The 72089-nt window shown below is 38.2% G+C and overlaps 1 protein-coding gene across 2 annotated transcripts; it reads right to left on the bottom strand.

Annotated features, from left to right (window-relative positions):
• Positions 1–25526: 25526 nt before the first annotated feature.
• HPCAL4 (hippocalcin like 4) lies at positions 25527–56949 on the bottom strand. 2 transcript variants are annotated; one of them, XM_053704837.1, is made up of 3 exons: positions 56788–56949; positions 55294–55509; positions 25527–25858 (listed from the first exon to the last, which is right to left on the bottom strand). In XM_053704837.1, exons 1-3 carry the CDS (start codon positions 56947–56949, stop codon positions 25661–25663), a joined length of 576 nt encoding a protein of 191 aa, XP_053560812.1. In that variant the 3' UTR covers positions 25527–25660. The 2 variants fall into 2 exon arrangements, with proteins under 2 accessions (XP_053560812.1, XP_053560813.1); XM_053704838.1 differs by lacking the exon at positions 55294–55509.
• Positions 56950–72089: the final 15140 nt, after the last annotated feature.

Raw genomic sequence — 72089 nt, 5'->3', positions numbered from 1 at the left:
AAGACAAGAGAAATAAGACATCAAATGACAAGAATACTATTGATGTAGCATTCATCACGCAATACTGTGAGAACCGACATCTAATAGAAAGAATAATTGAGAAAAATTGGCCGCTATTGAAGAATGACGACACCATAGGGGAAATACTGGCAGACAAACCAAAATTCATCTATAGGAAATCAGACAACTTAAGGAACATGCTATCACCTAGTGTTCCACGCTCAAGAGCAACAGGAACACAAGATGTCTTTGGCAAAATAATCAAAGGTTTTTTCCCTTGCATAAATTGCAAAGCGTGTAAAAGAGGTCTTAAGATTAAGAAATTTAAATCTAATCACTCTAAGAAGGAACATCTAATTAAAGACCTAATTAAATGTACCAGCAAAGGTGTAATATACGTAATCCAATGCAGCTGTGGACTGCAATATGTAGGCCAAACCTCAAGATTACTAAAAGACAGGATTCGAGAACACATCTTACAAGTCGAACACGGCAACACTGAAACTGCCATGTATAAACATTTCACCACTCACCATAAATGCAGTCTCAAAGATTTCAACTATTATGGAATCCAACGAGTAAAACCAAATTGGAGAGGTGGTGATTATGAAAGGAGACTTCTTGTAGCTGAATCAAGATGGATCTACGAACTTGACTGCCTTTACCCAAAGGGCCTCAATAATAAGGAGGACTTATCCCATCTATTACATTTGAAATAAATGACTTTATATACTCAACACCTGTCACACTTTTTAATAAGCACGGACATTTATATGAAGAGGTTATTCCCCCTATCCTCATAAACTTACCAGAAGTCCAGGTCTTAATAACTTCACCAGTACATAATACTATAGTATATATAGTCCTCCTTTTAGAATAATTATTCCTATATAATCCCCCTATTCTTGTCATTGTTTGGAGCTAATGTTTTCATAATTATATTATATTGATCTCTTCTTTATTATTATATTAATTATATTATATTGATTTCTTTATTATTGTCTAGCAGTCTGGATTTACTAAAATCTTTATCGTGAATACCGTATGAACAGATAATAATTATACATTAACAGACAGGTCATAATTAGGAAGACCCATCCACACTTCTAATTATGTATAAGATTCATACTTACAGAACCCTTATATACAATTGATATCTAGGTCCTATCATTTTCTAATAAGAATATATACAAGATACAGATACTACATCATAGGTTCACGGGAAGAGATTTATCTTTAATACCAGGTGGAAGATTACATATTTTATAAAAAGGGATTAAATACCAATTGTAAAACGTTTTTAATCAGTACCATAATTACTAATATCCAATGATATATACTAATTAATCGATAGTAACAAGAGCCACAATACACCTTCTCCGTTTTGTTCCCAATATAAGAGAAGTGCACTGATTAATACACCAGACACATGTTTACCCCCTCATAGGTTTGTTCCGGTTTTGACGAATTATACCAACTTCCGGTTTTTCGTCAACTTCCGGTTTCGTCAACATCCGGTTTCTATCAACTTCCGGTTTAGCGGCGGAACCGGATATCCGGTTTTTTAGCGCAATAAGGTAACTAGCAATGTTATAGGTATTAAGATATACACTCAGCCTTACAGAAACACCTATATATGATGGCACTACAAGTTGACCACTATAATATGACAGGATGGGCCAAACTAATTATTTTAATATCAGAAAGGGATATACCCAATCTCATTAACAACTATCATTCCCAACTTCCGGTTGAATTCTACTTCCGGTTCATAAGGTCATTTTTTGGCGCAATTGGGGCAATTTTTGGCGCAATTTTTTAATTCAAACAGGTATATAACAAGCTTTCTCACCAACCATATATCAGTCTTGAAAAAGGCCCTATTGGTGGGCCGAAACGCGTTGGCATATATGGTGAGTTTTAATCCTATAATTGCAAGCATATTTTAAGCACTACTACTCTATGTTGTATTTTTTCTTTTTTCACAGGTATTGGATTTTCTATTTTTTCACAGGATTGTTTATTGGATTTTCTATTTTTTCACAGGATTGTTTTTTGGTTTTTTAGTTTCTCATATTTTTATGAAGCTTATTTTCTATGAAGTTTGTTTACATATTTTTTGATCACTCTTTCTGATATATGACATTTTTGCTTTGTTTTTATTGGATCTTTTACTGTTGGAACACTTTTTATTATTATCACAATATTGGATTTACATACGTACTTTTGGATTGACATTTGGATCACTAGGACATTTTAATCTATTTATATAGATTGTTTTTCATTGGATTTTTGACACATATATTTTTCATTTCTTATTTTTTATTGACATTTCCATATACTTTTTTCACCGGATTCCCTTCTCACTGGACTTCCAATCTATTGTATTTTTTCTATTTTTTCTATATGTTTTTATACATGTTTGATACATAATTTCCACTGTATATCGCATTGATTTTTACTAGACATCGCACATAGTCACTTATTGTATTTATTGTATTTCATTTATATTACTTTACTGTTTTTACTTTTCTATTTGTCTTTGCATCAACATTAATGGCATTTTTGGATTATTTCTATTGCAATTGGTTTTATTGCAATCGTTTTTATTAAGTATCATTGTCCTTGCATCAATATTAATGCCATTGTTAGATTATTTTTATTGTTATTGTTTTTATTAAGTATCATGGATCCATATACTTTTATGCTTTTTTAACCTGTGATTTTCTGCTGTTATTATATGTGATATTAAACCTGTTAAACTGTATTATTTAAAGATCCCATTATTATACCATTGTAGGATTCTTATAGTGTACATACTGACACTTTTAGTCTATAACCTATAGTGTACAAACTGACACTATTAGTATATACCCTATATTTAGACCTAGCCTTTCAGTAGGCGCTCCTAACACACCCCATCTCAAAGAAATATAAATGATATATAAAACAATTAAGTATGGGTAAGAGAATGAATTTATTCTTAAAAATACTGTAACACAATAAAATATTACAATAAAATAATGATATGGATCCGGATCCAAGTGGTATAAAATATATAAGATATCTAAAAAATATATATACGCTAAACCCCTGATCTCCCTCCCTAACCTGTATAAGATTCTACAAGAATTCTCAGACATTTCGGGATACAAGATTAATCATGATAAATGTGAAGCTTTACCCCTGGCCATTCCTCCACACAATAAAAAGCTTATAGAAGCTAACTTTGATTTCACATGGGCAAAACAGTACTTAAAGGGACATAATACGCATATGCTAAATCACTTAAAACTGATGCAGTATAACTGTAAAAAGCTGACAGGAAAATATCACCTGAGCATCTCTATGTAAAAAAAGGAAGATATTTTACCTCACAATTTCCTCAGCTCACCAGAGTAAGTTCTGTGTAAAAAATTATACTCAGCTGCTGCCCAGCTGCAGGTAAAAAAAAATAAAAAATGAAGAAATGAACAGCAGCCAATCAGCATCAGCAGTGCTGAGGTCATGAACTCTTTTACTGTGCTCTCATGAGATTTGACTTAACTCTCATGAGATTTCATTGTAAACTTCCTTACACTGAATAGGGAAATAAGATGAGTGTGCACGTAAGCTCACTCCCTTAGCTGTCCCAGGACAGGCATACTAATTTGCTGCTTAGAAGTCCTTTACAATGGGATGTGGCTACTGAGGAATTTTTGAGGTAAAATATCTTTCTTTTTTACATAGAGATGTTCAGGTGATATTTTCTAGTGAGCTTTTTACAGCTATGCTGCATCACTTTCATGTGTTTAAACATTTGGGTATTATGGCCCTTTAACATACTTAGGAGTTAAACTGGCAGACTCTTTCACAAAATTTTACAGTCAGAACTACCTTCCACTATATAAAGTATTTTGACAGGATCTTAAGAACTGGAAAAAGGGTTAATTTTCTTGGTATGGGCACCTTTCAGCCATAAAGATGAATATCTTGTCTCAGATTTTATATATTTTTAGAGCTCTCCCAATTAAGGTACCTATCTCAGACTTACAAAAATTACAATCAGAATTACATTCATTTTTAAGGGGGGATAAAAAAGCGAGAATAGCTTCCCACATACTGACCCAACACAGACAGTTAGGAGGGGTGGGGGTACCCAACCTCACGGGTTACTATCAGGCAGCTAGACTTGCACAGGCCGCCTTGCTTACTAAACCATCTCAATATGTTGTATGGGCAAAAATAGAGGCTTACCTATTGCAATGTGATAAACCGTAAGATATTCTATGGCTGCAGAGACCCGGGAGGGATGACCCCCCCTACATGTCTCCAGTAACCTTGGAAACTATACAAACTTGGAAATTCCTTCTAGGGCATTTGAAACTAATACCTACAAACACCAATATTAGACCCATTCGTTCCCTCCTACCCCCAGAACTACACAGACTGATAGGAAAGTGGGAAAATAAAGGACTATATAGGATTGCGGATTTTACACAAGGGGGAAGACTACTGACCTATTCCCAACTACAAGCCAAAATACAACCTTTAAAACTACAATGATTTCTATATCTCCAAATAACATCAGCTATTCACAAATATGGCATAAACCTAAACACAGCCCCCTACACCATGCTGGAACATATCTGTAAAACCCTTACTAGAGGCAAGCACACAATAGCTACATTATATCTAACGATACAAGACAATAAAAATAATAACAAGTCGAGCCTGGTCTTAAAATGGGAAACAGAGCTGGGAGTGCTTCTCCCAAAAGAGGAGTAGGATCAGATCCTTTTTGAATCCTGCAAGGGTCTAATCAGTGCAGACCTCAGGGAAAACTGGATTAAAACATCATTTTGGTGGTACCTGACACCCATGAGGACCTCCCATTTTGCACCATCTATTACAAATGTATGCTATAGGGGATGTGGGGGGGTAGGTACGTACTTACATATGTGGTGGGAGTGCTCTGGGGTCCGAGATAGCTGGGATCAACTAGCTAATTTTATAAGTAAACTCCTCAATGAGCCCTTTTCCCTCTCGGAACTTCAGGCACTCCTTAACCAAAATAACCCAAAGTACAATACACAGATAAACAGGTTCATTAAAATTTTATGCACAGCCACTAGAGTCTGTATAGCCAGACACTGGAAAGAAGGAGCCCCAGTCTGGAGAGAAATTCTAGACAAAATACAGCACATATACAGCATGACATAAATAATAGCTTGGACTCAAGGCTCCACCGATCAATTCCATAGAACATGGTTTTACTGGATAACGAAAGGGGATATATGAAGGGAAAAGTGGGTAGATAATTAGGAACATAATGGGAATATGGCTGCTGCCCCTACACACTCTCCCAAATAGCTGAGTCTGATACTGGGATGGTTGGAAGAGACCTCACTCGATCAGGGAAATAACACCCTGAGACTTCAATTTATGACCACACAGTTTTTGAATTAATTTATTTGTTTATTGAACTTGTTGTTCAATCTAAATTTGTGTTTTTGTTTTTGTGTAAAGTATAAAAGTAATTGGTTTTACTCTTAGTAAGAGTTTACGGCAATGTGAGTAAGGACAATACCCGTAAGGGTCTTAGAGATAGTAATGCGGGCAAATGGACATTATGGACTATGCTCCACAAAGATATATTGAAAAGATTGCTGGGGTAACATTCTGGACTTGTTTATGTATTGGATCTCAGAAGAAGGGATGTTTAGATTTGCGAAATACGAGTGATTATTATGGCCGGTAATTAACATCTGACTAATCTCATAACACCTGGATGATGTATGTGTGATCCACTGTTTTACGCTTTTGTCATATCTGAGTTGTTGAAACCAATAAAAAATATTTTACCTAAAACTATATATACAATATATGTAAAAAATATGAAATATATATAAAAACAATGGGGGGATGAAATGTATGCCAGCAAAATGGGGGGGGGGGGGAGTGTCCAAGTGCTATTTGTCCATTTTAGTTTCCAAAAAATATAAGGAACAGGGTCAGTGATAAAAATAAATAGATTTTCCAATGGTTGTGCACATACTTAGGAAGGTGTCCTTTAAGTGATGGGAGTGTTATTCCAAATGTGATAAAGTGGGGATATAAAGTACCTTAACACCGCTGGGTGAATAGTGCTGAAGTATCCTGTGTGTCAGCCTGTCAGCCAATATAGCTGCGTGATCACACAGGTATCCGTTCCTGGAATTTGTGATGTGCCTCTAAATAAGAGAGAGCAGTCACTCAATGGCTTTGTGGTAAGCCTGTTTCCAGAGTATTGCTGAATATTTCTTCTTTTTCACTTGGTTCCTTGAGATATAGCTGTTATAGGTGTATATACAGTCAGCTCAGTGAGCTGTTGGAGATTCAAAAAAGTGTAAGCCATGCAGGGTACATTTACCAGTTTCAGCTGCAAAGAGCCTTTTGGCCAGGCATACTACTGTAGAACAGAAGGTAACAGACGGAGAGGAAAGAATGAGAGACACCACAACAATTCTAAACCTGCAAAGGCAAAGCAAAATCATGCATGCCAAATTGGATGACCTTGAAAACAGGTCTAGGAGAAGCAACCTAAGAGTGGTAGGCCTGCCAGAGTCATACCCAAATTCTAATCTGGTGGAAAATGTTCTCCCACGACTGCTAAAATTGCCTCCTGAAAATATTCCATGCATCGCAGATAGGGCACACAGGATTGGCACCACTGAGGAGCAAATGCAACCTGGCACCTTCACACTACAAGTAATGATCAACTACTTAAGTTTCAAAAAAAATTTGAGATGCCAAAACATCTACAATTGTTCCTACAAAAGGAGCAAGCACAGCCCTCCAGAGAGATAAAAAAAGAACCACTACAGGACGCTAATTAGAAACAACCAGTTGAGCCGAATTTGACTACAGTGACATGCGAAAAAGAACAGGAACTATAGATGTTATCTCAGTTGCCTGAATCTGTAAAAGCTAATAACTAGCTATACTTAAAGGGACAGTCAAGTCCAAAAAAACTTTCATGTTTCAATTAGGGCATGTAATTTTAAACAACTTTCCAATTTACTTTTATCACCAATTTTGCTTTGTTCACTTGGTATTCTTAGTTGAAAACTAAACCTAGGAAGGCTCATATGATAATTTCTAAGCCCTTAAAGGCCGCCTCTTATCACATGCTTTTTTTTTTGCTTATCACAACAGGGGAGAGCTAGTTCATGTGAGCCATATAGATAACATTGTGATCACGCTCGTGGGTTGTGGCAGACACTGCACTAATTGGCTAAAATGAAAGTCAATAGATAATAAATAAAATGTCGTGATCAGGGGGCTGTCAGAAGATGCTTAGATACAAGTTAATAACAGAGGTAAAAAGTATATTAATATAACAGTGTTGGTTATGCAAAACTGGGGAATGGGTAATAAAGGGATTATCTATCTTTTTAAACAACACAAATTCTGGTGTTGACTGTCCCTTTAAATATACTAAAGAGATAAAAAATGAGGATCATTCAAAATGTATTCTCTTTTCACATATCCTTTTTGAATAGTGGGGGATGCTGGGGGTTTATAGTACTAGCTAAGTATATATTGTAACTGTTTATCAAGTGTATTGTACATTGTCATTGCGTGTTATATATACAATACTGCAAGTTCAGGCCAAATTGACCTATTCATTAGTTTAATTTTTTTGCACTAGCCTTTCTTCCCCAGGGTGTCCACTCAGATCCCTACTTCTCAAGCTAAACTACACACCTAAACAAGCAATCTTCAGACAATCAAACAAAGAGGTAATACACTGCCAAACATACTGGTGAGTTTGCCCTTTCGTTTACCTATTTTATACCCGATACACACAACTTTAACACATGAAGCTAGTAGCCTGGAACGTGGGAGGAGTAACTTCTCCCATTAAACGAAAGACCATCCTACAGCGGGTAGGGTTGGGTAGGAGAAGTTTTGTTCACACCATTTGAAAACAAAAAAGCAAGGGGAATAGCTATTCTTTTTAACAAAAATTTAGAGTATGCTATAAAAAAACCATTGTAGATAAGGAGGGGAGATAGGTTCTGGTTAAAATAGAGATAAAAGGGCACCCTAGTTATAGGAGGCATATACAGTCCCCAAACAAATAAAAAGGATTTTCTTGAGAAACTTAGACAACAGCTCATGTCCCTAGACACAACCCAAATATATTGGGAGGAGATTTCAATATTGCCCTGCAAACACCAGCAGATAGATTAAAAAATCTAGACTCACAAAATAGGAAACCAATTTCAACACGAAAAGAGAAACTCTCTTGCTTCAAAAACTTAAAACATCTTTAGCACTCAGTGACATATGGAGGGAGAGAAACCCAAAAGCCAGAGATTACACTTGCGCAACCCCATCCAAAGTCTCCCTGTCACAAATAGACTATTACCTAGTCTCTTGATCCTTGGGTCCTAGCATTACAGACACAAATATAGATCTGATTACTATATCGGATCATGCACCCTTCTCTCTGATAATTAACACAATGCCCCTAGAAAGAAGAAAAAGACACTGGAGATTTCCAAATCACCTTTATCATGATCCAAACTTACATAAAAATCTTAAAGGGGAATGGAACATATTAATCAGCCTCTCTTGTGCTGGGAAATGGCAAAAACGGTGCTGAGGGGAGTGATGGTGCCGTATGCGGCAGGTATAAAAAAAAGAAATACCCAAAGAGACAGATTACTAGTAAGTCAAATTCTTAATGCGAGAAACAAATATTTACACAACCCAACCTGCAATAATAAAGAGAAATATATAGATATTATAGCCACTAGGGATGCTTTCATACAACAAAATGGAAATCGTACATTTGCACACACCAAAGCCAGATTTTATCGCTACGGAAATAGAACAGGGACATTTCTGTGAAATTTGTACAGTAAATACATAGTTAAACACTTTATTAACCCCTTAACGACACATGTCGTACAGGGTACGTCATACGTTGTCAGGGGTTTCAAGCGTCTGGAAGCGATCCTGATCGCTTCCAGTTGCTTTCAAGGTATTGCCGTGATGCCTCAATATTGAGGCATCACTGCAATACCTTTTTTTGCACACTGATGCAGAGAGAGCCACTCTGTGGCCCTCTCTGCATCAGCCAGTGATGGTGCCGATCGTTGGTGGGTGGGAGCCATTGCAGGGAGGCGTGCGTGCGGGGGGCGTGCGTACACATGTGCGTGTGTGTGCGCGGGCGCCCGCACCCGCAATCTATTCCAAAACATATTAAGTGGTGGGAGAGAGGGGTGGAAGAGAGGGGTGGGAGCGGGTGGTGGGTGGCAGAAGAGTGGGAATTTTTTTTTAAAAGGGGTCTGGGAGGGGGGAGGGTATGAAGGGGGGGCAGCTACACTACAGAAAAAGTAGGTTTTATTTGAAAAAAAAGCCACATTTCTTTGCAAAGTGGGTACTGGCAGACATCTGCCAGTACCCAAAATGGTGGCAAATAGTTAGTGGGGGGAGGGTTAGAGAGCTCTTTGGGGGGATTCAGGGAGGTTGGGTGCTAGGGGGGAATCCTTCACAGCAGAATATATATTTTTTTTAATTAACAAAAAAAAAGCCTTTTATTTTAGTACTTGCAGACTTTCTGCCAGTACTTAAGATGGTGGAGACAATTGTTGGATGGGGGAGGGAAGAGAGCTGTTTGGGAGGGATCAGGGGGTGGGATGTGTCAGGTGGGAGGCTGATCTCTACACTAAAGCTAAAATGAACCCTTCAAGCTACCTACAAGCTACCTAATTAACCCCATCACTGCTGGGCATAATACAAGTGTGGTGCGCAGCAGTGGCGTAGCGTGGGTTGTCAGCGCCCAAGGCAAGGTAAGAATTGCGCCCCCCCCTAACCCATTAGCACTGACTCTCTTCCACCAGTACAGTAGGTACTTGCTCATATATATATATATATATATATACACATATATATTAGCACATCAAATATACCTTAGCAAATTTAATAACCTATTTAATTGTTTATAACAAATAAACTGCAGAGCTATATTGTGATTTTACAGCTGAAAATCTTGGCTGCCAGAGAGTGTTGCTATTCATTTTACTTACAATACCTTACAACCCTCAATGGCTTCTATTAGATTAACAATGCATTTTATAAATTTGGAAAAGCAAAAACATTTGTAAATTAAAATATTCTATTGTTCACACAATATTTAGTGGAAGATAAATAAGAGATGATCTAATAACAATAACAAAATAAAAATATTCTGTTGTCTCTAAAGATTTCAGACCAAGTTTGTTTTTTTAAATGTATTTGTAATTTTATTTTAAATTTAGGATGCCAGTGAGTGGGCACAATGAGCAATGACTTCTCCAGCTTCAATGTGAAAAGACACAAAAGCTAGGGCCTCCTCTCACATGTCCGTTACAATTAGATCCCAGGATGCAATCGTGTCCTGTCCTGGCTGGACCGTGTTAACATTTCTCTCTTAGCAATGGCATGTTTAATCCTGACAATTTGATTTTGAAGTCAATATAGCCACTAAGCCGCTGCCACCGACATCCCTTTCCTCTCCTCCCCAAATTACTTACCTTTTATTCTTTTAAAGTCACGGGCAGGCACCAGGCAGGCACGGCGCGCTAGAGACAGTCCTCAGGCTCTTCCTCCACTACTTGCTCCCTCGGTCCCTCCTGACCTGCGCGCTGGGAGTGGGAGGAGTCAGGACCCGCCGTGCTACGTAAACTATAACGCTGCGGCTAGACAGCAGGTAACTTTCAGACAGAGTCGGATAAGATTACACTTACAGGTGGGGGCACTGGCACAGAGAGACTCACAGACCGTGACGAGTCAGACGACACTGACAAACAATTGGAGTTCACACTTGCGTTGAGAGTGACTCAAGAAGACAGAACAGCAGGGTTGCCAAAATCGCCGCTGGTGTCTGGGACTGTCACAACAGTCTACTGTCTGGTGGAGGCTTTTGCGCCCCCCATAATTATGCGCCCGGGGCCATCGCCCCTGTGGCTCCCCCACGCTACGCCACTGGTGCGGCATTTAGCAGCCTTCTAATTACCAAAAAGTAATGCCACAGCCATAAATGTCTGCTATTTCTGAACAAAGGGGATCCCAGCGAAGCATTTACAACCATTTGTGCCATAATTGCACAAGTTGTTTGTAAATAATTTCAGTGAGAAACCTAAAGTTTGTGAAAAAGTGAACGATTTTTTTTATTTGATCGCATTTGGCGGTGAAATAGTGGCATGAAATATACCAAAATGGGCCTAGATCAATACTTTGGGTTATCTACTAAAAAATAAATATATACATGTCAAAGGATATTCAGGGATTCCTGACAGATATCAGTGTTCTAATGTAACTATCGCTTATTTTAAAAATAAATAGTTTGATAATAGCAAAGTGCTACTTGTATTTATTGCCCTATAACTTGCAAAAAATGCAAAGAACATGTAAACATTGGGTATTTTTAAACTCAGGAGAAAATTTAGAAACTATTTAGCATGGGTGTTGTAGATGTGTAACAGATTTTAGCGGTCAAAGTTAGAAAAAGTGTGTGTTTTTTTCCATTTTTTCATCATATTTTATAATATTTTTATGGTAAATTATAATATATGATGAAAATAATGGTATCTTAAGAAAGTTCATTTAATGGCGAGAAAAACGAGATATAATATGTGTGGGGACAGTAAATGAAGTAAGAGGAAAATTACAGCTAAACACAAACACTGCAGAAATGTAAAAACAGCCCTTGTTCTTAAAGGGACACTGAACCCACATTTTTTTCTTTCATGATTCAGATAGAGCATGCAATTTTAAGCAACTTTCTAATTTACTCCTATTATCCCATTTTCTTGATTCTCTTGTCTTGGTATCTTTATTTGAAAAGCAAGAATATAAATTTAGATGCTGGCCCATTTTTGGTGAACAACCTGCGTTGTTCTTGCTGATAGGTGGATTCATTTAACCAACCAATAAACAAGTGCTGTCCATTGTCTGAACCAAAAATAGTTTAGATGCCTTCTTTTTCAAATAAATATAGCAAGAGAAAGAAGAAAAATTGATAATAGGAGTACAAATCCGGAAGTCTGTGCTTATTGCTGTGAGCGTACACACATGCAGACATCACACTCACAGCATAAGTAAAAAACTACTGCGGCTATACATTTTTCAGCCATTATCCTTATTGTTCAGAGAACCTTATTGTTCATTATCCTTATTGTTTATTATCCTTAATCTTCACACAGCTTCACACAGCTGTCATTCAATGACATCGGCTCCACTGAATGTATGAACCTCGCTCACAAGGTTTCTGAGTACGAGCTTCATAGATTCAGTAAAGACTACTCTTCGTATGCGCATGAGCAGTAATGAATACGGGAGCGCACATCACGTGACACTGCATTGGCTGGAACGTTTGTTACAACATGGCGGTGATCATCGCTTTAAGTGGGCAGTGGTTTAGGTAAGTATTTGAAAAAGCTGTCAATTTGCAGAGGGTAATAAAAAAAAGTAAGAACACAATAAATATATAAATCAAGAACTATTTAAAAAAAAAAAAAACACCAATATATGAAAACAGAAGGTACTTAGGGTCCCTTTAAGATGTAAATTGAGCAATGTGATGTGCAAAACGCATATTTTACGTTCCTATGTTCTTCAAGTAGAAAATAATGTACTTTGTATTATTAAATATATACTTTTATATATATCTGATACATAAATACATATATAAACAAATAAATACATATGTACATACAGTATATCACAAAAGTGAGTACACCCCTCACATTTTTGTAAATATTTTATTATATCTTTTCATGTGACAACACTGAAGAAATGACACTTTGCTACAATGTAAAGTAGTGAGTGTACAGCCTGTATAACAGTGTAAATTTGCTGTCCCCTCAAAATAATTCAACACACAGCCATTAATGTCTAAACCGTTGGCAACAAAAGTGAGGGGACATGTCCAAATTTGTCCCAAAGTGTCAATATTTTGTGTGGCCACCATTATTTTCCAGCACTGCCTTAACCCTCTTGGGCATGGAGTTCACTAGAGCTTCACAGGTTGCCACTGGTGTCCTCTTCCTCTCCTCCATGACGACATCACAGAGCTGGTGGATGTTAGAGTTTTTATTTGTGGTGCCTCTAAATTGCCAGTAGTGTACAGTCTTTGCTAAAGGCAGTTTTATTATGAGCTAAGTCTGGAGTTCATTTTGTGATCTGTACCTGTCACATTAGTTTTCCACAGGGGCTTCAGTAAACACCAGTAAATACCACTCAAATATTATGGAGACTGCCCTTGGGGTTAGGCTTCTCTTCCTTCCCAGAAATACAGAGTATTGTTTTGTGCTTATAGGTATGGATAGATACATAGCCAGACAGACAGTGGTAGGTAGATAGATAGATAGATAGACAGACAGTGGTAGATAGATAGATAGATATATAGATAGATAGACAGACAGACAGTGGTCGATAGATAGATAGATAGACAGACAGACAGTGGTAGATAGATAGATAGACAGACAGACAGTGGTAGATAGATAGACAGACAGTGGTAGATAGATAGACAGACAGACAGACAGTGGTAGATAGATAGATAGATAGATAGACAGACAGAGACAGTGGTAGATAGATAGACAGACAGTGATAAATAGATAGATAGATTCGAAAGATACAGGGGCGGGACAATTTTTTCAAGACCCCCCAGCAATACTTGTTCTAGGACCCCTCGCCCCTAACCACCCTCCCCACTACCTGGTTTGCAGTGAAGTTGTCCTGCAAGATGCGCTGTGCATACAGTTCGCTCTGCTCCCTGGTATTGGTCCCAGCAGGCGATCTGGCCCTGCAGTGGCCCACCATCCCTGATGAGCTAAAATGGTAGCGGGCCCCTCTTACCTGCAGCCCCTAAGCATTGCAGGGCCAGGGTTTCCACCACTGAATAGATAGAAAGTTTGGAGTTTTGTAGAAGGGGAAGTCTTGGTTCAACCTGTGGTTCCTGATTTTCCCTCCAGAATTCCCTTATAATTTGGGATAGTAAAGTAAAAATTAAACTTTTATAATGCAGACGGAGCATGTGATTTTAAGGCACTTTTAAATTCTCTTCTATTTTCAAATGCACTTTATCCTCTTGTTATCATACATAGATCATACACTACTCAGATCTAACTGCTGATTGATGGCTACACACAAGTGTCTTGTCATTGGCTCACTAGATGTTTTCAGCTAGCTCCCAGCAGTGCATTGATGCTCTGGAGCTGACTTTAGCTATGTGTTTAATCCATTTGCAGGGGTTAAACACACAGTTATATACAAACAATAGTGCAATAATAAAATGCTGTAATATATTAGAACATTTTCTTTTTGCACCTTTAGATACCTTCAAAGGGACATGAAATCCCAAATTTTTCTTTCATGATTCAGACAAATCATACAATTTTAAACAACGTTCCATTTTACTTCTATTATCTAATTTGCTTTGTTCCCTTTGTATCCTTTGTTGACGAAGCAGTAATGCACTACTAGCTGAAAGCCAATGTCAAGAGGTATATATGTGCAGCCATCAATTAGCAGCTTCTACCTACCTATGTATACTTTTTAAACAAAAGATAACGAGAGCGAAACAAATGAGATAATAGAAATACATTGGAAAGTTATTTAAACTTGCAGGCTCTATCTGAATCATGAAAGGAAAAAAATGCTTTTCATGTCCTTTTAAGAGACTGGAATTTCAAATCTGTTTCTTTGTGCTCATTATTTCACAATTTCAGAAAATCTATGGGGCGTATTTATCAAGCTCCATAGCCTGTCCGTCTGCTCTGAGGCCGTGGACAGAAATTGCCAGAAATCAACCTGATCGAATGCGATCGGGTTGATTGACACTCCTGCTAGCCGCCGGATGGCCGCTAATCTGCAGGGGGCGGCATTGAACAAGCAGTTTACCAGAACTGCTGGTGCAATGATAAATTCCGAGAGCGTATGCTGTCGGCTTTTATCGATGTGCAGCGGACATGAGCCGCAATATCCACTCACACGATCATAAATATGCCCCATGGGTTTAACCTCTTAGGCAAATTTCAATCTGTAAAAAATAACCTAAAGGGACAGTAAAGTCAAAATTATGCTTCCATGAATAAGATAGAGCATACAATTTAAAAAAAAAAATCCAATTAACTTCTAACTAGCTTTGTTCCCTTTCTATATATTGTTGAAAAGCATACATAGGTAGGCTCCAGAGCTGCAATGCAATACTGGCAGCTAGCTGCTAATTGGTGACTGGCTGCACATATATGCCTCTTGTCATTGGCTGATCCAATGTGATAATCTAGCTCCTTGTAGTGCTTTGTTGCTCATTCAACAAAGGATACCAAGAGACTGATGCAAATTTAATAACAGAAGTAAATTGTAAAGTTGTTCTATCTGATATATCATGGGGTAGATTTATCATATGTCGAGCGGACATGATTCGCTATAGTGAATCATGTCCGGCTGACATCACTAAATGCCGACAGCTTGTACAATGCCGGCTTGTGCAATGCCGCCCGGCACATTTACGGCCATTCGGCCACTATAAGAGGGTGTCAATCAAACCGATCATATTGAATCAGAATGATTTCAGTCCGCCACCTAAAAGGTGGCAGAGAATTTAAGGAACAGCAGTCGTAAGACTTATGTTTCAGGCGGAACTGAAACTTCGGCGTAGGAAGCAGCATCCGCTGCCTAATAAATCTACCCCATGTATGCTAGTATGTTATCCGTTGCAGCAAGAAGAACTTTGGATGCTGATATGAGATCTAAATTTTATTTTATTCTTTCTGAGTAAAATCTGCTTTGTACGCGTATGATGGAAGTTTTATATTCCAAGGGTTTTGTGGAAGGACTATTATCTTTCTTAAATAAATAATAAATAAGTACATTTTTAGAAGTAGAATTTTAGACTAGTGAACATATTGCTCAAATGTTATTCTATGTAATTGAAAGGGATAAGAATTCTAAAAAAAATATTTTGTTTATCAGACTGAGCTTTACATTTTTAAATAGTTTTCATTTTACTTATTTTATTAAATTTGCTTTGTTCCTTTAATATTCTTTGTTGAAGAGATACTTAGGTAGATGTTTGGAGGAAATAGTGCTGCCACCTAGTGTTCTTGCAAATAGATAATATTCTTGCAAAACTGCTGCCATATAGTGCTTCAGACATGTGGTCACTTGAGGTTTTTTCAACAAAGGATACCAAGAGAATGAAGAAAAGTTTATAATGGAAGAAAATTAAAAAGCTATTTAAAAGGGTATGCTCTATCTGAATGATAAAAGAAAAAATGTCTTTTTAATGTGTTCAAATGCCCTTTGTTGTTACCAGTCCCATTAGAAAGGTATCCGATTCAGCTAATCAGGATGGTATGCAAATATTCTGATATTGAACATGGAAAAGTACTGGAGATTCTTGGTACACATAGGCTCAGGGAATACCTTTAATTAATCGATCTCAAAGACCTGATCACATTTTACAGGGTCATGCATCATTAATATGGAATTCTTAAAGAGCATTACTGAAGTATTTCAACCAACTCACTTTCAGGTTTACAGACTGGGAATAAAAAGCAATAGAAAAATATGAAGACCAACCCTGATTTCCCTTGAGTCCATAGAATGCACACACACCATTGTTCTCAAGCGGATTACTGGGATACTCCTTCCCTCAATATTTTATTTCCACCTGAATTAAATTATATTAGTTTGTAATAACAGTGGGAAAATGTTTATCCATAGAGGAAATGTAAGGCAAATTGCCTGGAATGCACATAAGGGTTAAGGTCAATACGGAGGAGTGGGAGTGTTCTTGTGTGTGTGAAACAATGTTGAAGTTAGAGTGGAGGGGTTTGACTTACCTTTTATAGTGTTAGGGGAGTCCGAGGCATGATGAAGGCTAGCCAGACGATTTCTACAAGTCCAAGGACGTTATATTTCAGGTCCCCATGTGTTGACCTTGGTCCTAATGGTCTGGAGTGGTGAGCTAGCGCCCTGGGCTAGCGAGTGGACAGTGTCCGGGGCCAGGATGTGATCGAAGTAGAGTGATGGCTATTTCCGGCCAGGGGTCCTCAGACGCGCATCTGGGATGTGCCCTGTCCATGTCATTCGATGCTGAGAACTCCCTAAGCCATTACAGTATCGTGCTACGCTCTGCTTACTCTCCTGCATCCCTACCACTGCCCATCTTGTTAGCATGGGTTACTACACATTAGCTAGTACCTGATTGCCGCCCCCCTGCTCCATGTTTATTTGTGCTGGTCGTTTGGGTACTTGTGTTGCCACAATAAACCTGACCTGCAGGTTTTATAACCAAGAAGTTGTTGTGTTTTCATTTCTACGTTAGAAATAAGGTTACAGTTTACATTAAACATTATTATGTAAATAGTTAAGTTATTATTAATGCTTCCCACAGAGGAGTATAGGGCATCTAATCCCTTATGTATCTGGAGAAGACACTCAAAACAGTGTGTCACTCTGTCTCACAGTGTGACTTGACTTGACACTAGAAACCATTTGAGGAGGGCCACTAAATGGTACATGGTCTAGAAAATAAAATTTACAAGGAAATAATTTGTGACCGACCCCCTTTTATTGTAGCCCCAGCTGCTGCAGTTGACCAAGGAAAAAACCTTTAAAGCAACAGATTTATTTATTTATTTCAGAAGACATTATTACCAGTCTCTAATGGCTAAATATACTGCATACACCACAGAGTTGTATTCAGCGTGGGAAGTAGGTATTACTTAGGAGCACACATTACCTATCCAAAGTCCTTAATTTGCTAAATATAACTGCATATGCATCATGTGTTTTGCCTGATAAATTATAACTTTTTCAAGAATCCTTGTTGGATATGGAGTTTTATTTTACTCAATTATACGTGCTTATAATGTGTTTTTAATAAATTCATTTTTATCGTTTGTGGTCTGGTTAATTATGAACCACTAAATCATCCTGAAAATGCTTATACAATAGAGTTTGTAATGGTTCTATCCCTTGTGAGTTATGTTCTTATGAAGACTCACGTCATTTCCTTTGTCTTTTATGTGCTGCACTATTGTTGTTCTCTTATTTTGAGGTTCGAAGAATATGTGAAGAAGATGCCATTGTGCTAGAGTATGAACCAAAAAAATATACTTCAAGTCTTGCACTAAAGAGCTTATATCAGCTCTAATCCACCTAATATTTTATCTAAAGGCTAATATTATCCATAGATCCCTGCAATATTGCATCACCTGTTTCACATTACTTTCTGTGGTGAGCAACAAAGTTCAATAAATGAACCAAATAGCAGGATGAGCAAGAGATTAGTGTGGCTTAAAAATCACTCAGTATGGTAAATGGTGAGTATTAATTCAATGGAAAACAGCCAATGTATAAAGCAAGTAAAAAAGTTCCAGATTAAATCGGAAACTTCTCCTTCATGTGGATACTGATTGCTGTTGCCATCGAATGTCCACGATGGCAATGGGGAGAGTGAATCCCTTGTGCAATTATAGAAAACAGTACTTGCCAAACAATATCTGTAACAATAAGCCGGCTCAGTGCACTCACCGATCTGTCCTTCCGAAGTCCAGGCTCCGTTACAGATGCTGTCACTCGACCGCCCCACACCTCAACTGCTGTTTATCAATCCTTGGTTCTCCAGTCGTCCTTGCGAAGACCAGGCTTCGTCACAGTAGGTCCCGGTGAAGAGACGCTGCACCGATGTGCAGCCGCTAGCTTCTGTAGAGCCGTCAAAACCGGAAATGACCACAATACTCTGTGAACCAATGGGAGAACTGGAAACAGGAGGTGCGTCCGTGGGCCTGTGCGTCTGAGCCAATGCTAGTCTCCAGATATCAATGCTGTGAATCCTCTCACCAAACAGCCGACTCCACGGCTTGCCACTTAGGAAGTGTTGCTGCTCTTAAGGGCATAGAAATCCAACCAGAAAGAAAGAGCAATGAGCAGCAACAATGAAGTAAAATAAAACGTAGCTTTTATTGATGCATAGGCATTAAAAGTTCATGGAGGTGCAAAGATACAAGTGAAATATAACAGTAATACTGTTATATTTCACTTGTATCTTTGCACCTCCATGAACTTTTAATGCCTATGCATCAATAAAAGCTACGTTTTATTTTACTTCATTGTTGATGCTCATTGCTCTTTCTTTCTGGTTGGATTTCTGAGCAACAAAGTTCAACATTATTAAAGTTTTCCTAAATACCTACATGCTATAAACTTTAAAGGGACAGTCTACACCAGAATTTTTATTGTTTTAAAAGATAGATAATCCCTTTATTACCCATTTCCCAGTTTTGCATAACCAACACATTTATAATAATATACTTTTAACCTCTGTGATTATCTTGTATCTAAGCCTCTGCAAACTGCCCCTTTTTTCAGTTCTTTTGACAGACTTGCAGTCTAGCCAATCAGTGCCTGCTCCCAGATTACTTCACGTGCACGAGCACAGTGTTATCTATATGAAATATGTGAACTAACACCCTCTAGTGGTGAAAAACTGTTAAAATGCAATCTGAAAGAGGTGGGCTTCAAGGTCTAAGAAATTAGCATATAAATCTCCTAGGTTAAGCTTTCAACTAAGAATACCAAGAGAACAAAGCAAAATTGGTGCTAAAAGTAAATTGAAAAATTGTTTAAAATTACATGAATCATGAAAGTTTATTTTGGCCTAGACTGTCCCTTTAATTCTGTGTAGACACACACACACATACATATAGGCCCATAGTTATCAAGGTCTGTCGGACCTGATCCGACAGTGCGGATCAGGTCCGACAGACCTCGCTGAATACGCTCGCTGTATTCAGCATTGCACCAGCAGCTCACAAGAGCTGCTGGTGCAATGCTGCTCCCTGCAGACTCGTGGCCAATGGGCTCCCATCGTACTCGATCGGGTTGATTTCCGGCGATGTCAGGTTATGGAGCAGCGGTCTTTGTGAACCTGCAGGCTCGCCAGAAACACGGGGCATCAAGCTCCATTCGGAGCTTGATAAATATGCCCCATAGTGTGTGTGCGTGTGTATTTATATATATATATATATATATATACATACAAAGCACATATCCTTTTAAGGACTACTTAAATTAATTATCACATTTATTTTGTAAGCACAGCTATGCCAGTGAACATACTTTCTGCATACTCAACAAACTTTATTGTATTTAGTCAAGTGTTTATTTTGAATTGGATACTGCATCGACCTAAAGTTCTGGCAAACCTCTTTACACACCCACTCATAATAATCCAATCTCTACACCCCGACCTATGCACACATTACCTCTGTGAACAGTCTACTAACAAATCGTGCCTGTACGTAAGCATGTGTCCACATATATGTACGTGCCTAGAATAGCTCGTGCCATTTTGGTGACTAGGATCCAGTGGACAAATGATAGAAACCAATAAGTGTCAGTGTGTCAAGGCTTAGCTATGCCAGGTCATGTTGCAAATTTATGTTTATAAAATAAAAAAAAAGAAAAGAAAATGAATGTATTATTTTGATTAAACTCTCCTTTATCATGAAACAATCTAAAATATAAATTGCATTCATTGTTTATTAAAGTATGTGAGAATGTTAGGGAACTATAATTAAAGGGACAGTCTATTCAAAATTAAACTTTCATGATTCAGATAGGGAATGCAATTTTAAACAACTTTCTATTTTACTTTTATCATCAAATTTGCTTTGCTCTCTTGATATTCTTTGTGGAAAGCTAAACCTAGGTAGGCTCATATGGTAATTTCTATAACGTTGAACCACCACTTATCTCAGTGCATTTTGACAGTTTTTCACAGTTAGACACTGCTAGTTCACATGTGCCATATTAGATAACATTGTGCTCACTCTCATTGAATTATTTATGAGTCAGCACTGATTGGCTAAAATGCATGTCTGTCAAAAGAACTGAGATAAGGGGCAGTCTTCAGAGGCTTAGAAACAAGGTAATCACAGAGGTAAAAAGTGTATTAATATAACAGTGTTTGTTATGCAAAACTGGGGAATGGGTAATAAAGGGATAATCTATCTTTTTAAACAATAAAAAATCTGGAGAAGACTGTCCCTTTAACCCTTGAAATAAGGTATTTTCAGATTTTGGTTCTCAGGAATTTCAGCAAGGTTTCAAAATATCTCCCTTTGGGGTTCTGTGATGAAATAAAATTGACTCAATATGATTGTTACATTTTGGTTTGTTTGTGGTCCTTGAATACCTGTACTAGAAACATTTGCTTTATATGTTGTTGTTTTTTAATGGTTTCTACATATTTTTATGCCTAGTTTACTTTGATTCTTTAAACCATTTATTTTTCTCAGGATCTTCTGAAAGAATGGAAAGCCAAAGGATCACACATGGAGGAGATCACACAGAAGGGATCTGAGCTGGAAATGCGTATAATGGAGATTACATCACCAGAGAGCCAGCTACGTGGCGGTAAGCAGTTGTGGCTAAAATATTTACAATTTTGTTCTGTTATCTCCTGGATGATTTTTATGGCTGCATTTCCACAGATATAGATTGCAAAACACTTCCATTTTCCCTCCTCTGTCTCTCTGTCTGATCCATGCTGCTTCTCTAAAACTTTAATTTTCCTTTTGTTTTTTCTGCTCTAATATTCTTGCTATCTCTATCATTTATTTGTATTTTTTTAATAATAGTTATTTTTTTAATTCTTCATAACAATTAGTTGTCCACATGAAGCTTCTGTCTCTCCTGTTGAGGTGTGATACAAGCATTGCACCTCTGAGTCTTATGTTTAAAAAAACAAGTAAATTGGTCATGCATCAATTAAACATTGCCAGCTGTAATGCAGTGCTGCCTGTCAGTATCTTTACCAGTGTTTGTTGATAAGGGAGAATAACAGGCCTGGGGAGGACCCACTGCGTGTAAGTAGTACAATGAAGAATAAAAATGACTTCCTGTAGTAAATCAGTTCATTTTATTAAAGGTAATCTTTGTTTATGTTACTTTGCTGCAAATAGAATTATTTCCACTGTTCATGGATTTAACCCATCCCTGTATTGTGTAAAAGATGTTCAAAAGTCAATTTTATACCCTGTCGTTTTGTTATGGGATCTAAGTTAGCAGCACAGAACTAGTGTGGTGGTTGCTTTTCTTTTGAGATTTAATAAATTAAATCAAAAAGAATAATAAAAAAAAAACCTACTACAGGCCAGTCCCATTATCAGCAGGCAATATCCAATGCAGTTATTTTAATTAAATATGATGTGATGTGTATTAGCAGCTACCTGGCGGCTGAAAGAGATCTTTACTCAATATAATGTGCACTAGAATTACATACAACAAAACAAATATCCTGATGGTGAAATATGAATCTACGTCTGTTCTTAATACAAATACCTGCCCATAAATTAGCACAAAGTTTAAGAATATGATGGTAGCACCATTTGGATTTAATTATACTACTGTAAACCCAAATGATGTGGTGCATGTATTTATTGTATGATAACTTAAATGTGCCATGAACAATGATATATTAGTGCACATATGCATGCAGGAACTCACCTTTGTGTTAAAAGGAATGTATTTTTTATATGCATCAGAAATGAATCACTGCATTGCAAAAGATATCAATACAAAATAAATGCATTAAAAAGTGTCGACCTGTTATTTTATTTGCAAATGTCCATTGTTTTGCAATCCATAGACAAACCCCTTGAAAAATCTCTTGAATGTTGTTTTTAGTCTTTGTTTTGGTCCTTTTAGGGAAAGGTATAAATGAACTTATACATATCAAGCAATTACTGTGACAAACGTAGAAGCGTCAGCAATCTGAATTCAATGGGGTGCGCCTTAGTTTCTCTAGAGGTATGGGGAAACCTTAATTGTTCATATTTAAATTACAGACAAAATAAGTAATGTAATTTGTTTTTCATTTTTCATAATTAAACTTTATATGGGGAGTTACATTTTGAGTTTAATGTCCCTGTAATGCTTACTGTCAGTTTGTGTGCAGTGTTCATACACATACTATGGGGTATGGGGCTCACCGGAAATGTAAGTTAAGAAGCAGCGGTCATAAGACCACTGCTCCTTATCTCGTCCGCCACCTCTGAGGCGGCGGACAGCAATGAGCCAGATTGGATACGATCGGGTTGATTGACACCGCCTTCTAGAGGCCGGCCGATTGTCCGCGAATGTGCAGGGGGCATCAGACTCGCCAGAAACAGAAGTTATGAAGCAACGGTCACAAAGACCGCTGCTCCATAACCTGTCCGCCTGCTCTGAGCAGGCGGACAGACATCGCAACAATACAACCTGATCGAGTACGATCGGGTTGATTGACACCCCCTGCTGGCGGCCTATTGGCCGCGAGTCTGCAGGGGGCGGCGTTGCACCAGCAGCTCTTGTGAGCTGCTGGTGCAATGATGAATACGGCGAGCGTATTGCTTGCCGTATTAAGCGAAGTCTGGCGGACCTGATCCGCACTGTCGGATCAGGTCCGCCAGACTTTCATAACTAGAGGCCATTGTATGCTCTCTGCATTTATTGATGTGCAGCGCCCACACATTGATAAATCTACCCCTATGTATGTAGTTATCGTATATAGAGTCTGCATTCAGTATTTTTTTTTAAAACTCATTAAAGGAGCATTTTACAAATAGTATAAGCATGACCCAGTTGTGTAACTAGCGCTGTTTATTTAATCAGCGGCAATTTCCACCCTTGACATGTAGAGGTGCAGGGCTGCTAGTTTTTAAATAATATACTCTCTAACAAAGTAGGGCATTACATTTTTTCGACTATAATGGCCCTTTAATATCTATAAACAGTATTTTTGTATTTGACTCAAATAAACAATTACATTTTCATTTTTTCCATTTTGTTTTATTTATTTTTTTTCAGTTAGAAAAATATACCAAGACCACTTGTACTGATCAGACTGTACATTCACACAAATAGCAGGAGAGGATAAGGGAAGTTACCTAAGGGAACTACACTGTGAGCAGCAGAGGCTGCGTGGCTATAAAGTGCTGTTAATGGGTATTTGCGCATACCTGCAAGCTCTGTATAAGGAGGGATATCTGGTTGGCAATTAGCTTTTATAATGTAACAAACCAATTATAATGCTGCAATTTTCTCTGCAACCTCTTATTTGGCCTAACTGGAGTATGATTGAGCCATCTTAAAGTGATGGTAAACTCTCCTCTTTATAAAGACAGATCCGGAATGTTAGTGATATTTTAGATGGAGTTTCATTTATCATTTGTAATGAAGATGCGCAATAACTTACTTTTTAATAAAGATATAAAGTTCAAATTACCGTGCTCCCCCGCCCACTTCCAAAGTAAATTTTTCTGTGAGCGTTTAAAATTTTCTCCAATCAGCACGCTAGCTACAACAAAAGTGCAATATGGGGAGAGTGCTGATTGGACAACAATTCAAACCGTTAGCTCACAGAAAAATTTACTTTTGAAGAGGGAGACGGAGCGCATGGTATTTGAATTTACCATCACTTTTTAATTTGCTCAGTGAGCTGAAATACAAAGCATTTTCCTTAACTTGTGGATCAAGGCTTTGGTAATTCCACATTCATAGTATAGTTCGGTCCAATCCATTTAACTTTTTACAGCAGTCATGGCAAAATATTGCATATATAACAGGTCATAGTATGTGTTGTATGTTGTATGTATCAGTATAAATATATGTATACATGTATGTGTGTGTATGTATGTATAAATATATATATATATATATATATATATACACACATATACACTACATATGTCTAATCTATACTGTATGTATACACATTACACGGTATTACACACATGGCAAAGCCTGCACGCAAAGTAATATAAATATACACATGCAAAGCAAACTACAAGTACTATACAAATTACTACAGGTATAAAACACAAAATACTTTTGATATCACATATAAAGTCACATATTACAGTAAAATAACCCTATACATCACACAAGACTATGTATTTTGAGCAGGAGTGCCCAACCTTTTTATACGAAAGGCCTTATTTATATAAAACAAATCCAATTAACATACTTTAGAAATTCTATTAATCTAAAACAAATATATATATATATAAATAAATAAATATATATATATATATATACACATATATATATATATATACACATATATATATATATATATATTTCTATGTAAACAAATCTCAAAAGCAATTATTTTGCAGACACCACCGACAGCAGCAGTACTTTTTGTGATGCAAATAGGGAGAGGTAGGTGAATATTATGATATGTGAGGGCAGTTGAATAGCAAGTATAGACATCTTAAGATAAAACATGCACACCACTGTATAGTTAACATACAAAGCAATGTGTTCTGGCATATTCTCTGGCAGAGAACGGGTTACATTCTCCCAATGAGAAAAGCTAAACAGCTAATTCCCCAGAGATGATGGCAGCAGGTGAGTAAATCCAGGACTGAACCAAACCTGTTTGCAACATCGTATTACATATCTCTTCTACCACACATGTTATATGTGTTAGCATTTTTCAGTATGGCCCTTTATTTAGAAACGCAGTGTCACCTTCCTTTTGCATAATAAGACATTCTCTTGTCACACAGGAGGAAGGTCCCAGAATACCGTGGGATAGGGAAGGTAGTGGGGTGCATGCAGGGGCTCACTTGAGCTTTCTGGGGGGTTATTTTTGCATATCACATTGCAGGAGCAGCACTATAGACGGGTCACTCTTTGCTGCTTCTTTAAACTCTTCCAGGGTGATCTGGTCATCTCTGTCCTTGTCCATCTTGGTGAAGATTTTATCCACTCTCTGCTGTGGGGTGAGACCATCCTGATTCATACGCATCATAATTACAGTTCCAACCATTTTGTAGATTGCCTGGGGAGGGAAGAAACAGAAAAGACACCATGAGCCAAAGTCTCCATCCTGTGTTGAGAATAAAACGCTACATGAGGGCCACTAAATGCAACAAGAGAGATGCTAAAAGTGACCAATCTTACTACTTTAATTACTTTTAAAGTAAATAGAGCACAACTAGACACAAATTGGATACCAGGTCCCCCTATTGTTTTACTGTTGCTTATTAAATGGACATTAAAATCAAAATTAAACTTTCATAGTTCATATAGAACATGCAATTTTAAGAGACTTTTCAATTTACCTGTATTATAAAATTGACTTCATGTCCTTGGTATACTTTATTGAAAAGCATTCCTAGATAGGCTCAGAAACAGGAAACAGCAATGCACTACTGGAACCTAAGTATGATTTGTGGCCATGCACCCATGCCACTTCTCATTGGCTTACCATTTTTGTTCAGCTAGCTCCAAGTAGTGCATTGCTGCTCTGGAGCTGACTTAGTTAACCCATGCAAAGGGATTAAACACATAGTTATAGCATTTTATTATTGTGTAATCTTTTGCTTGCATATAATACAGAGCATTTTATTTTTTCACTTATGTCCTTTAATATGTCTTTATAATGATTTCAGTATGTTATAGGTTATCAAAGGCATGCACAGAGGGTGTGCCAGGTGTGCCTGGGCACACCCTAATGTCAGGGTATCTGTGAGTAACTGTAGCCATGACAGACCAACCCCCTTCTTCTTGGTTACATAGGATGCATTGCAAATCTTTGTCCCAATTCATCAAAAGGAATTGCTTTCAAAGTAATCTTAGAAATATCACTTCAAAAGACCTTTTTGATCACTACCTGGAAATGTGTAATAAAATTTCCTATCAGATCACTAGACTCCCTTATAAGAAGAGAGTCTAGCAGTCTGAGCCAAGTGACAAATTTTGTGGAAAGGTGACCATTCACACTTTGATGCAAATTGGTACCTGCTGTGTTAGATAAATATCTATTCTGGCTAACAGAGAGACCTGTTTAACCCTATGAGTGCTGAAAGCATATACAAATGTAAATTGTGATTTTACAAAGAGAAGTTAGAAATTCATCTATATGAACTGTATAATTCTCAAAGATTTAATTGATACCCAGACTGTATAAATATTTATATATGGATATGGGAAATGCATTTCAGATTTGTAATAAATTAAATGAATAATTACATTAGTATATATAAATGCTTAAGTTATTTCAAAATGAATACATTTTTTCTTTGTTTTCCAGAAATCTAGTGAACATTACAGGAACTGATGTGAAGATGCAATTTTTAGATAAGATGCCACTAGGAAATTAAATATATGCCAGTATATCAATTAAGCTGATATACGGAATAAGTCAGATAACCATATATATTTCATTGATTGATACTACTAGTCCCTCATAAAAATACAACTTTTAAGACATCTTCTAGAATATGATAAATAAAATACTGATGTTTCATATTAAAATAATCAGGATGAATGGTATGACATGGTCCAATACACATGGAACATGTGACTTGCTGATACTAGGAAATATGGTATATTGAATAAAAATATATATGAACTGTATTTACTGCTAGCAATATTTGTTTGTCTTTGCTGCCCCTGATGGCCTAAATCCAGTATTACAGCCAAAAGGAATTTGGCTGTTGAAAATGAAATTTCCCAGTAGCCAATCAGGGAGGCGTCTCCCAAATAACCAATCAGGGACAAGCTTCCGAAGGGCCTATCATCCTAATTTTACTGATGATTAGAATAAAAAGGGGTGGGGTTATATCGTGTGATATAACCCCAGCCAAGAGAGAAAAAAAGAGAACTCTGTGCTGAATTTTAACTGACAAACTGTTGCCTTGGGATCCAGTCTATTATAAAGCAATCTGGGCCTAATTTTTTTTATCAATCTTGCAAAAATTACCTCTTTTAATTCATGAAGTGAAATTGGATTTATCGGAGAAAATTGAAACATTAATTTGGTTATTTGGGTAAAGTATAAGAAACTGTTAAGTATATGATCGGAACAGCCAATAGAATGCGAGCTCAATCTGATTGGCTGATTGGATCAGCCAATCGGATTGAACTTCAATCTCATTGGCTGATTCAATCAGCCAATCAGATTTTTCCTACCTTAATTCCGATTGGCTGATAGAATCCTATCAGCCAATCGGAATTGAAGGGACGCCATCTTGGATGACGTCCCTTAAAGGAGCCTTCATTCGTCGGTAGTCCGTCGGGAAAGATGGATGTTCCGCGTCGGCGGGATGAAGATGGTTCCTGAAGAAAGAAGATTGAAGACCCCGCTTGGAAGATGACATCGCCCAGATGGAAGACTTCTTCAGCGCCGCTTGGAAGATGACATCACCCGGATGGAAGACTTCTTCAGCGCCGCCTGGAGGATCACTTCATCAGATGGAAGACTTCTTCAGCGCCCCTTGGAGGATCACTTCTGCCGCTCCGGATCTCCTCTTCGGTTCCATCGGTGGCTCGGCTGAGTGAAGACGACTCAAGGTAGGATGATCTTCAGGGGGGTAGTGTTAGGTTATTTTAAGGGGGGTTTGGGTTAGATTAGGGGTATGTGGGTGGTGGGTTGTAATGTTGGGGGGGGTTTGTATTTTTCTTTTACAGGCAAAAGAGCAGTTTTCTTTGGGGCATGCCCCACAAAAGGCCCTTTTAAGGGCTGGTAAGGTAAAAGAGCTTTGAACTTTTTTAATGTTGAATAGGGTAGGGATTTTTTTTATTTTGGGGGGCTTTGTTATTTTATTAGGGGGCTTAGATTAGGTGTAATTAGCTTAAAATTGTTGTAATATTTTTTAAATGTTTGTAACTTATTTTTTTTATTTTTTGTAACTTAGCTTTTTTTATTTTTTGTACTTTAGTTAGTTTATGTAATTGTATTTAATTGTAGTTATTTGTAGTTAATTTATTTATTTAATGTAATGATAGTGTAGTGTTAGGTTTAATTGTAACTTAGGTTAGGATTTATTTTACAGGTAATTTTGTATTTATTTTAGCTAGGTAGTTATTAAATAGTTAATAACTATTTAATAACTATTCTAACTAGCTAAAATAAATACAAAGTTACCTGTAAAATAAATATAAATCCTAAAATAGCTACAATATAATTATTATTTATATTGTAGCTATCTAAGGGTTTATTTTACAGGTAAGTATTTAGTTTTAAATAGGAATAATTTATTAAAGTATAGTGTAGTGTTAGGTGTAATTGTAACTTAGGTTAGTTTTTATTTTACAGGTAAATTTCTCTTTATTTTAGCTAGGTAGCTATTAAATAGTTAATAACTATTTAATAGCTATTGTACCTAGTTAAAATAAATTGAAAGTTACCTGTAAAATAAAAATAAATCCTAAAATAGCTACAATATAATTATTATTTATATTGTAGCTATATTAGGGTTTATTTTACAGGTAAGTATTTAGTTTTAAATAGGATTAATTTAGTTAATAATAGAAATATTATTTAGATTTATTTAATTAATATTTAAGTTAGGGGGGTGTTAGGGTTAGTGTTAGACTTAGGTTTAGGGGTTAATAAATTTATTACAGTGGCGACGGTGTAGGGGGGGCAGATTAGGGGTTAATAAGTTTAATATAGGTTGTGGCGGGGTCCGGGAGCGGCGGTTTAGGGGTTAAACTATTTATTTAGTTGCGGCGAGGTGCGGGATCAGCAGGATAGGGGTTAATAACTTTATTATAGAGGGCGGCGGTATAGGGGGGGCAGGATAGGGGTTAATAGGTATAATGTAGGTTGCGGCGGTGTCCAGGAGCGGCGGTTTAGGGGTTAATACATTTATAAGAGTTACGGCGGTGTCCGGGAGAGGCGGTTTAGGGGTTAATACATTTATTATAGTTGCAGCGGGGTCAGTGAGCGGCGGTTTAGGGGTTAATATGTATAGAGTAGCTTGCGGTGGGCTCCGGGAGTGGCGGATTAGGGGGTAATAACTTTATTTAGTTGCGGCGGTGTAGGGGGGACAGATTAGGGGTGTTTAGACTCGGGGTACATGTTAGGGTGTTAGGTGTAGACAGCTCCCATAGAAATCAATGGGATGTTTGGCAGCAGCGAACTTGTACGTTCGCTATGGTCAGACTCCCATTGATTCCTATGGGATCCGCCGCCTCCAGGGCGGCGGATTGAAAACCAGGTACGCTGGGCCGGAAAAGTGCCGAGCGTACCTGCTAGTTTTTTGATAACTAGCAAAAGTAGTCAGATTGTGCCGCACACAATTGTGTGCGGAACATCTTGAGTGATGTAAGAATCGATCTGTGTTGGACTGAGTCCGGCGGATCGAAGCTTACGTCACAAAATTCTACTTTTGCCGGTCTCTAGCCTTTGATAACTAAGGCGAATCAGCCTCGCCACAAATACGCTGCAGAATTCCAGCGTATTTGAGGTTGACGGCTTGATAACTACCCCCCATAATTTCAATTGCTTTAACGCTGGATTTACCAAAAACTTTTCTTTTTCTTTTTTTGAACATGTATATAGTTTAAATGTTGATGAGTATCTACATTAAAAAGAAATACTGCAAAAATAAAATGATTTAAATGCTTAAATCAAATGTTTATTTTTTTTAAATTAGTGTAATTATTTGGTCATTGTAGGTAACTGTGGGGCATATGTTCTAAAACCTTTTGAAAAAAATGCATCAAATGTTTGTTTTTTTTACAAATTTCTCAATTCTATGGTCCTTTTTGTTGATAAATAATTTAATGAGCTGTTCTAGGACTGGTATATATAATGTATTGTGTTTAACCCCACACAGAACTTCTGCTCAGGGAAGCAGAGGGGATTAAACCACATCAAGAGGAGGGTATACCAAGGGTATACCGAAAGTCAACCGAGGACAGTATTGATTAGACACCCGGTAACCTCATAAAATAGGATGCGGTGAGATCAAAACTATAGCCGCTCGCACTTATCAAGTAGTCGATCCACCTCATATCTCAGAGCACCATAAACTATACACCTCAAATACTAAGCCCTTTAATTAATCATACATAAAGAGATGCAAGAGTATGATGGAAGCTTTTACCTCTTGAACAGCTCAAATCTTCTCCTCTGACAGAGGGCTACTGAGAAGATAAGCATTATACCTATACAGGCCACGAGGTCAGGTGACATCAATTTAACTCCCTTGAAAACCTCTATTACCAGCAGTACTTTATTCAAGACACCCTGAGTTCATTCTACTACTACTCTTTCAGCTGTGCTAAAGGCACATTAAACCAGACTGCATAACCTACACATTTCAAAACTCAGTTAAGAGTAGAAAACCCTTTTTTTCTTTGCTGCATGATATGACTGCTGAAATAAATAATCCGTCATAAAGTGGAAGAGAGAACTCATATTATCCAACCAGCTATACATATAAAACTGGTTCTGACCTTGCAACACACCACCACTGCTCAACTAATTTCCAACATTATGACTTCCAGGAGGGCACCTAAAAACCGCCAAACTTGCCAAACTTCCTAACACACCAAGCCTGAAGATGAATGCATACTTCAAGACTATGGAAACTGCAGCAACCACCACCTCCCCCATACCTACTATAAAAGCAGAGTAAAAAGAAGAAGAGAAAACCCAGGGTGAAAAAGATAACAGCCCTATTACCAAAGCTGATCTACAACCACTTCCAAACCTTTATGACACAAGTTAATCAAAGAAAGCCTCAAAGAGGTCAAAAGAGACTTCAATGACCTAGGCCAACGTGTGCTCCAGTTAGATGAACACTCAGAAGAGACTGCAAAGAAATCTGATAACATGACTATAGCGCTTCACCAACAAAATATGGCAATAAGACAACTCCAGGAACAGGTTGAGGACCTGGACAACAGGAACCGCAGACAGAACCTGAGAATTCGTCGGGTCCCAGAGGATGTCCCACCAGCTTAAATACATCATATCTTCAAAAACTACTGAAATTCCTACTTAACACTAGGGGAAATAAAACCATTCATTTGGACAGAGCTCACAGGGCACTGTGTGCTAAACCACCGCACACACCGATCCTCCCAGAGACATCATAACAAAAATTTACAGATTTCAAGATAAGGCCTGGTAACCCTGGCCAAAACAAAATAAGCTTGGTACTTCACCTTGCATCTCAGGGATTTAGGTATTCCAGTGGCTTCCCATTTTCACTGAGAGTTATCAAAGATAACAAAGCTGTCACATACAAGTCATCTGATGACATTGATAACTTCTGCTCAAAATTAAATATACCCCAACCTTCCTTACCTCCTCTCTAAGCAGTTGCAAAAACCTAATCCAACCTTGCTTCACTGAAACCTAAATCACAACGTCCCTCCATGGACTATGGTCTCCAAAAAGAGAAGGAGCCCTCCTCCCAAAATCACTGCCCTCACAATGACCTATAATGGATCCTACCTGACTTTCAACAATCTATGTCCCTTACACCTTGCATACCTTAATGGTCCAAATAGCCTAATCGGTCTAATGACTATGACTCTTTTCAAAAGCATGATTCCAACCTTCATCTTTCCTCTTTATACCTACATGAGGATCCTCTAGTTCTGCCTCCTCACCTACATTGACTTTCCTTGACAAAATGAGGTAAAATGTCACTTAAACATTCTTTATATTGGTATCAACTCTATTCCCCTCTTTATCACTCCCTAGATCTTTTCAGATCAATCTCCTTAATGCAAGCAAGAGAAACAACATTTCTTGTAATATTATTTTCCCCCTTCACTCTACGGGCCCCCTTCACTCTAGCGGATCATGTCTTCCCTACATCGATAAATGCCGACAGCATACGATGTTGGCATTTATCATTGCACAAGCATTTCTAGTGAAATGCTTGTGCAATACCCCCCTTCACATTCGCGGCCAATCGGCCACTAGCAGGGGGTGTCAATCAACCCGATTGTATCGTCAGAGGTGGCGGACGAGTTAAGGAGCAGCGCTCTTATGACTGCTTCTAAACTTACATTTCCGGCGAGACGGAAAGTATGGGGGTAGATAGCAGCACCCGCTGCTTGGTAAATCTACCCCCATGTCTGCCAAAGACCTTACCCTTTTTTGGGGAACGAAGGTTTTGTTACTTTTATGTTCCAAAGTTCAAGTTAATTGTTATAAGGTTTTTTTTTGTATAAATAATTTTAATTAAGATTTTGACAAAGTAACATAAAAACAGTTTACATAAGTTAAAGTGCAAGGTACAATTCAAGGTGTAGCAGTCTATGGTGCGTTCAGATTGGGCGTACATAATTTAGCTCAGGATTTGATATCCCTGTCTGTCAATTAGAACATGGGAGAGTCCATGAGTCATAGTAGTTCCTGAGTTATAGAATGTCCATAGGAACCCAGCAGCAATTGCAGGTTTTCAATGTCATTAGGTTTGACAAAATACAGGGCGCCATACTATCGAATAATCTCACGTTCAAAAAACATTGTTAGTGAATGAATATACCATGAAAAGATTAGAGGTGAAAGATGGAAAAAGAGATAGTAGGAAAAGAAGAGGTTAGTCCAAATGAAAGGTAGTTGATTAGTTATTGTTACAGGTGTGTAAGAAGTTTTAGTAGGGTCTTAAGTAGTCAACCATGGGATCATGTATATTAGGTTAATGATGATAAAGAAAGAAGAGGGATCATTGGGAGTGACTAGCAGGTTCCAGATACCGGTTATTATTTGTTTAGAAGGAAGGACTATAGTGGATTTATAAATTTATGTAGGGTGGTTTCCCAATAAAAGTTTACATTTTGGAAGAAATTAAGTGTTTGGGCCTTAAAGAAACCATATTTCTCCAGAGTCAGAGTGTCAGAAAAGTGTTTAACCCACTCCAAAGCAGTGGGGGTTACAGCTGATCCGCAATTTAGCTATCAATAGCTTGGCTGAGTTGAGTGCAAACTGCAGCAGTTAATTGTTATAAGTTTAATGTTTTTTGTTTTGTTTGTTCATTTAGATTGAATAATGATGAATATCAGCACCCCTTTCCTAAAAACCGTACCCCTCCCTTTCTATTGGAGAAGCGTAAACCACGGAGCATCTGGGGAAAATCCTCAGCTGGTAAGAGATGTCTGGTACTGTACTGATGTCCACACACAACACACCCACTGAAAACCGTTCCATCCATATCTGCTCACAGAATGCAAAAGGCCTGAATTCCTCCTTCAAAAGGTCAATCGCATTACGATGGTTTAAAAAATAAAAAAATTCTATAGTCTTTGTTCAGGAAACGCATTTCCACAAGAATGCAGAACCCAAATTCACATCAAAAACATACCCAGCATTGTACTTCCATTCCTCTGAAATCTGATAGATTGTAGAATACTAATATAACAGATTTAGAAGGTAGAATACTAATATTGATAGGGTTACTGTTCTATCACCCTATCACACTACTGAATGTCTATACCCCAAGCTCTAGAAGGGTCCCCTTCTTTATGAAACTCCTCTCCCTCATCTCAGAGTATAAAAATGGAGCTCTGATTATCTGGGGAGACTTTAACCTAGTGATAGACCCCACCAATGATTCCTCCTCCACTAGATAATAAAATTTTCTATAACCTTGTTAGACAGTAATAGATATTTGGCGAATCCACCACCCTACCCAATGCAACTACAACGTTCTACTCGAATCCCTGGTCCCAATATTTCCGTATTGATTATTTCTTTATAGATCAGATGCACATAAGACTAATCAAAGACTCTTGACATAGGGCCCACTATATGGTCAGATTACGCACCCATTTACATTACATTAGAATGGCCAGATTGTCCCACCACCCCATATATGTGGAAACTTGATGAATCATTGCTACACAACCTACCAGTCACCCAAAAGATAATACAGACTATTACTGAGTATTTTACACATAACACAAATCCAGACATCTCACCTGGAACCCTCTGGGAAGCGCACAAAGCGGTGGTCAGGGGCAAATGCATAAAACAAAAAGCAACAATCAACAAGGCACATAACACATATATTTGAACACAATCAATCCACATCAACACTCTAGAGTTACAACATAATTCTAATCCCAAAGACATAAACACGTACAACCGACTCCTTAAAGCAAGGAAGGAATTAAACTCCATACTAACGAAAGAGGTGCAAAGGAAAGCAATATATATAAAAAAATTATTCTTCTACGAAGGAAACAGAGCAAGCACATTACTTGCGAGAGCCCTTAAAGCTAAATCGTCCAAATAAAGATATCACAGATTTTCTTAGTGATTATTATAAAGACCTCTATTATCTTGCAGAGGATACTTTGCATTCCCACACCACACATATGACACAAAATATAAAAGAAGCAAACTTACCTATGCTCAGAAAGAATTAGATAATCCGATCACCATAACAGAAATACCTTTGGTCATCAAGGACCTCTCCATAGGGAAAAGCCCTGGCCCAGATGGTTTCCCCAATAGTTACTACAAGAAGTTCAAGGACCAGTTAGAACCTCACTTACTATCCCTATTCAAAACTATAGACAAAGGATACATGCTACTACCGACGATACAGGAAGCCCACATCTCAGTTATATTAAAACCTGACAAGCCACCAGATAACCTGAATAATTATAGGCCTATCTTGCTCCTGAACTCTGAGCTGAACATTTTGGGAACATTTTTTCCCGTGTCGGGAAGCGAGAGACAATACTATAAGGGCAATCACCCTGGCAACATACGCTATGACTAACAAGTTAAAATCAGTCTCTCGCTACCGACACAGAAAAAGCATTTGACTGTATTAATTGGCGGCATTTGGGTTTGGGGAACTGATGATACAATGGGTATTTAGCCTTTTTTAGGAATAAAGGAGGGGTCTGGAGCCGGCCGGCGACCATCATGGCCTCATAGTGAAGTAGCTCCGAACCAAGGGCACCTTCCATGGCAAATTTTTCAGCATCCCGGGACTCCCACGTGGGCGTGAAAGCCACATCCAGCACCACGATAGCAAGTGGAGCCAGAAACTGAGTGGCAGAACGCTCCGTAGGTAGGCCACACCTCCAACACCGCATCTCAGACAAATCACACTGCCTGCCTGCTTGCAGCCTACATAGTATGAGCTGACAAGCAAGCTAACACTGCAAGCCTCATATTACAGCCCCTAGTTGCTGAACACTTAGCAAGCAGCCTATAGCGCTCCACGTTTAGGCCATAATGCCCATTTAAAGCCTCCAAGACATCCCATGCTCCAAAGCAGGCACCTCTCAAGGACACAATTAGCAGCTTCTAAATATAAGTGAGTATCTATGTACAATATCATCACCTCTCACTAAGGACTGATCATTTTAACATGCTGTGTTCATAGGTTCCTTATCACGCACAACAGACCTCACAGCTCATAAAAAAAATTAGAGGCCCACGTGGCTCTTAACTCCATAAGTCTGTTACATGCAATAAATAGGTCTCCTTATATTTACAATGACCTTCCTAGGGAATACCAGCACTAAAACCTGCTAGATAGCTACATCTTATCCCTAGAGATAGTGTCAGTACTGTATTTCTTGGATGTAATCACACCAAAATTAATACTATCACTTTACTATAACCACTTAAGCCGCATAAAATGGCGTCCAGACGAACTCCTCGCCCAGACAAGACTAGCAAAGGACTCCCTGCATCAAGCTCCAAAATTAACAACTTTTTCAAGGTCCTTGAAACATTCGTAACAGACCCTGAAAACTCCCAAGGATCAGAAAATATACCAGAGGAAACAGATCTGTCAACTCCCCTTACCAAAGCAGACCTCTGTAACCTGCCAACCAAAGCACATTTTGTGTCTTTCCTCACACAGGTGCAGAAGCTCATCAAAGATGGACTTACAGAAGTCAAAAAAGATTTATCTGACATGGGAGAGAGAGTGATGCAAGTAGAAGAAGATATTGAACAATATAACACCGACATGGATTTACAGAATCGCACCCTTCAGGTACATGACACACAGATACAGCAACTCAAAGCCCAGGTGGAAGACCTGGATAACAGGGGGAGACGACAAAACCTCAGGATCTGAGAAGATTACCCCAAATCTAATATCGCAACATCTTCAACAACTATTTCAGTTTCTCCTACATGATGACTCCTCCACAATACCCATGGAAAGAGCACACAGAGCTCTATGCGCTAAACCACCTGATGATAAACCCCCCAGAGACATAATACTCAAATTTCACAGTTTTAAAGATAAAGAAAAGATCATGTCTGCTTCAAGGAAACTTCGCCAAATCACCTTTGACGGTGACACACTACAAATCTATGCTGATCTCAGCACCATCACATTGGCAAAACGCAGGGAAGCCAAGTACCTGACCAACCATCTTCAAGATCTCAAGATCCCTTACCGTTGGGGGTTTCCATTCTGCCTCAAGGTACTCCATGACTCACGAGTAGTCCTCTACAGAACAGCAGAAGATCTAGACCACTTCTGCAAAAGCCTCAACATCCCTGACCCATCAATACCTTCCTCCAAATCCTCCGACATCCCAGAGAATGCCGCAACATCGTCTCCATCAAAACAGCAACTATCTAGTTGGACAACAGTCCAAAAGAAAAACACTAAAATTGCTCTACAAGCAAATCAGGAAGAATATGACCCCACCTGAAACATTCCTCTAACCTGGATTTTGCTTAATTATTGGGACTTACTCTTTGGTGAAGTATACCCAATTCCTTCAGAATTTATTTAATAGGATATCTACTATGCCCAACCACATTCTCCTCCCCCATAGGAGAATACACATTATATTCTAATTTTACACTATATATTCCATTTTAAATTCTACCTATTGTTTTCAATTGTGATTACACGATTATTTAATGGCCCACCACCTCACCCGGTGAGAATACATTTTGTTATCTATCCCTTTCCAGTTGGAAATTGCCTACCTTAGTGACATCATATGGTCACTATGTTACCCCCTTATTGGTTAAAATACTGTTATAAGTATTGTTTACAGTTATGTTTACTGTTTATATGCAATGTTATAGTTTTTTTGTTTTATTGTTCTATTTATTTGTTTTTTCCCTATTTGTCAGCAGATAACACCCTACCTGCTCAAAACAAATCTGACCCTTTCCACACCAACTTCCCCACTTACACCGGTCTTCCCAAACATAGAATTTATGGGAGGATACGAGACATATAAAAAAGAAAATATAGTGCAAGAGCTCCTAGACTCAGTACTTATTGCCAATTTACTCGACCAAGGTAAGCTGAAACCTAGAACCGACCTACATCACATTCTGTTTGGCTCCTTCTCAACTTGGCTTAAATACTCCCAAATGAATCCCTTTCTGGCAAAGCATTGAACGCACCTTTCAAACACTAGACAAGACTTTGAATTAAACCCTACAATAGTTCTACTAAATGAGCATCCACCACTAAGTTGTAAAATAAGAGCAACACTACTGAGAATTGGTATCAATAGTGCAAAATCCCTTATAGCTCTACAATGGAAATCACCGCTATTACCAACACTAGAGATGTGGTTTAATAAAACAAAATAACTCATAACACTTGAATAATTTGGTTATTATAAAAGAAACAAGTCCTCGTCCTTTACTGACATTAAATTTTACTGCGATTCCATACACCGCCCATCCCAACCCTCAAACGCAAATAACCCCCAAAATTTAACTCAGTTGAACGCCTCTAACGCTCCAGACATGGATACCCATATCGTGCCTCACTTCAATCAATTCTGATATCCCCCTACCCCACTGACCAAATATTGCCACATACCTTGTTATCAGTGGCACATTTCCCCCTCCTCTTCCTAGTTTACCTGATCCCTACCCCTTTGTTTCCCCCTATCCTTTCATCTTATATGTTCTCTCCCCTCTCCTCAACTTCAACCTCTGAACTTTAATGCATTTTGAGTAAATAATAGGACACTGGTACAACTGACTATACCGCTTGAAGAGGTGGTGAATCTTTGTGCATCAATAGGGATTAATGTGGCGATTGATCTTTAATTACAGATTGTTCATATTCTGTGTTGCTATGGATCTACTACTACTTCTATGACTGATGAAAATCTGTATAACTATTATACCATGTGCTGTAAACTTTAAGTGTCCCCTCAACTAGCATTACCCCTCTCAAGTTTAAATATTTCCACTCTTACAATTGGTCGTTAGTGTTACATAACTTGTAAGTTGTAATTATAAAACAATAAAAACTATTGTACAAAAAAAAAAGGAATAAAGGTTGGTTCGTATGATTTTAAGATTGCCCTGTATGCGGATGATGAATTATTTACTATCACTTCACCTACAAGCTCCATCCCAGACATCCTGAAAGAACTTGCCTTATTTGGAAAATTTTAAAACTTAGCAGCTAATATACGTAATATCGGAAATATTAAACATCTCACTTAGTAAATTATAATTTGAGAACCTAAGCACACTCTGTATACTACAATTACAAACTGACGCAATAAAGTATTTGGGTATCTTCCTTTTCCTATCCCCAAAATAATTTTGGAAAAAAATTACACCTTCCTACTTAGCAATATACATAAAGACTTACAGGAGTTTTCCATCAAACCAATCTCATGGTGGGGATGTATACAATCTGTAAAGATGACGACCCTCCCAAGAATTATGTATATTTTACAAACCCTTTCAATTTACCTTCCTAAATGGTATATACATCAAATCCAAAGAGCCCTCTGCTTATACATCTGGGGAAAAAGCAAACCCTGTATAAAAAAACACCTTATATAGGCCATCAAACATGGGGTGATTGGGGGCACCTAATATACAAGATTATTACCACACGGTAGCCTTACAGAGAATACTTGACTGGCACCTCTCCGGAGATACTAAGGCATGGGTCATCTTGGACTCTCAAATCTTAAAAACTCCCCATGTGGGTGCTCTGTGCTGGGTCCTGAAGGAATTGAGACCCCCACAATGCTCCCAATTGGACACCCATAAACTACTCTTTCATATATGGGATCAAATCAAAACCTCAGACAATAATATAACTACAATCCTTTCACCTATGTTTCTTATTGCCCTAAACACAGAGCTTGGAGGATTAGATAGAGGATACAGACGAATGATGGAATAGGATCACACTACCCCTTGATATGACTTTCTTGACCAGGGCAAACTTAAAAAAGAGAACATCTACATGATCTGAATAGAGGGAACTTCACTAATTGGTTAAGAAATGCCCAAATATCACATTTTATCTCAACTGGCCCCTACAAAGCTGACCTGCTCAGGCCCTTAACCCCATTTGAATCAATGTGTCACAATAGGATAGTAATCAAACATTCCTTCTCTGCATCTAGAAATCTGTTCATAGAATAGGGTATATCAACTTTACCCGACTACACGGATAGAGGGCACAAATACCTAAATGCACAACTACATAAGAAAGAAAGAATGTGATTTTTTCACACACTTGCAAATCCTCTATCTTAGAACTGAATCATAAAGTACTACTCCAGTGGTAACTTACCCCTACTAGATTACATAGTATCTATCCCAGAACCTCAAAAAATGTTGGAGAGGCTGCCATAAGAATGGCAGCCTAATACATATCTGGTGGCATTGTAGCAAAATCCAACCATTGTGGCACAGAGTAGAGACTAACATCAGTTCTATACTGAATAAAGACATTGAGCTTACACCCAGGTTAACATTATTAAACGATTTACCTAAAATCCCATGTAAACTCAGATTGACACTTCTCCAAACCAGCCTAAATGCAGCAAAATCCCTAATAGCGTGACACTGGAAAACCCCCATAACACCTTCGGAAATTATGTGGAAGGATTGAGTAACACAACTGTTAATGTTGGAGGAATATGGACATCGTAAAACAGAACAAAATTCCTTTGCAGAGATCATATTCCTATGGGAATCCCATGTGCAATCCCACAACCAGGCAGTAACACCATCAAACAGTAACCCACTCTAAGATCTCTAAATAGACAGCTTAACATAATTATCAGAGCTCTTCCAGAAGCAGGTGACTCCCGCATCCCAATTTCGTTATGAATCTCCCCTCTTCCTCATTCCTTATGTTTCATTATTACTCTTTAACCGAGTTAACAAAAAAGATAAAGTCCTGTTTTTTGTTTGTTTGTTTTTTTCTTCTTTTTTCAAAAGTATAACCTGTGATTTATTATTTGACTGATATTACTGATTCAACTTATGTCATGTATTTGATCACCAATAAAAATGAATAAATATATAAAAAAATATATAAAAATGTTACTTTAAAACACAGTCAGCTATATTACGAGTTTTGAGCGCTATATGGATTTTAACGACTGCCACAAAGTGACGTTATTTCACCTGCCTATAGCGCTGCTATTACAAGTTTACAAAAAGCAAGCTTGTGCAGGCGATATGGTTGCGTTGAGATCCATACCGCACCCAAATACAAGTGCTGCTTTGACGTGCTCGTGCACGATTTCCCTATAGACATCAATGGGGAGAGCCGGCAAAAAAAAGCCTAACACCTGCGATTGTGGAAAGAAAAGCTCCGTAACGCAGCCCCATTGATGTCTATGGGGAAATAAAAAGTTATGTTTAAACCACCCTAACATAAAAACCACGTCTAAATACCCCTAATCTGCTGCTCCCGACATCGCCGCCACCTACATAATGTTATTAACCCGTAATCTGCCACCCTTAACATTGCCGCCACCTAAATGAAACTATTAACTCCTAAACTGCCGCTCCCGATATCGCCGCCACCTACATACAGTTATTAACCCCTAATCTGCTGACCTTAATATCGCCGCCACCTACCTTACAGTTATTAACCCCTAATCTGCCGCCCCCTACCTACACTTATTAACCCCTAATCTGCCGTGCCCAATGTTGCCGCCACTATACTAAAGTTATTAACCCCTAAACCTCTGGCCTCCAACATCACTAACACTAAATAAATATATTAACCCCTAAACCTAACCCTAACGTAACCCTAACCCTAAGCATAACCCTAACGTAAGCCTAAGACTAAGTCTAACCCTAACACCCCCTAACTTAAATATAATTAAAATAAAGCTAAATAAACCTTACAATTATTACCTAAATAATTCCTATTTAAAACTAAATACAAACTTACCTGTAAAATAAAACCTAGGCTAGCTACAATATAACTAATAGTTACATTGTAGCTAGCTTAGGATTTATTTTAATTTCACAGGTAAGTTTGTATTTATTTTAACTACGTAGACTAGTTAGTAAATAGTTATTAACTATTTACTAACTACCTAGTTAAAATAAATACAAAGTTACCTGTAAAATAAAACCTAACCTGCCTTACACTAAAAACTAACATTACAATAAAATAAAATAAATTAAATTATTAAAATACAATTTTCTAAATTACAAAAAAATAAACACTAAATTACAAAAAATAAAAAACGAAATTATCAAAAATAAAAACGAATTACTCCTAAACTAATAGCCCTATCAAAATAAAAAAGCCCCCTCAAAATAAAAAAACTCCTTAGCCTACACTAAACTGCCAATGGCCCTTAAAAGGGCCTTTTGCAGGGCATTGCCCCAAATAAATCAACTCTTTTACATTGCAATAAAAAATACAAACAACCCCCAACAGTAAAACCCACCACCCACCCAACCAAACCCCCCAAATAAAAACCTATCTTGGGTGGGTGGTGGGTTTTACATATACAGTGTATGTAAAATTGCCAAAACTTAGGAAGTACAGTCATTGCTATACAATTCAAAGTGATAAAACAGTATACAGTCATGGAGATACAGATTCAACATGAAATAGGCAAAGATAGCTGCAACCCCATTTTTATAATTATATAAACCTCCTCTGAAACCAGTCGACCACTCTTGGACCATGGTAAAATATAAATACTCAATTGAGGAAAGTTGAGTCTATAGCCACTTTCGGGCTTGGTAGAGCATACAACATAAAATAGATATATCAACAACAGATTATGTAATAAGTTTCAACAACGATGGATAAAATGTAGTTTTCCTGTAAACAGATGTATTCCATTCCTCAACAAGTTATCACAGTCTAGAGAAATATAGGTGATCAGCAGGGGCGAAACTACAGGGGGTGCAGAGGTCCCTGAGGGTGGGGGACCAGCTTAATTTTTTTTTTTTTATATAATTTTTTTTTTTAAATAAAAAACGTTAACATACCACTGCCTGCACTGATATCATGTGAATGTGACATGACTACAGGGGTTAGTGTTTCTGTTATACCCATTGGTGTTTATGTGTGTGTGTATGGTGTGTATGTATGTGACTGTGTGTGTATTTATGCATGTAGTATGTGTGTTTGTGTATGTTTGTGGAATCAGCAAATTACAGACCTTGTTACTACAACATGGGGGGGGGGCAGAGGGTAAACAGTGTCACTATACAGTACCACTATATATAGTATGGGGGGTGGACCATGTCACTGACTACTATGGTCACTTTATAAAGTACTGGGCAGGTGGGGTCAGGCCAGCCATCTCACTGGCAGATTACAGACTGTGTCACTAACTTACTATATACAGTACTGGTGGGTTAAACAGTGTCACTATATACAGTAATAGGGGGTCAGACCATCTCACAGACTGTGGGCACAGGGTACCTCCTTTTGCAGACATGTAATCTGATTCACAATTTTTCTGTGTTAAATGTAAAAAAAAAAAAAATAATATGTATTAAATTCACCTTTTTTTTTGAAGGGGGGATGGGGTGGTGTGGGGGCCCCTTCTTAGATTCTTGCACCTGGGCCCTGTGGTTTCTAGTTACGCCTCTGGTGATCAGACATATGCGTGCAATTAATATCGAACTAGTAGCAGTGATATAATAGATCATTTATCAAACTGTCTATTCTGTTTCAATACCTCAAAAGTCTATCTATGACTGTACATTTCTGAGCTCACTGAAAAGAAAAATTGTTGATGAATGAATTGAGTTGTTGCCATGCAACGAAAAAAAAAAAATGTTTCTATAGGATTTATTTTCCTTTGCTTAGGAAGTAAGCTCAATGGTGTAAAGGGTGGTGGTGGGGGGGGGGGGGGATAATAAACAATCTATATATTTGCATATCTCCTATAAGATGGTTGAGATATAAAGTCCTTTGCTCACTAAGGCCTAGATTTAGAGTTCGGCGGTAAAAGGGCTGTTAACGCTCCGCGGGTTTTTTTCTGGCCGCACCATAAATTTAACTCTGGTATCGAGAGTTCAAACAAATGCTGCGTTAGGCTCCAAAAAAGGAGCGTAGAGCATTTTTACCGCAAATGCAACTCTCGATACCAGAGTTGCTTACGGACGCGGCCGGCATCAAAAACGTGCTCGTGCACGATTCTCCCATAGGAAACAATGGGGCTGTTTGAGCTGAAAAAAAACCTAACACCTGCAAAAAAGCAGCGTTCAGCTCCTAACGCAGCCCCATTGTTTCCTATGGGGAAACACCTCCTAAGTCTGCACCTAACACCCTAACATGTACCCCGAGTCTAAACACCCCTAACCTTACACTTATTAACCCCTAATCTGCCGCCCCCGCTATCGCTGACCCCTGCATTACACTTTTAACCCCTAATCTGCCGCTCCGTAAACCGCCGCCACCTACGTTATCCCTATGTACCCCTAATCTGCTGCCCTAACATCGCCGACCCCTATGTTATATTTATTAACCCCTAATCTGCCCCCCACAACGTCGCCGACACCTACCTACACTTATTAACCCCTAATCTGCCGAGCGGACCTGAGCGCTACTATAATAAAGTTATTAACCCCTAATCCGCCTCACTAACCCTATCATAAATAGTATTAACCCCTAATCTGCCCTCCCTAACATCGCCGACACCTACCTTCAATTATTAACCCCTAATCTGCCGACCGGAGCTCACCGCTATTCTAATAAATGTATTAACCCCTAAAGCTAAGTCTAACCCTAACACTAACACCCCCCTAAGTTAAATATAATTTTTATCTAACGAAATAAATTAACTCTTATTAAATAAATAATTCCTATTTAAAGCTAAATACTTACCTGTAAAATAAATCCTAATATAGCTACAATATAAATTATAATTATATTATACCTATTTTAGGATTAATATTTATTTTACAGGCAACTTTGTAATTATTTTAACCAGGTACAATAGCTATTAAATAGTTAAGAACTATTTAATAGTTACCTAGTTAAAATAATTACAAATTTACCTGTAAAATAAATCCTAACCTAAGATATAATTAAACCTAACACTACCCTATCAATAAAATAATTAAATAAACTACCTACAATTACCTACAATTAACCTAACACTACACTATCAATAAATTAATTAAACACAATTGCTACAAATAAATAAAATTAAATAAACTATCTAAAGTACAAAAAATAAAAAAGAACTAAGTTACAGAAAATAATAAAATATTTACAAACATAAGAAAAATATTACAACAATTTTAAACTAATTACACCTACTCTAAGCCCCCTAATAAAATAACAAAGCCCCCCAAAATAAAAAATTCCCTACCCTATTCTAAAATACAAATATTACAAGCTCTTTTACCTTACCAGCCCTGAACAGGGCCCTTTGCGGGGCATGCCCCAAGAATTTCAGCTCTTTTGCCTGTAAAAAAAAACATACAATACCCCCCCCCCAACATTACAACCCACCACCCACATACCCCTAATCTAACCCAAACCCCCCTTAAATAAACCTAACACTACCCCCCTGATGATCTTCCTACCTTGTCTTCACCATGCCAGGTTCACCGATCCGTCCTGGCTCCAAGATCTTCATCCAACCCAAGCGGGGGCTAGACATCCACTGAAGAAGTCCAGAAGAGGGTCCAAAGTCTTCCTCCTATCCGGCAAGAAGAGGACATCCGGACCGGCAAACATCTTCTCCAAGCGGCATCTTCTATCTTCTTCCATCCGATGACGACCGGCTCCATCTTGAAGACCTCCAGCGCGGATCCATCCTCTTCTTCCGACGACTAGACGACGAATGACGGTTCCTTTAAGGGACGTCATCCAAGATGGCGTCCCTCGAATTCCGATTGGCTGATAGGATTCTATCAGCCAATCGGAATTAAGGTAGGAATTTTCTGATTGGCTGATGGAATCAGCCAATCAGAATATAGTTCAATCCGATTGGCTGATCCAATCAGCCAATCAGATTGAGCTCGCATTCTATTGGCTGTTCCGATCAGCCAATAGAATGCGAGCTCAATCTGATTGGCTGATTGGATCAGCCAATCGGATTGAACTATATTCTGATTGGCTGATTCCATCAGCCAATCAGAAAATTCCTACCTTAATTCCGATTGGCTGATAGAATCCTATCAGCCAATCGGAATTCGAGGGACGCCATCTTGGATGACGTCCCTTAAAGGAACCGTCATTCGTCGTCTAGTCGTCGGAAGAAGAGGATGGATCCGCGCTGGAGGTCTTCAAGATGGAGCCGGTCGTCATCGGATGGAAGAAGATAGAAGATGCCGCTTGGAGAAGATGTTTGCCGGTCCGGATGTCCTCTTCTTGCCGGATAGGAGGAAGACTTTGGACCCTCTTCTGGACTTCTTCAGTGGATGTCTAGCCCCCGCTTGGGTTGGATGAAGATCTTGGAGCCAGGACGGATCGGTGAACCTGGCATGGTGAAGACAAGGTAGGAAGATCATCAGGGGGGTAGTGTTAGGTTTATTTAAGGGGGGTTTGGGTTAGATTAGGGGTATGTGGGTGGTGGGTTGTAATGTTGGGGGGGGGGTATTGTATGTTTTTTTTTACAGGCAAAAGAGCTGAAATTCTTGGGGCATGCCCCGCAAAGGGCCCTGTTCAGGGCTGGTAAGGTAAAAGAGCTTGTAATATTTGTATTTTAGAATAGGGTAGGGAATTTTTTATTTTGGGGGGCTTTGTTATTTTATTAGGGGGCTTAGAGTAGGTGTAATTAGTTTAAAATTGTTGTAATATTTTTCTTATGTTTGTAAATATTTTATTATTTTCTGTAACTTAGTTCTTTTTTATTTTTTGTACTTTAGATAGTTTATTTAATTTTATTTATTTGTAGCAATTGTGTTTAATTAATTTATTGATAGTGTAGTGTTAGGTTAATTGTAGGTAATTGTAGGTAGTTTATTTAATTATTTTATTGATAGGGTAGTGTTAGGTTTAATTATATCTTAGGTTAGGATTTATTTTGCAGGTAAATTTGTAATTATTTTAACTAGGTAACTATTAAATAGTTCTTAACTATTTAATAGCTATTGTACCTGGTTAAAATAATTACAAAGTTGCCTGTAAAATAAATATTAATCCTAAAATAGCTATAATATAATTATAATTTATATTGTAGCTATATTAGGATTTATTTTACAGGTAAGTATTTAGCTTTAAATAGGAATTATTTATTTAATAAGAGTTAATTTATTTCGTTAGATAAAAATTATATTTAACTTAGGGGGGTGTTAGTGTTAGGGTTAGACTTAGCTTTAGGGGTTAATACATTTATTAGAATAGCGGTGAGCTCCGGTCGGCAGATTAGGGGTTAATAATTGAAGGTAGGTGTCGGCGATGTTAGGGAGGGCAGATTAGGGGTTAATACTATTTATGATAGGGTTAGTGAGGCGGATTAGGGGTTAATAACTTTATTATAGTAGCGCTCAGGTCCGCTCGGCAGATTAGGGGTTAATAAGTGTAGGTAGGTGTCGGCGACGTTGTGGGGGGCAGATTAGGGGTTAATAAATATAACATAGGGGTCGGCGATGTTAGGGGTAGCAGATTAGGGGTACATAGGGATAACGTAGGTGGCGGCGATTTGCGGTCGGAAGATTAGGGGTTAATTATTTTAAGTAGCTTGCGGCGACGTTGTGGGGGGCAAGTTAGGGGTTAATAGATATAATACAGGGGTCGGCGGTGTTAGGGGCAGCAGATTAGGGGTACATAAGTATAACGTAGGTGGCGGTCGGCAGATTAGGGGTTAAAAATTTTAATCGAGTGGCGGCGATGTGGGGGGACCTCGGTTTAGGGGTACATAGGTAGTTTATGGGTGTTAGTGTACTTTAGGGTACAGTAGTTAAGAGCTTTATAAACCGGCGTTAGCCAGAAAGCTCTTAACTCCTGCTATTTTCAGGCGGCTGGAATCTTGTCGTTAGAGCTCTAACGCTCACTGCAGAAACGACTCTAAATACCAGCGTTAGAAAGATCCCATTGAAAAGATAGGCTACGCAAATGGCGTAGGGGGATCTGCGGTATGGAAAAGTCGCGGCTGAAAAGTGAGCGTTAGACCCTTTAATCACTGACTCCAAATACCAGCGGGCGCCCAAAACCAGCGTTAGGAGCCTCTAACGCTGGTTTTGACGGCTACCGCCGAACTCTAAATCTAGGCCTTAGTAAGCACCATGGTATAAGGAGGGGAGGGATGGGGGATGAGGGGGCGGAGCTAGCATAAACTCAGGAAGCTGGAGCTAAAGGGCAAAAAGAAAAAGATACAATTTTAAGGCTGGGCTGGTGAAGAATATACAGTATATAGCATTGTGCAGGGAATTAAGATCTATGCATCAAGTTTCGACCATATACTGTATTCAGTTAGCTGTATCTCCTCTCTGGAATTATAGCACAACTAAGCCAATATGGTACAGGGATATGCATGGTATCTCCCCTCAGAGGTTGCTGTCACCACTGGACAGAGACGGAAAAGGGGTATCGGATATGACCCACTCCCTCTCACAGAGCGGGAAAGGGTGAGGGGAGATATCTTTCTTTTCTTTTATGCATATAGATATGGTCATGTATCTCCATGTATTATAATTAGGCCACTAAGATAGTGTTATCCCCAAGTGGTAAACTAGGGTCTCTCATGGCCCCCTAATATTTTGACTGAAGGGGATGATAAGGGGGATAGAGAAACCTGCTTAAGACGGAATGGCATCGGACAACAGAAATGTTCCGTCTTGGACAGGTTTCCGCCTTATACAGTTAGTGATGATGGAGCGTCTTTTGACATGCGCAAAATCCAAAATGGCAGAATAATGTTACTGTATTGGTCGTGAAGCCAGTCTGACCTGCACCGCCACAAGGGAGTGTGGGACTGGTTTCCTGACCAATCAGGAAGTTGGGTGCCAGGTAATGACCTGCTGCCCAGCTTTCTGAATGTCTGGGAAGCCATTTCCATGTTCCCTCGCGGCACTGCAGGTCTCCCTCTGACCGTCAGTTCCAGTATCGGAGCATTTGGGCGCAAATGCTCAGGATCAGCACCATGCCATATCAGTATCAGTATCAGTGCATCCCTAATCAGAATCAATTTCTTGTTTTGCAAGTAACAAAGACAGTACAGTTCTTCTGCTTAATCATTACACCGTTTTTTTTATTTATTTTTTATCTGGATTTACAAACAATTGTATACAAACACAGTACAGTATTAAAAGATTACTTGTTGCATCAATTACGGTCTTCGCTTTCCTCTTTACTTAGCCACTGCCAGCTAACCATTCTTCCATGATTTTCTCTTTATTTTTGATAGCTTCATAAATTTGCATTTTGCAGCATTTAAATTTCTTAATGCATTGTTTTACAGACAACTTATCTTTTGTGTAGGTCTCAATCACTTTCACTTTTGCAGCGAGAGTAAGAGTGTGGCACTTTCTAGGAGCCATTCTGTGTCCCACACCTCTTCCGTTTCAGCGTCCGTTCCCACACCCCTTCTGTTTCAGCGTCCTTCCCACACCCACTTCCGTTTCAGCGTCCATTACCGCACCCCTTCCGTTTCAGCGTCTTTCCCACACTACTTCTGTTTCAGCGTCTGTTCCATAGTTTCAGCGTTCCCACACCACTTACGCTCCAGAGTTGCCACACCCCTTCCGCGTTACATTTTCCGGCTTATCCAGGTAGCTAAACATAATGTATATGCACTTAACACTTGGACTGCATTCCGTTTCCGCGTAGTTAAACAATGTAAGAATAACACTAAGCGCCGGGTCTGTGGAATATTTCCGTCGTGGACAGGTTTCCGTGTTATACAGAGTCCGTCTTAGACAGTTTTCACTGTATAAGCGTATTGTGGGGTGCAAATCTAGAATTTGGATAAAATGTATGCTAGATCAAGTTTAGATCATATAGAGCCACTTTTAAGCAGTGTGGGGACGGGGAAGTAAAGTAATAAAGTTGATGGACTTACATAATGGGGAGCTGATGATCTTTGACTCCCCTCTAGTGGTGAAAATTGGTATCACCCTCCAATCCGAAATTAATTTACATTCAATCTGTCATCTGCCACAGGGTATATCAAAATATGTCTTTGGCATCATTGAGGTAATGATATATTCTAGTATGCCAAGCCCTGTAAGGGATAGTTAATATTCACTTCAAAAAGCCTTAAACAAATATATACAGAGAAGTATGGCAGTGAAGTATATATAGGCATGTCTAGGCAAAGCTTTTGCGCAGCTGGGAACATTTTTATAGGCTCCTTTGTTATATAACATAAATTGGATGGCTTATATATTATGTCAATAAGAGTAGCGCAATTTGTTTGCATAGTAAACCATATTAAGGGGGGTGGGGGATCTGTGTTTTATATTATGAAGAGGGACATATTTTAAATGGGTGGTGGAGAGGGGAAGGCAGATTTAGCAATGTGGAGTCAGGCATATTTACAAATAATAGAAAGACAAACCTATTACAACTATTACATTTTTGTGGTGCTAACAATAACTATGCTGGTAACGTTCTTCTGATAGCTGGCGCTCAGGTAGAGGTACCATTCTGATGTTAGTCTAGAGAGTAGTTTTAGGATTCTAGGAATATATGCAAGACTCAAAGGAATAAAAAGTGGTTGCTTGGTGGGCGTCCGTGAATGCAGCATACTGTCATCATACAAATCAAGTAACTTTCTCAGCTAGTATATTAGATAGGACTATGCTATTTTCAATAGCTGTTAGGAGGGACAATAGTCACAGCCTCTACAGGATCCATATGACTAACCATTGACTTGGGTAGAGTCTCGCACTGCCTCGGCCACTGGCAGTGCGACATCCAATACATAAACAAGGAAAAAGCCAAAGTTTTCAGTATGTCAGCTTATTTAGACGTATATAACCTGCTAATGTTTACATCCAATATGAGTATCGTTAAAACCTTGATAGAGCTTGCAAAGTTAAGCTAAACAACCTCTTCTCCTTAAATTGCTAAACATACAGTGGTAAGTCGGATTTTCCTAGAACCCCTTATAGGTAAATGAACATATGTACCCATAGGTTTCCTATATAGTGGTTTCAGACATATTAATGGGAGGGAACAGACTGACAAAATGTATATCCTAGTTTCCATTAAGATATCTAGCATCAATATAGAATGATATATAACAAGCAAGACACCTCAACCTGAGTACCACGCACATGTAAACAGTCAACTGCCTGCGTGTATAGACCCTATAAGGAACATCTGTTCTTTAGATATATGCAACATTATAATAAGGAGCCGTGATTAACATTCTAAAACAAGTATCAGGCATTTAAGTAGCAATAGCCAGCGTGTACTTTGTACAATCTTCTATACATGTCAATACAGTATGTAGGAGTATATAAAAGCAAAACCTATCATATCTCCTACTCGAACATGCTATCAATCACCCTACTCCATGTCGGCTAACTAGTAAAGTCTCTCCTGGGGGAAGCTTCTGGAGCAAGTAGCCGGGTAGCAACCTTCTTGCTAGAAACTCAGAGTAAACACCGGCATGAAATTGCAATTGTATGGGCAAGCAGAAGCATAGTCCCAGACGCACACACTGTTTCTCCTGCCTGCACAGAGGGACACACTGCTCAATCAAGAAGGAACACCCGGCAGCCAAAAAGGATGCCAAACCGAGCCCAGAGACAGTACCTTCATCTCGAAGCTCACCAGGAACGCCCCTCTGGAGCAGGTTAGTCTCTGATGTAGAATTGATCTTCGTGTTTCTGCCTTCAGTTGCTATGGAGGTATAGACCTCCTGCTTCATTCCGCCACTCGAGAACACACAGACCTCCTCAGGAACAGATAGACAAAGGTACCGGAGAACTGCTACCTCATCCTTGTCACTGCTGCAGTGATCTCTGCAGGACCCTTCACCCTTCCTATACATCCTCGGTGGGAGGGCCGCATCCGGCGTGGCAATCACTCGCTCCGTCACAGGTATAGTATTCAGGAATAACAAGGTAGAGTTATTGGGTTCGTGGGTAGCATATCTGAGTGTCAGACCCAGATTTACTCTTTCCTCATTGGAGCGAGGTGAAGAGGAAGTGTGAGCTTCTATTATTAGATACAACTCTCTCTTAAAATCTTGGAACGCTGCTTTTATCTCATTGTAAAGCCCTTCCATGGCGGTATCAGCTCCTCTGGCTTGTTATAACCCTGTAGATAATACCATGAGGGGATTATGTTATTAGAGCTGTGATGCACCATGCGGGCATAAAGATGGCCACTTCCCAGTTGCTTCTGGATGGGGAGTCCCACTTAGAAAGGGCTCAATTCTGTTTTCTAGGTGTCTTCTGGGTGTACCCTCTAGGCCCCGAAAATTTAGCCTTCCTTTTAAGATAATCTTCAGTCATCCGAGCGGTCACTAAGCTGTAATATCAGAGTTTAGATGCAGAGCTGTGATAGTGTGCGACCACTCAGCTCCAGAGCTTGCTCCGCTCCCCCATTTAAATGTATTTTGGATGTGTTTTGTGACACTTTTATTTGAGCGTAACAGTTAACCAGAGCTCTGAAGTCGCAGTAGTCATTCTAGTGTAAATACAACTTGTAATATGAGCGGAATTTAATTTGTGCACAAACGGCCGCGAAAAACCCGCTCCACTTGTAAACTAGTCCGAAATATGTTATTGTAAGACTGCCTGAAAAATCTTGTAACTACAAGTGACCTTATTTATTATTTGATGGGCAGACAAGATTCCTGTTCCCCTGTTTTTTTAGCGAGTGAGCAGTGGATTCTGTTTGTTTGCTTCCTAATTTATTTATTGCACAAGGAAGTTATTATGCAGCGCCACTCGCTTGTCAATCATCCCAAATGGACAAAAGCAAGGTGATTTGACTCCACCATCTCTGAGGTGGCAGAGAGGCTAAAAAGTAACAGTCTTATCAGTAGCGGTCGCGGACCTACCCAACAGAGGAACCTGGTGCAAAATTTTGGCCCCTCAAATGTCACTCAGTAGTAGTAAGCAATATTATTAATATACACGTTGCACTATAAAATGATTTTTACTCTTTTGTGGATAGACAGACAGGTAGTTAGATAGATAGATAGATAGACAGACAGACAGAGAGACAGAAAGATGCTAGAACTGCAACCTAATTCTAATAAAAGGGTTCCCCTGTATTAGGACTGTACATATTCTCGACATGCCTATGTATGGACTGGCTCAATGTGCTTACATATTTGTAAATCAGAGAGCTGTAATAATATCAATGAATACTGGGGGCTCTGTTCTTCACAGTAATGCCTTTACCTATATTTTGCATTTACCTTTTGTATCCTAAATCTGAGAATTTTACTTTCACAGTTTGTTACCATTTTGCTTTAATTATAACGAGTCAGTGCTTTATAAGTCTGCGCATAATTAAGGTACTAAATAATGGCAGTGTTGCCTGTATTTTATACATATATGTAAACCCTATATGCACTCAGTATGTGCATTATATGCTGCATAACCATTAAAAGGACCTTAAACACCTTTTCCATTTATGTGAGAACTATACTTGTCCTGTGCTACCTAGAGAGGCCAAAAAGCTAATTCTGTAACTATGAAATGTTGCAACAAATGAGATAGCTACTGTAAGCCATTTGCAGCATTTTGAAAACCTATGTTACAGATTTTGCTTTTAAACCTCTAGGGAACATGAGATATAGGAGAATTTTTACATAACAAGTGATGTTTAAAGCAGTTTTAGTATCCTTAAATAACCTGGCAGCTGTTAGAAATACTGTATAGCAGAGGTGTGAATTGGGGAAACAGATAAGATTGTGGATTATTGTGCTGATTGCTGCATTTTGACAAATGAGTTGCATTTTACTTATTGTGTCTGTCATTTACTCGTACTTTCCTTATTTCTCTGTATCATGCAATGTATTTCTTTCCCTCTTCTCACTTTCATGAACTACGTCTATCTGCCGTAAACTATGTTGTTAGGATCTAGGGTTCCCCTCTTTACCGTAGCTCAGATCTCCGCTAGTGTATCTAGAATGTGCTCATCAGTGGAGCAAATGTGCAGTTGGCCTCGCTACAACTAGGTGTATATGTACAATATGTATGTGAAAATCTACCAATCCGTTGTATGCATCCATCCCTATCTTAACCATGTCATCATGCACTTTGTGCAAAAAACAAATGCACATAGATAAATATTGTTTCTGATATCATTTTGTAACAATATAAGAGGCGCTATATTTTCCTACTTCTGTTGTTTTCCTATTTTGGCATATGTTTATTTCACCAGGAGAAGGAAGAATCCTGTGTTCTCCCTCTTGTGTATGAGCTTCCTTCTTTCTCTTTGAAAAACATGCATGACGTTGTCTTTGTGCCTTTCCTAGACGCCTCGTAAGCTCTCACACGGGGACATGAAACTCAATATTTTTTTTCATGATTCTGATACAGCATTAAATTTTAAACAATTTTCCAGTTATTTCACCTAATTTGCTTTGTTCTATTGGTATCCTTTGTTGAAAACTATACCTAGGTAGGCTCAGGAGCTGGGAGCTAGCTGCTGATTGGTAGCTGCACATTGCCTCTTCTGATTGGCTTACTGATGTGTTCAGATAGCTCCCAGTAGTGCATTGTTGTTTCTTCAAGAAAGGATACCAAGAGAATAAAACAAAACTGATAATATAAGCAAATTGGAAAGTTGTTTACAAATTTATGCTCTATCTCACTGGTTTTAAAACCTGTCCTCAGGCCTCCCTAACAGGGCAGATTTTGAGGATATCTGAACTAGAGTACTGGTGAAATAATTAGCTGATTAGTAAACATGGTTAATTACCTGCTATCACCTAAGGTCATTTTGATTGTTTAGGCACCAACACTTTAATCATTTCCACTGAGGTTTAGTATGGTGTCTGAGCTTCCCGGCATCTGGGACTAGGTTTGTTTAGGGTCCAGTATTTGACCAGACAGTCCAGTATTTCCACTCTGTCCAGTAAAATATATCATATGGAGTATGATTTGAAAACTGATATTGGCAAATAGATGATGATCTAAAGGGTTATAGATCAGATATGAGGACTTATATGGGCATATAGCTAAGAAAGGTTGTAGGAAATGAGGTTTGATGATGAGCACACAACCTGTCTCTCTCAGTTACCTGCTGCGTATCCAGTATTTTTTGTAGAACAGCTGACAACCCTATCTAGGCTACAAACATAATTAACTTCATAGCAGACAATTTTCCAGTTAACTGAATGTGTTTAATCATTTCATGCCTTTTCCTCTCCACTCCATCTCACCTCTATAATCTCCAGCATCTCCAGTCTTGTGATCTTCCCATCACCATCCAGATCGTACATTTCAAAGGCCCAATTTAGTTTTTGCTCAAAACTCCCCCTTGAGGTCACACTGAGAGCGCAGATAAACTCCCGGAAATCAATTGTACCGTCCCCATTTTTGTCAAAAGTGCGAAAAGCATGCTGGGCAAACTTAGAGGCATCTCCATAGGGAAAAAACTGCAAAGATGGAGGATAGGAAAAAAAAAAGAATAATTTTATCAATCTGAAATGAGATACCCATTCCCTGAATTCAGATATAAGACTATGCACTAACCACCCTTTATTACCTGGTGTAAGTTCTTGCCAACAGTCCCCTCTCTCACTCTTTTGAATTGGGTATATAAACACATCTCTTTTATTTATACATGCTAATAATTCAATTAATAAAAATGTCCTATTGAAATGACTTACTGTTAAATACTATTTAGTTATTACATATTCTATCAGTTAACAGAAACTACAAATATTGCAACTAGGATGTGTAGGTCCTAGTTTAGCAGTTGTCATATTTAAATACAGGTAGCCCTCAGTTTACGCCGGGGTTAGGTTCCAGAAGGAATGGTTGTAAATCGAAACCGTTGTAAATTGAAACCAAGTTTATAATGTAAGTCAATGGGAAGTGAGGGAGATAGGTTCCAGGCTCCTCTAAAAATTGTCATAAGTAGCACCTAATACATTATTTTTAAAGCTTTGAAATGAAGACTTTTAATTCTAAACAGCATTATAAACCTAATAAAATAATCACACAACACAGAATATATAATTAAACTAAGTTAAATGAACAAAAACATTTGCTAAACAGCATTATAAACCTAATAAAATAATCATACAACACAGACTTCACTTGCATTTTTCTGCAAACAGTTCTTTCTATGCATTCCAATCTGGACTGATTTATAGACAGGAAGATCTTGTTCCTTTGAAATCTGCTTGATAGCTCAGGTCTAGTTAAACTGATTAATTTCAGCTTGCTTGGCTTTGCTGCAACACAAGCGGACAGCTCCACCTACTGGCTATTTTAATAAATGCACTGCTTCTCAATGCAATTCAATAGCAGTCACATGACTGGAAAAAAAAGGTTGTTATTCTGAAATGGTGTAAATTGAACCGTTGTAAAACGAGGGCCACCTGTATAAACATTTTATTTCCCTCATCCATATAAAGAGCAGAGATAAGACATGTTTTAATGTACAGTAGAAATGTTAGTACTACTATAATACGGTTTGAAAGTCCTTTTAATATTTTCTGTTTAGAGACTGATTCTTACTAAAATCACTGTCACTACATTTCGGAACCTTTACTCATATGCAAGCATGTTAGAATTGTGCAACTCTCACGTCCCCAAGCAATACTAGCATCATTTCCTAAATGTTAGAATTTGTCCCACAATTCTCTGATCTCTGTGTGACTATACTTGTCATGATGCACATGTATAAGGTTTTAGAGGGAGGGTACCTTTATATAGAGCTGCTGGAACTCCTGTAGGTTGAGGATACCAGAGGGACAGTCCTTCAGGAAGCCTTTGTACCAATGCTTCAGCTCCTGCTCAGTGAATTCTGTGCTCTGGACCAGATCCTGAAGCATCTCAGGAGCCAGTTTACTGTTTGGTTTTCCCATTGCTGCCGGGAGAGGCACTGAAATCTAGGATATAATCACAAAGAGTGTGTAACAGACACTGTACCCTTTTACAGTAACTGTTATTACATATGTAGCGGGATACAAATAATTCTAATATTACTTTTGGGACTATATGTATCTCTGAATCACTTAAACCGGAAGGTGTAGGAATCTGCCCACATCATATCATCTAGTGGTGAAAGCCTTCTGTTCACTGAGGTTAGTGCCCCCTCTCAGCTTAGTATCCCCCTAAGTTTTATTGGCTCTTTGTTATCCCTTTTGCTGGCTCCCGCACCTCCTTTCTGTCTACCCTTTTTTCATTCTTTCCTTCTTTCCTTTTGTCCCTCTCCTTTTCCGATTTCCTTTTCCCCTGTTCTTTACTTTTTCTTTAGTTTTTTTATTTAATTTGCTTCCTCAGCTATCTTCCCTTTAAAGAGACATGAAAGTCAAGATTAAACTTTTATGGTGCAGATAGAGGATGTCATTTTAAAAGACTTTTCAATGAACTTCTATTATCAAATTTACTTTGTTTTCCTGGTATTGTTTGTTGAAAAGCAAATCTAGATAGGCTCAGGAGCGGCAATGCACTGCTGGGAGCTAGCTGGTGATTGGTGGCTATGCAGATATGCCTCTCACTTGATGTTTTCCCCTAGCTCCCAGTAGTGCATTGCTGCTCTGATGCTATCTTTAACTATTAGTATTATCCTTTATTTGTAGAGCGCCAACAGATTCGGCAGCGCTAACTATGTGTTTAACCTAGGGTTGCCACCTCAGTAGGGTTGCCACCTCAGCCATGTTTTCCTGGACACTTATGAGTTACACATGCTGCAGGGTGTGCAGGGAAGAACATGTATTGTGTTTCTGGACAGCACTATTCATAGTCCTCTCTGCACACCCTGCAGCATGTGTAACTTATAAGTGTTCTGTATTTTAAGGGACAGATGGCAACCCTATCTCTCATATCAGTGGCCTAGATACATATATGCTTGTGAGGTTGATGAGGGGCCTTGCAATGAAGACAAAATTCATTGAGTTTCCCTCAGATTTCTTTGTGGGGGTTCCTGTTATTAACATCCAAAATCTCATGAATGTCAGATTAACCCCTTAACGACACGCGTCGTACAGGGTACGTCTTGCACAAACTGGTCTTTAAAGACCAGCGACGTACCCTGTACGACGTTGGGGTTGAAAGCGGCAGGAAGCGATCCTGATCGTTTCCAGCCACTTTCCGGTTATTGTAGTGATGCCTCGATATCGAGGCATCACTGCAATAACATTTTTCCCCATCCGATGCAGAGAGAGCCACTCTGTGGCCCTCTCTGCACCGGACATCGATGCCGCGATCGTTGGTGGGTGGGAGCAGACGTGGGAGGCGGGTGGGCGGCGATCGATGGCTTACCGGTGGGCGGGATCATGGGCGGGATTGCTGGGGGGCGCGCACGGACGCGCGCGCGTGCACAGGGGAGGCGGGCGGGCGCGTGCACGGGGAGGGAGCGGGTGGGAACCATTACACTATGGAACAGTGGTTTCTATTTAGAGGGAGAGAGGGGGGATAAATATGTTAATCGAAGGGATCTGGGAGGGGGTGGGGGTTTAGTCTTGGGGGGGGGAAGCTACACTACAGAAAAGTGGGGAAAAAATAAAAAATATACATTTTTTTTGTAAACTGGGTACTGGCAGACAGCTGCCAGTACCCAAGATGGCTCCCAATAATGTAGAGGGGGAGGGTTAGAGAGCTGTTTAGGGGGGGATCAGGGAGGTTTGGGGCTAAGAGGGATCCTACACAGCAGCATATGTAAATATGCTCCAAAAAAAAAAAAGAAAAAAAAAAAGATACCTTTTATTTTAGTACTGGCAGACTTTCTGCCAGTACTTAAGATGGCGGGGACAATTGTGGGGTGGGGGAGGGAAGAGAGCTGTTTGGGAGGGATCAGTGGGTCTGATGTGTCAGGTGGGAGGCTGATCTCTACACTAAAGCTAAAATTAACCCTGCAAGCTCCCTACAAGATCCCTAATTAACCCCTTCACTGCTAGCCATAATACACGTGTGATGTGCGGCGGCATTTAGCAGCCTTCTAATTACCAAAAAGCATTGCCAAAGCCATATATGTCTGCTATTTCTGAACAAAGGGGATACCAGAGAAGCATTTACAACCATTTGTGCCATAATTGCACAAGCTGTTTGTAAATAATTTCAGTGAGAAACCTAAAATTGCGAAAAAAATTACGTTTTTTTTAAATTTGATCGCATTTGGCGGTGAAATGGTGGCATTAAATTTACCAAAATGGGCCTAGATCAATACTTTGGGATGTCTTCTAAAAAAAAATATATACATGTCAAGGGATATTTAGGTATTCCCGACAGATATCAGGGTTCCAATGTAACTAGCGCTCATTTTGAAAAAAAGTGGTTTTGAAATAGCAAAGTGCTACTTGTATTTATGGCCCTATAACTTGCAAAAAAAGCAAAGAAGATGTAAACATTGGGTATTTCTAAACTCAGGACAAATTTTAGAAACTATTTAGCATGGTTGTTTTTTGGTGGTTGTAGATGTGTAACAGATTTTGGGGGTCAAAGTTAGAAAAAGTGTGTTTTTTTCCATTTTTTCCTCATATTTTATAATATTTTTAATAGTAAATTATAAGATACGATGAAAATAATGGTATCTTTAGAAAGTCCATTTAGTGGCGAGAAAAACGGTATATAATATGTGTGGGTACAGTAAACGAGTAAGAGGAAAATTACAGCTAAACACAAACACCGCAGAAATGTAAAAATAGCCCTGGTCCTTAAGGGAAAGAAATTGAAAAATGGCCGTGTCCTTAAGGGGTTAAGTAAATCTTGCACATGAAACGAGAACTTATTGCAAACTGAAAAACATTTACGACAACAACTTTGGAATCATGCTTGAAATATGGATAATGTAACTGTTTGTAACTGTAGAATATTTGCATATCTCTTTTGTTATGAGAACGTTATCTTCCTGGATAGGACAAAATATTTCTGATACTTTATAGACAGGAATGAGGGGCTTGCCATGGGCTATATTAAAGGGACAGTAAAGTAAAAAAAAATATTTCATGATTTAAATAGGGCATGTCATTTTAAACAACTTTCCAATTTACTTTTATTACCAATTTTGCTTTGTTCTCTTGGTATTCTTAGTTGAAAGCTAAATCTAGGAGGTTTGTGTGCTAATTTCTTAGACCTTGGAGACTGCCTCTAATCTGAAAGCATTTTGGCAGTTTTTCGCCACTAGAGGGCGTTAGTTCATGTGTTTAATATAGATAACATTGAGCTCAGGCACGTGAAGCTCCTAGGAGTCAGCACTGATTGGCTAAAAATGCAAGTCTGTCAAAAGAACTGAAATAAGGGGGCAGTTTGCAGAGGCTGAGATACACGGTAATCACAGAGGTAAAAGTATATTATTATAATGGTGTTGGTTATGCATAATTGTGGAATGGGTAATAAAGGGATTATCTACCTTTTTAAACAACAAAAATTCTGGTGTTTACTGTCCCTTTAATGCTAAACATGTGAAAATCATGCAGTGCTGCAGCAAGTTTTTTTTTCCATTGAGATATTAGATTCATACATGGGTTTTATTGACTCTGGACAAATGATAGAATCATTCTGAGTATAGTGGAATCTATGGAAATTGCAAGTTGAGCACAAGGTTCTCTCAATAGCTTACTTTTTTTTTAACTGGAAGCCATAGCCATGATACAGAATACACTTTTGCAAAATATATTTACACATTGATGTTAACTTGAGGCTGTAATATCACTATTGTCTGGTAGGAAAATATGAAATCTCTTAGCATTAAGCTAAGCACGGTTTTAATTTTTGGGCAAAGCTAATGTTACTTGTCTGCTATACCAGTGTTTCTCAACTCCAGTCCTCAAGTACCTTTAACAGGCCTGAGTTTCCTGATATCTTAAATGGACATGAAACCCAAACATTTTGTTTCATAAGTCAGATAGAGTATGTACTTATAAACAACTTTCCAATTTACTTTTATTATCTAATTTGCTTTGTTTGCTTGGTATCCTTTGTTGAAGAAGCAGTAATGCACTTCTGGGAACTAGCTGAATACATAGTGTGAGCCAATAACATGAGGCATATATGTGCAGCCATCAATCAGCGACTGCTGAGCCTACCTAGGAATCCTTTTCAACAAAGGATACTACGAGAGCAAAACTAATTAGATAGAAGTAAATTGGAATTTGTTTTTAAAATTGTGTGTTCTATCTGAATCCTAAAAGAAAAAAAATGTGTTTCATATACCTTTAACCAGAGCACAGGTGACATATCCAGCTGACCAGTAACCATGGTTACTAGCCTGCTCTTACTCATCAGCGGCATTATTCACCTGTGCATTAGCTCAGATAGCATGAAACTCTGGCCTGTACTGGTTCTTGAGGACTGGAGTTAACAATGAGTTATACCACTGTTCAGCTCTCCCTAACCTACTGATGCTCTATTCATAAATGGTAATAACAACCATAATCATTATTGTTTTTGAGGAATATTTTTAACAGGTAAATTTTACTGAGTGATGGTTTAGGAAAATAGCTATAGCCAACCAGCGACAGGATGAATAATCAACAGAGAGGGTTGCTTATGCGTTACAACTGCTGCAGGGTGTGCAGGGAGGAACATGTACTGTGCAGTTCATCAGCACTATTCATGTGATGTCCAGAGGCACAATACATATTCCGCCATGCTTACCCTGCAGCATGTGTAACTCATAAGTGTCCAGGAAAACATGGCTGAGGTGGCAACCCTAATGAGAGAGCAACGTGTAAATATGAGTATTAGCAGCACCAGTCAGCTGATGAGAAATGCTAGTAAGTGCCAATCATCTTTAGTAGAAAGTACACAACTGATTCTGCTTACTACTTTCAATTTAAACAGCTTTTAATGTACATTTCTCATAAAATGAATGATTTTGATTACAACATCCTTTTAAGTTTTTACGTGTGGACATAATAAAAGTTGCCAAACAGTAGATTGTGTCCCTAAAGTCCGGGAACCCCTGTTACTTTATTTTACATTGAAGAATCATGGGAAGAAACTGGGCTGTAGACTAAAATAATATAGACTGTAGCTTAAAGGGACAGTACACTGTAAAATTGTTTTTCCATTAATGTTTTTTAAATGACTTGTTATACCAACTGCAGAGTATAAAATATTTGAGAAATTCCATTTTCATGCTTATTTGTGTATATGAAGTAGCTGATTTTGTGCTTTGAAACCACAGCCTATTACAATGGGTTGAACTTAAAGGTGATATCAGATCTCATTATGTTCTAAGTTTGTGTAAACAGACTTACTTCCTTATATTTTATTTGGCTGGAACACCAAAGCTCAATACATAGAGAGAACAATGGAAAATGATCATTTTATTACTTAACTATCCTGCATCCCACTGAGCGTGTAATCTCTTCTGCTGGCTGTGTATACTTAGGCTATTCAATAGCCTATACTCCAGTATTAATTTGTTCAGTATAGGTGGTGATACCACAGGCTAAATTAGCTATTTCAAATGCTGAAATAGGAGTAAAGGATCTACTTGTAACCAATTTAATACACTCTAGCAGGTTAAAAGGATCATTGGGAATAATTTAAAGGGGAGAACATTTTTGGGTGAACTGTCCCTTTAAATGAGGGGCTGTATGATGCTTGGTTATTTAACAAAACAACATTTAGCAAACCATGTTACTGTTTGCTTGTGGCAAAGAGATAGTGCAAGAAGCCTTTCTTTTCATAAACTGGAAGAAGTAGATGCTAGATTAAAAGCACTTACAATAGTTTAGACTCTTACTATAATTAGTATTTAACGCATATATTAGCTGAGTGTCTCTTTCTTTTCTTTCCTTACTGTCCTCTCTGTAGAACATGTAGGTAAAAAACAAAACGTTCTGACACATATGACGTGTTGAAGTGAACGCTACAAGCTAGTTGGCTGATACTATATGTGATCAAGGTATTCTCAATCTGCCCACATTTAGGGCCTGATATTCAAAACCTCGCCGGCATGGAGAGAAATCACACAACATCTTTGGGATTTTTTTTTAGACCTTGTATTGTAATGTAGCAGTCTCTGTTTCACATAAAGAACACTACATAGCAACATAAACATTTCTCAAGATACAATTTGTGTTTTAATTTTATTTTAAGGCTGTACCAAACATACTTCTTAGATCATCTCAATGCAAGAAAAAGCAGGCACGAATGAAAACAGAAATTCACTTTTTTTTGTATCATAGATGCCAGCACTCAGCAATAAAGATAAAAAACAAAGCCATAAGTTGTGAGACTATGTCTTACGCGTTTCGGCTAAATTCCGCCTTTGTCATAGACCGTCTCTCAATCTTAATTCACATATTTATAGGCTGAAACAAGAAACTATGTATTGTGTGAGACCACACCCTCTTAAAGTGACATAGAGTATATATACACATGGAAACCTAACATATCATCATTACATTTAAATAAAGGCACTCACAGAAAAATGTCATATGTACATATATAGATGGCTCAAAAGATAATATCTACATAATTTAATATTTGTCCCAACCGAAAAAAATATATATCAATAGGAAATATTAGTCTATATGAAAGTAGTGAATCATTCTTCACCAAATATTTTTGTAGAGCATATCTTTTGTAATAACCTCCCAAAAAATTATAATATCCCCCTTAATATTAAAATCAAGGGGTACTCGAGTGCATAAAGAAAAAAACAAAAAGCCTCTCTCTTAGTTAAGAGGGTTTCCATATTGCCCCCTCTTGGTGGCGATCTAACCTGTTCAATAATACAACATTTAAAGTTTTGTGTATCCCCTAAATGTCTATCAATAAAATGTGTTGCTAATGCAGAGCAATGATTAGATCTTTCTATATAATTTCTTAGATCATCTCGTCTGAGCGGCGAGGTTTTGAATATCAGGCACTTAATTACATTATCATGTGTGACATTGTCACATTTTGGGAGCCCTACCCTTTTGTTCCTCCTGTCACTTACCTTAACTTATTTATGTTGCACCCAATGACTTTAGGAATAAGATAACCCTACTTAAAGGGACAGTAAACACCTTGTAATTACAAGACATTTCTGTTGTGTTGCTATAGAATAACATTTCCGACAAGTCTTAATGCTTTTTTAAATTCTGGAATTTAGACAACAAAGCTACCCACTGAGTTTTTATAAATTAAATTGTTTTGCAGTTTTTATCAGATAAAGCCAATTAGGGACATATATGTAGTAGGGTTAGCCTTTAGAAATCAGCAGGGTGGATTTTAAGGTCTGAGAGTCACAAATTGTACCATTTTGAGAGCTAAATTACAGAAAAAGGAGGTAAAATAAATAATGAAAATATATTGCAAATGTGTTAAATTATGCATAACTAAACATTTTATATAAAAAAAATCTCAAGGTGTTTACTGTCCTTATAAAATATACCCTTTACCATACAGTCATATCAATTGACCACCACAATACTGCCCATGAACTGCTTATCCATACCTATGGACTACCTACTTTCTTTGCCTTGACCATTGTTATCCTGGCCTGGATTCACTTCATGAAACCTGGGAGAAATCTTAGAAGTAGAAGGTTTAATACCCAGTAAAAATGCCAGTAATCATTTGGATCATATAAATATAAAGCTTAAGGCATCTTTGCACAGGTCTTTTGATCTGGTAGCAGCAGTGCTTTTGTACTGCTATCATTAGGATGAGCTTTACCAGACCAGTTGACATCTGGTGTGAACAAATCATTATAATGTCTCACTGGACCTGTTGAAGGTCATATATTGCTTTAGCTAAGTACAAACTGAAAAGCACCAAGCAACAAAAACAATTATAAGGCCAGAAAACAGGTCACTTTCTAGATAGAAGTGTGGCCCTTGAGGCCTCATTTATTCATTTTTAGAAGGCATGGCTCTATGTTATTATAGGTGCTTAGTTACTATGTATAGTCACTATTATACGCTGGATCAGTATCTACAGAACCAACTCCCCTCAATCGAAGTTGATATTGAATGCTTTCAACTAGCTGTTAAAGGACACATGTATTAATTAGGTGTCTGTACAAGATGGTGTACTAAAGTATTGAAATAATTATTTTTTACAGTTATTAACATTTTAACTTTTAGCAAAATAGCAATTAATGTTTTCTCTAATTTCTGTTTTAATTTTGTTTTAATTTTGCTTAAAGGGGCTAGGGGATAGTGGGGGTATTTACAAAGGGAAAGAGTATCATGTAAAAAAGAGGATTGCTGATGGAGGAAATTTAGATACCAACCCTGCAAAGTTCAAAAGTTTGTCACAGATAGGGTTAACTGACTTTTTCTACCTTATCCAAGTAGCCACTCCAAGCAAGCCTGTGACTTAGTTCAGTGGGTGCAAAGGTTAAGAAACACTCTCTAGTCTGTAATAGGCCAAAAACATTCCTAAACTACCATTTAATGCCACCCACACTAAACTATCTCTGCTGCCACCACTTTAAGATTGTTAGGTGGGAAATCCTAAGGAAAAACCCAGACAAACATATTAAAAATCCCAAAACACAATTTGGCAAAAATCAATCTAAAAAACACAATACTGTTATTACTACTCTCTAGGCAAAAACATAATAAAGGAACATTTATTATGGACAAAAAAGAGTCATAGTGCATTTATATAAAAAAGGAATTAACAAACAATCACACACAAAATCAAAATAGTTTTTAAAATAAAATGGAGAAAATATAAGAGAACCTATAACTTTACCAGAATAGTCTCTGTTCCAGGGAGATGGCAGAAATATTTTGCTGAATATAGGATAACTTATGGTTTTTAGCAATGTATATCCAGTACATATACCCTTTTAAGCAATCTCATTGTAACATCATGAGGATTATTTTGATACCAAACATCACATGTCTACCCTACTTGATCACCCAGTAATACAAATGTGATTAAAACATGTCTTAAGATATCATAGAGTATCACCTCTGATCAACCTTAGGTTGGTGTCTTGATGGGGGTGTTGTTTTCTGTCACCCTGGGTTGACATCTTTGACTCATGAAAATCACTCTGATGAGAAAATTGGATTACCCCCCTCCCCTCCTGTATCTTGTTGAACCGGATGTAGGTAGTACCATCCAGTGGTCTCATTAATTTGACTTGTACAGAGTTGTAAATAGCATCCTAAAACCATGAGGTCTTCATGACAAGAGGGGTTAGAAATGGAGTCATGTGGCAGTGTCATGTTCAGGGTTAATTGAGGTTGATGAAGAAAAGAAATGAAAGGAAATCCGGTACTTCTTATTGTAACTTTGTAGAAACACGGCTTTATTGGCAAATAAAAACAGGTTCCAGCAGCTTCAACAATTCACTCATTGCAGCTAAACAAACAACAGCACGGGATGGTTGTCACTAATGCTGGTTACATCGCTCCTGGTTGAGCCCCCTCGCCCACCCAATAGAGAATGGAGGCGGGACTACACAGTGACGTCAGACGGCGAACTGAGCTTGGCCACATGAACTCACACGGAATCGAGGATCCCAGTTAGCTTGAGGAGGGGAGCGGACGGCAGAGCCGGAGATACCGCAGTTGGCGGGTGGATTGCGCTCCCCCAGGACCGAGCACTGAAGCAACGATCAGTGAGTAATCATGGATGTGAGACTTTGTATCTGATTGACTTTTTTACTGACATTACTTGTTATAACCTATTGGGGTGGGGGCGAGGAGAGGTGCCTTGTCCTAAGATCACACGGACAGGAGAAATCACATTGCTCTTTAATTGAGGTTGGTTTGGTCTGCCATTATAGCTAATGGCTAAGGGTAGGTAGATGTAATTAGGTTTAATTGCGGTGAGAGGTTCGGGGCAATCAAAATGTTACCTTAATGAGGAGAGGGTGAGGTCAGTATAAATTGTAGTAAGGGGTTTGGGGTAACCATTGGTGTTTAAATATATATTCTCCTCTTTGCTTTCAGTGAACTGTGTTCGCAAAGGATCAGAACAACACTGTTAGTTCAAAAAGTTGTTGGGGAACAGGGAAACTTTTTTAGTTAATCTGAAATGGGGTTCTGTTTTAGGTTACTTTACAATGGGAGTGTTCAAGACATTGTGGGGTTAATTTGCAGGGGGGTTATAGATTGTTACAATGGTCCTTGTAGCACAGGTATCAGTGTTATAGACACTGGGTTCTAGAACTCTCAGACAGTCATAGAGACCAGCCACTAAGTGTTGCTATTATTAGTGACCCGCAGAAAGCACACACTGTCACTAAATAATCATCATCATCATCAAAATTATAAATTGTCCTTAAAGGGACATGAAACCCAAAATTTTTATTTAATGAATCAGCTAGAGAATACAATTTTAAACAACTTTCTAATTTACTTGTATTATCTAATTTGTTTTATTCTCTTGGTATCATTTGTTGAAGGAGCAGCAATGCATTACTGGTTTCTAACTGAACACATGGGTGAGCCAATGAAAATAGATATATATGCAGCAACCAATCAGCAGCTAGAATCTAGGTTCTTTTCTGATCCTGAGCTTACCTAGATAACCCTTTCAGCAAAGGATAACAAGAGAAGAAAGCAAAATAAATAATAGAAGTAAATTGGAAAGTTGTTTAAAATTGTATTCTCCATCTGAATCATGAAAGAAAATGTTTGGGTTTCATGTCCCTTTAAATACTAATAATTGTAGGTCACATATGATCCAGTGAATCTGTAAAAAAATTTACAGGGACTTTCTTAGGATCTAAACTTTACAGATTAAAAGTATATTCTGTACATTTCATTTCCTTAAATAATTTAAACTTTCATTGAAGTACCAAAAGGAACACTTCTAATTTTGAATTTATTTACACTATTTGCCAGTTTCAGCTGCAATAAAACAGTGCCCCCTGCATTGTAGGGATACTGTACCTTTAATGACTGCCTAAGTATTGTATGTGTATCGCAGAACAAACTCTGATTTTATCACTTTCTCACAGACTGCAAAATTAAACAAACAAAAAAACAAACAAACACATACATAGAAATAGATAATCTATTGTCATTAGGATACTGCGTGACACTGATTTCTATTTTAACCTTTTACAAACTGGAGTATTTTGCACATCAAAGACTAAAATTGTATTTTGTTCATTGATGTATTTTTTTAATGTGTCAACCTCCCTGTTTGTTTCAGCAGTCTGTGAAGAATAACATAAAATCAGCCAGGGAATTGATATGTGTGCTTGGTGTGTACCATCAGTAGGGTCATTAAAGGGACACTGAACCCAATTTTTTTTTCTTCCGTGATTCAGATAGAGCATGCAATTTTAAGCAACTTTCTAATATACTCATATTAAAATTTTTCTTTGTTCTCTTGCTATCTTTATTGGAAAAAGAATGCATCTAAGCTTTTTTTTTGGTTCACAACTCTGGATAGCACTTTTTTATTGGTGGATGAATGTATCCACCAATCAGCAAGAACAACTCAGGTTGTTTACCAAAAATGGGCATCTAAACTTACAATCTTGCATTTAAAATAAAGATACAAAGAGAATGAAGAAAATTTGATAATAGGAGTAAATTAGAAAATTGCTTAAAATGTCATGCTCTATCTGATTCACGCAAGAAAAAATTTGGGTTCAGTGTCCCTTTAAAGTCCAGGACTGTGTACACTACATATATGCAGGTTCAGATGACCTGTTAAAGCTTGCAACCCATCAACAAAGGGCCAGGGTAGAAACAAGGGCAGAAAGTTGGATCAGGAGTAACTTTGGGTGGGAGTCGGACCATCCAAGCCAATGTGCTGCAGCACTTACCAATGGGTCAGCTCAGAGACAGTGATTATACAATTATGGGAAGTGGAGGCCCATAAAATGCACTGAAGACCTGTATTGTTGTTTACAGACATTAGGTTGGAGACCCCTGCTGTAGATATTAACTATTATAAAATCATATTTCTTGAATAGGAAAAAAAATTGCTGCATTTGTGATTGTCACCTGCTGTCAGTACAGATAAACACTTTAATTGATAAGAAATAATCTTGTTTTTTGTGATGTATTTTCTGATACTAATTGGTAAATACTGCATCACATTGGCCTAGAAGGTCCTACCTGATCCAACTAATTTAGACATAAACAGAATCATGTTGCTTTCCCCTAGCTCAAGAATAATATACATTTATAAAAGTAGGTCATGGTGTCCTGACCTAAACAGGCCATCAGGCAAAATTGGTTAATATCCTGTGGGCCTGGCCCACATTTTGTAGCCTTGCTCACTTCCTAGCTCAGGAAAACAGCCAGACTCATAACCCAGCAGTTTTAGACACAACTCACCATATTCAGTGGGGAAACAGCTCCAACTAGCCCAGGGCAAGGTAAGGGCTGCAAAGCCAGGCTACTTATCTTTGGCCCTTAAAGTTGGCTGTTTTTGTTTTTAAATGCCAAGGTCTATTTTTGGTCCCACATTTATGATGGTGTTTATAGAGTATTATATATTTGTGTGTGCATTGTTAATTAGCTTTATAAAAGAGTTCGGTTTACAAAGTTTCTGGTATTCATTGGCAGTATTTCTACAAGCTCAAAAGTGCAAAGGTGGGCTCTAATTACAACAGGAAATAATGCCCATGTCACAGCTTCATTGGAGAAGTGCTATTTTAAAATGTATGAAAATTTGTCTGGTGTGCACAACTCTAGATATGGTGCTTATTTATTTGTTGTTTGGGGAAATATTTCCCACCCCCTGAAGATTAGCATCTTATCAAGAACAAATTGATTCAATAACATAATGATATGGGATAACAGCTATGAAACTCAGGCAAAACAATTTTGGGAATTAAAGTATATGTGCTATAATCTGTAATTAGTGTTTCATCCAGTGTCAAATACTGCAGTTCTCCAAATGTAAAATCATATTAAGCTATGTAGGTGTGTCAGATGATTTCTATATTTTATGAATATGCTATACCAATTTTCATTGTTTTATTTTTATTTCAGAGTGTGCATATGTCATTATAGTCATTGTGCCTGTGTATTAGTATTCCTGTGTTGCTAAGAGTTTTTCTGCATAGCAATACGTCAGTTCTCTGTCTTCCTGTTTTATTATTTCATATGCCTTCTTTGACTCGCATTTCTATCCTCTATTCCTTTGTTTTTGTTTTGCTTTACCTCTTGCTTATTGATGAGGGATCAACCCCATTTTCAGCCCAACGTAAGGATGAATTTCTGCTGCTGAGGTTGTTACCATGACAACTGCTGCCTGGTACACACCGTACTCCCAGAGTGCAATCTGAGTGTACTTATATTGCTCATATGTCCATAAAAATTCATTCTCATCCCCCATTTATGGTTATATCCAGAATGAGACAATACACTGATCTTGCTTGTTTATCTGCTTATATACCATTAATACAAATGTATATCTGTATGACATGTGTGGCTTTTTAGGTGAGTACTTGACGTAGATGCAGATCTGTTAGATGAGTCCTGAAAAATGCACCCTTAATCCGTGAGTGGGCATCAGCAACACGAAACGCTATGGACGCTGATACTATGCCCACACAAAAACCTTTAAACATATTTATACATTTTAAATTATTTAGAGTTATCATAGTGGATGCATGTTTTGAATATCTAGTAGGCTATTCATACAAAAGAAGTAATGTAGACAATAATTTGTTGATGTGTGCTGTGGAACTGATCTACTGCGCATGATTACAACATGTAAGTGTTAGCTCCTGTGAGCAGGCCCAGCCACCTGTTGGATGCTTGATAGATGCATATTGATGCCTCATGGATACTAAATAGTATTTTGTAGCACTTATCTTTTGACTTCTTATAGGAGTAGGGGAGGGGGAAGCATTTAGATGGGGGAGGGGACATATATTGTTAATACATCATGTATTCTTTAACTGAGAAAGATACGTTAGCAAAATCTAATTAATCACAGAACAAAATCTGCTCCACAAAAAGCCACACTCATTCAGAGACCTACATTGTTCATGGTTAACAAATCTCATAGCTTACATCAGTCTCTTCTTGCATGCATGATTTTACAATGCAAATAATATACTGAAGAACAAATTCTTTTAAGTAGAGCAGAACAATGCACATCCATGTCTGCAGAACAAACTCTCTGTGTGTAATAATAACCCACCTGCAGTAAAGCATCTTAACATATAGGAATTAATTGCTTCTTACCTCAGGAATGACAAGTGTACCTCTGTCTCAATCTGAAGGTCTCCGAGTCTCACGTTCTATCCAGTAGTCTGTGACTCTGCGTGATATCTCTTATGGTCACGATGGGATGGTTTTGGGGAGCAATAAGCAGAACCTGGATCACGATGTTTCTCTGTCACAACTCATTTACATAACACCTCCTCCACAAATAAACTGGATCCGGCCATTGATAGGTAGGTCTGTCTGTCAGTCAGGTAAGTTGCCTGTATGCTCAGGATGCTGTTTATGTGACAGGAGAGGGTTTGGCTGGAGTTAGCTCAGGGGGCCAGTAACTAGAATCATATGATGCGATGATATGGGCTCCACACAACACTAAACTGAGAGGTTTCCATGGAAACTGTATCCATGAGATGAGAGCACTACTCTCTGATGGAATGAGACAGCCTGGGAGAGGTGGCTCGAGATCTGGCAGTCAGATATGTAAAAAAAAATGTGCATTTACATTTCATATCATTTTTATCTTTTAAGAAATCTTTCTAATACCTTTGTGTATATGTACTTCTGTATGTGTTGTATTTTTATGTGCAAGTGTCTGTAAACCAGGAAATCATTTTAATCAATTTCTTTATTACTGGAAAATGGAAATTCATAAATTAAAGCTCCCCCACCCCCACCCCCACCAAATGCTGCATGCAAGCACAGCAACAAAATATCTTAATTTAGCCATTGCACGTTAAAACGGTGTGTAAGAGTAAAGTCTATATTTTGAATTTTTAATAAGTGAGTGCTTAGACCCAGGGATTTTTTTCTTTAAGACAGTGATGGCATTAGCTATTTTTGCAGTTATATTTGTGTGTTGTTTTCCCCCCAAAAGACATACATATGATAATTAAGAAAATGATCAGCCAGAGCCTTAACAGATATAATCTGTTATACTATCTATAATTCTATATTAACTG

This window comes from Bombina bombina, chromosome 3 (genome assembly GCF_027579735.1).
Source record: "Bombina bombina isolate aBomBom1 chromosome 3, aBomBom1.pri, whole genome shotgun sequence".
Classification (NCBI taxonomy): domain Eukaryota; kingdom Metazoa; phylum Chordata; class Amphibia; order Anura; family Bombinatoridae; genus Bombina; species Bombina bombina.
The sequence above is the reverse complement of the archived record's forward strand: the minus strand, read 5'-3'. Positions and strand labels throughout refer to the sequence as shown.

What these genes read in the sequence shown, in the direction of transcription:
- HPCAL4 (XM_053704837.1), bottom strand. Translation starts at nt 56,949, where the DNA reads ATGGGAAAACCAAACAGTAAACTGGCTCCTGAGATGCTTCAGGATCTG. An exon ending in TCCAGCAGCTCTATATAAAG is followed by an intron (nt 55,510 to 56,787) that starts GTACCCTCCCTC and finishes CCATCTTTGCAG; the next exon opens with TTTTTTCCCTATGGAGATGC. An exon ending in AGATGCTGGAGATTATAGAG is followed by an intron (nt 25,859 to 55,293) that starts GTGAGATGGAGT and finishes TTCCCTCCCCAG; the next exon opens with GCAATCTACAAAATGGTTGG.